Raw genomic sequence first — 54,035 nt, forward strand, 5'->3', positions numbered from 1 at the left:
TTATGTCTCCCTTTGTGCTCACGGCACCAGAACAGATGTGCTTATAGCACCAGAATAGAACTTATCATCGGATCCGGAACTTGTATTCAGAAACAGACTTCAGAGCTCATTTTAGATTTTCCCTGACACAGACAGGATCTCACAGGATCCTGACCCCTTATAACTCCCTTTTTATAGCACACAATCATATCAATTCATTTCAGAATAAATCCGGACAATTTCAGAATTCATACGAAAATCCTGCAGCGTAACGGCAATATACGGAATTTACACAAAATTTCCTAAAAATCACAAATTTCCAAATTATCACAGAATATTCACAACGACATTGTAAGACTTTTATTCTACTGCCACAACATTTTTAGACATCATCAAAAATTGCAGTCGAAAGAAAACATCACAGAATCAAAAATACCCGGTCAAAATTCTCCAGAAAATAATCAAAATGTGTACACTCGGCACCTCAGAAACATACCAAAAATTACGCGGTAAAAACTGAACCAATCAGAAAATACGGACGAAATTAGCTAACAAAAACAAAATCCGGACAGAAAAGTTGTTCAAATTGCACCGTTCTGAAAATTGAGAAAAGCGGAATATGCCTTACCTTGCGTACAACACTTTCTTGAACAGTCTTGTCGGACGAAAACGGCCCGGCGTCCCCCGAAAATCAACTTTTCCAAACTTTCTATCGACTCAAAATATTTCAGATATTTATTTTTTATTTCTCTCTCTTCAAAATGAGCTGATTTCAGCTTTCAAATACACTGATCGGCCTGGCCGATCGTCCTGGATGATCTGAACAAAATCCAATTGGCCTTGGACGATTTCTCAGGACGATAATTAATTTCCAGGATGATTTGCTCTCTAACTTTTGTCATACACTGATCGTCCCGGGACGATCCCAGATCGGCCTGGACGATCCATACAGGAAATTTTCCTGTAACTTCTGGACAGAAAACTGGAACAAAAATTGCACTGATCGTCCCGGGACGATCCAGATCGGCCCGGACGATCCTGGAGCAGATTTTGATGTTACAAGTACTTTGGTTGAAATAACATTTGATTGATTTAGGATTAACTATAGGTACTATTCTAATTTATTGTGATAACACTTGTGTTATTTGCATTTTTAAGAATCCTATTCAGCATTCAAGAACCAGACATATAGTCATCAGTCATCATTTCATAAGGGATAATGTATCCAAAGAAGAAATTGAACTCATTTATGTTTCTACAGAAAATTAATTTGCATACATTTTTACAAAACTACTAGCATTTGATACTTTCAGTACATTAAGAACTAGGCTTGGTGTGATTGATTTGAATGCTTCATTAAAATGATTATGCAACATTGATGTGTGTTTTTCTAGTTAGTGTTTTGTGTGTATTTTTGAGTTTGTGATTTTCTGTATTTGTGATTTTATAATTTTATGTGTTTTTCTATCATTTTTTATTGTGTTAATGTTTTAGTTTTTGAAAAATTCTCACATCTAGACTTTTGATTGCATGTTAAAAAAATTGAGTGAAAATTGTCCAGGACGAAATTATTTTCGTATGGCATGAATTGTGTAGTGTATTAACTATCGGATTTGAACGGTTTGCGTACAGTTTTTTAGTTTTTATTTTTCACTTCGTTTGTACGATCGTCTGGATGAAATTTTAAAATGTCTGTATGAATGAAAACAGTTAAATAGATAAGGTAATTTTTATTATGTATGATCATATGTAAGAACCTATGGTTCGTATAGACGAACGCTTAGTGATTCGATGTGGGGGATAGTTTGAACTGCCAGCAAAATGATCTTAAATGTCTAATATTCCAGACGAACACATGTTCGTCTGTACGATTGTTTGATCAAAAGTCTGTACAAAAGGAAGCATCGTAACTTATGTGATTATGAAAAGCCGTTTCATTTTTAGACTCATTCGTTTGTCCATATGAAATTTTGTTCGTATGGTACAAACTGAAATTTGTATGGGACAAAATTAATTTCATATGTATGAATAGTCGTATTTTATTAAATTGACGGTCTTTTAACTCAACTGTCATCACTTCAATTATCCCTTTCAAACCCCTATTCCCCTATAACATCTCTATGGCAAGCTCTAGCAAAAGACAAAAGGTTCTAGCCAAGGGTCCACCCAAAAACTCTAGTGATAACTTTCTGTCCAAGGCCAACGAAGAGTAATTTCCTAAATTTGCCTATGCTAAGATCACCCCTTCTAGAGTTCTTCTACAAGAACAACTAAACTTTAAGGTAATGAATCTGTTTTCTTCCACTCAATTTGGCCTCATCTTACTCTTATTCACTTCTATAATAAAGAGTCTTTTCACTATTTTCTAGCAAACATGTCCATCAATTCAGATCATTCTGTTATAAGGTCATATGTTTTTAAAAAGAAAACAGAAATCACTTAGGCAGACTTAGGAATCTTTCTGAACTTAAGAACAAAAGGAATTAGAGCCCACTCTTTGACCAGTGCTTCTAATTTTGACTGGTCTGAAATCAACAATGTTCTTAGAAGAGTTGGTACTTTAACTCATGTACCCAAAGTATCAACTCTTAATTAAAAAGCTCGTATCATTCAGCATGTTCTTCGTATCTCTATTATACCTAAAGCTGATGATCGAGTAAACATTACTCCTCTACTTTCTACCGTGACCTATTTGATTATGACTGACCAACCTATAGATGAATCTCAACTAATCATTGATTATCTTTATGGACTTTCTAAAATTGGTCATGTCGCCCATAAAAGAAAGAAGAGCATTTCCTTAGGACATCTTGTTGCCTACATTTTGGAGAAGAAGTATGATTTGGTTTATCCAGATCAAAATTTTGAAGAACCTCTGTACTAGAACGACGGATTTTTTTGAGCAATCTTCAATAAAGATAAACCACTTAAACAACATATTATTAGTGACTCAGAGGAGGAACTTGCACCTGCATCTGCTGGTGAACCAAATTATCAAGATTTGGTTCACATATTTGATTGTTTAGAGACTCATTTTGATCAAAGATTTGATCAAATTGAAACTCACTTACAACAGCATGATGCTCAATACAGTCAGGATATGGGATATATACGAGAGCAGATAAATGATATAAGTTCCAATATGCTTATGATAAGCAGTTATTTTAATTTCTTTAGTGTTCCACCTCCTCTAGATGCGGGCCCATCACAGTGATTCATGTACTTGCTTATGGTCTTCTTGAGTTGATATGATTTTGATGTGATAGATTGTGATGTGTATGTTTTAGTCATATATGTGTTAGTTTCATTTTGATGTGTTAGCTTTTAAAATTTATGTTTTAAGTTAAAAGTGTAAGTGTATTGATATCAAATTTCACTGATTGTAATATTCTCTATTATGATATTAATATAAATTATCTTGTCTCACTTTTAATCTTGCTTTGAAATATGTGTTAGCCTATATGAAAATCCATAAAATTTTTGATCTTACAAGCGCTATACCTTAAACTGCAACTCAAAATTGAATTCATTAGAAAATTTATTTTTTTTAAATTTAAGTTTTGCTTATAACTTGATATAATTAAGAATGTCAATTTCATATCTCTTATTAGACTACATTAATGTTTAATATTATTATTGCAATTATGATATTTATTTATTTTGTATTTCACTTATCAATAAATATTACTGTACTTAGAAAATTTTGAAATATTTTATTATTGATTTTGGAAAGATCAAGATTACTCTTGAAAAATATACAAATATAAAAAAATCAAAAGGAGTGCACAATGGTTTGCAATTTGAAAAAGAGGCACAAAATAAGCCCACAAGTAAAAAGATGCATAAAAATGTACCACGACTATTGGAAAAGATGCGCAAAGCGTCAAATGTGATAGTTATTTCTTTCCACAATCTTTCAATCTATTAATTCAAATTGATCTTCTATACATTTTTATTTCGTATTGAAATTTGAAATATATAAATTTTATATTCATCCTTTATGCAATGATATTCTTTATCTTAGTGTCTAAATTGATTCATATTTTTGATATATCCTTTTTATTATCGATGTTATATCTCTTCTTAAATTATATGAATCATTTTATTTGCTTAATGATTTAATTTTATTTATAAAATTTATTTCAATCACTTTCAAAGATCAATCATAAAAGATTTATCATATGATTGCTTACATTTCTGTTCTTTTTCTTCTTCTCTTTTTGTTGTTGTCAAAAAGGGGAAAAAATATTATTCGTATCGTATCTGTTTGATTATTTTGTATCATCTGTTTGATTGTTTCGTACCGTAGTATTTTTTTTATATCATATTTTTGTTTCGTGTCGTATCTGTTTGTATAAAAAAAAGAAAAAGATAAAATTATCGTACTATGCCTCCTTATTTTCACATGTTTATCAATTTAGGGGGAGTTTAGGAGATTCTTAAAATTTGAAAATTATACAAACAATAATTATTTTGCCATCATCAAAAAGGGGGAGATTGTTGAGAGAGTTGCTATTTGCATGTTTTATATTCTTGCAACTGTATAGTTTTGATGATTCCAAATATTATTGTTTTAAGTTTTTGTTTTCTCCTAAAACTTTTTGGAAAAATTATCTTTGCTCTTGTGTGGACTAACATTTCAGGATAATCAAACTCCAGACTAATGAAGACTTCAAATTAAATTCAGCATGAGATAGTTTATAAATTAAAGTTTGTAATTTTTATTGTAACTGAGTTTAAAAAAATATGATTGTAATTGAATAGCTTAGCATACACACACTTGGGAAGATCTTTAAAAATCATACTGATCGTACGGGACGATCAAGTCAGTTAATCTCCTCGGAAGAGCAATGGAACGAACAGGAAGTGAGAAAATTTTTCTAAGTCCTAATCGTCCAGACGAATTTCCCAATTCGTCCCAATATTATCTACTCTGGATTCTCACTTTGTGCTCTGGTTTCTCTGGAAATTTTCGTCTAGATGAAATCCTATATTCATTCCAGGATGAAACTCTCTGGAAAATTTTTGTCCAGACGAACTCCTATTCATCCAAGGACGAATTGTTTTGTCTCTTGAAATTTTGAGAATGTCCTACAGTTCATCCAAACCAACCCATGATATAACTGTTCGTATCGGACAAACTTAGTTTATACGGGATGATGATCGGGTATGAAGTCAGTTCATACCAATATATATTGGGTTCGTATTCAACTAATTTAATTATATTCGTACAAGACGTTTTAAGGATCGTACGGGATGATCTACTATGTTTAAACTTGAAAATCAGTAGTTTTTGGATGTTTTTTGTGTCTTTCCTATATAAAATCCAATTAAAACTGCCTCTTAAACTTTTTGCCTACTAATCTTTGTGTTAATTGAAGGGAGAGTGAAGGAGAGAGTGTGAGAGAGTGTTTGAAGGAGGATTCTTACTACTGGAGGATGAATGATTCACTTGGTACTCAAAGGTAAGAATCTGCACTTATGATTACTTCACTCTTTTCTCTCGTCCTTCTAGATTTCTTGTGAGAAGATCTGTCAAGGAGATCCGATTATCTGCCGACACTTGGAGAGTGTGAACAGTCAAAGGGTTCTCTGTCGGCACTTAGAGAGCGTGTATAGTCAAAGGGTTATCTGCCTACGCTTGGAGAGTGTGAACAGTCGAACTCTGCCTATGCTGGGAGAGTCTAAAAGGATGGACGGTTCTCTGCCAACACTTAAAAAGTGCAAAAGGATGACGGTTCTCTGCCAACACTTGAAGAGTGTAAAAGGAGGACGGTTCTCTGCTGCACCGGGTAGTGGTGGAAGAGAGTTTTATAAAGGGTTCTCCACCTTACTGTGGGTGCAAAAGGAGAGTCACTAGTGGTATTAGTGCAATACTCGGAGGGTGCCTCCGGGGAGTGGATGTAGGTCATGTTTGATCAAACCACTATAAATCTTGTCTTTTATTTTCCGCTGCTTTTATTATTAGCTTTTTAATTTGTGGTTGAAAAACCTTTTATACAAAATTTACCAAAGTAATTCTTGGTTTTTAATTTCAGAAAGAGGGATAAATTTTTTAATTACTAATTCACCCCCCTCTTGGTTAGCCGCTGGGATATAAACTTAGGTTTAACAACCTAATTCATATTGAACAAATTTCAACAGCCCGCACACCATCCTCCTTCCCCACTTGTCTGCCTTCCGCCCCTAACCAGCCAAACCAACCTATATGCCAGATATGTGGGAAAATTGGTCACACCGCTCTAAATTATTGGCATCAGTGCAATTTCAAATATGCACCAACAACTTCATCATCTCCTTGCACGTTTCTCTCGTAGCAATCTCCTACCACCATGAATGATTGGGTTCTTAACTCGGGCGCTTCTACTCATCTGACACCCGATCTAAATAATCTTCAACATAGCACGCTCTATCAAGGACCGGATACGATTTCCATAGCAAACAACTCCTCTCTACCCATCAAAAATTTTAGACAGGGTCTTCTTCCGTTACTAGACTCGGCCCATAAGCTTCACTAGAAAAATTTGCTATATGTTTTATCCTTAACTCTTGACCTCATTTCTATTTCTAAATTAACTTATGATAATCATGTTTCCATTTTCTTTGATGAAAACAGCTTTATCATTAAGGATCTACAGGACAATCATCCTCTTCTTCATGGTCATCTACATAACAGACTATATCAACTTTGGCTAGCTCCTCCTACCAAACTGATAACTCTTCAAGCTACTACCTCATCTACTTAACTCTAGCACGCTTTCCTCAGTCATCCACATCATAAAATTCTTTCCACTTTATGTCAGCATTTACCTAATCTTGCTTTTTTACCTATAAATTTTTCTTGTATCTCATGTAATATGGCTAAAAGCCATAAAATCTCTTTTAATAAAAGCACCACTGATTCCCCCCCCATGCATTTTAACTTATTCACTCCGATGTTTGGGGTCCTGCTTCGCAACAATCTTTGAATGGTTTAACGTATTATGTAATCTTTACCGACAGCTTTACAAGATTTACTTGGATCTACCTTATGCATTCAAAAAATGAAACGTTCTCCAAATTTACTCACTGATGCTCGTTAGTCAAAACTCAATTCCATATGGTGCCAAAATATTTTAGATCTGATGGCCGAGGTGAGTTCACAAGAAATCAATTTAAATCATTTATGTCATCTCAAGGAATTACACACCAATTAAGTTGTCCTCACACACCGGAGCAAAATGGCCTTGCCGAATGGAAACATAGACACCTCTTAGAACTCACTCATACAGTCCTCCACGCCTCCAGTCTTCCCACAAAATTTTAGGCTGAAACCGTCTCCACTGATAATTACTTAATCAATAGGCTTTCGTCCAAAGCCATATGTCAAGAAAGTCTGTATCATAGGCTTCATGGCAACAAAATCTTCGCACCTTAGGATGTCTTTTCTTTCCATGGCTTTGACCTTATGATTCTGACAAATTGTCTCCTCGATCTCACGCTTGCATATTCCTCCGATACTCATCTTAACACAAAGACTATAGATGTTTTAACCCTCACAAATAAAATTCAAATTTCATGTCATGTTCTTTTTCAAGAACAAACCTTTCCTTATATTGCTAAACCAAACTTCAAATCTCCTACTCTAAACAATTCCACAGAACTTGCATCACCTCTGCTTCTCACTCCTACATCCTTCTCTAGCAACACAACAATACCATCATCCCATTCCACCTCTAACAATCCTCCCTCAGTCGATAGTTTCTCTATGTAGTCTTATTTTGACAATACTTCCAATAATAACTCACAAACTTCCACGGGGTCTAGGGATAAATCTGCTCTACCACCATCTCACCAAATGTAGACTCGGGCCAAATCTAGAATCCACAAACCCAAACAAAATTTTTATCTCTCGACCACTGTTTTAGTTCATCCCATACCCACTAACTACTCCCAAGCATCCAAAATATGTTAGATGCAAATGGACCTTCAAAACAAAAACCTTGCCAAATGAACAAATTGACCACTATAAGGATCGCCTGGTTGCTTAGGGATTCAATCAAACTCTAGGAGTCAATTACACTGAAACTTTTAGTCTTATAGCAAAAATGCCAACCATTCGTATTCTTCTCACTCTTTCCCTCCACCGTCAATGGTCCATTCTACAACTTAATATATTTAATGTATTTCTTCATGGCAATCTTAATGAAACTATCTACATGCGACAACCTCAAGGATTTATTGATACCCAACATCCAAACTACGTTTTCAAACTTCATAAATCCTTGGATGGCCTCAAACATGCACCTCGTCAATGGTTTAAGAAACTCACAACCTTTCTACAATAATTTGGCTTCAAGTTTAGTCGTTCTGACCCTTTACTTCTTATTTTTAATTGCAATCACATACAACTCTACTTACTCATCTATGTGGATGATATTTTGCTTATAGGAAATGATCAAGCAAAGCTACATTCTCTTCTTAAACAGTTCAACTCCCACTTTGCTCTCAAACAGCTCGAAAATGTCTCTCTGTTTCTTGGCATCCAAGTGTTGACCTCATTTTTGTATGAGGTCACTAAGGCCCTTCCAAACTCCAGATTAATTCTAGATCCTAGGGTATTTTAGAATTTAATTTTAAGTCCCAAAGAAAACTAATATTTTTAAAATATGTTTTCAAAATTCCACCAACACCAAGTCCTCAGAACATCTTCCAACTACTTTCTCTATCAACGACATTACACCTTACAACTGCTTCAAAACTTTGGTTCGTCGATTCCATCCATCTCCTACTCTGATCTCCTTAAAGTGCTCCTCCACGTCTGACCCTTTCAAGACCCACATCTATATTAAAAACTTGATGGTTCACTATAGTATCTCTTAATCACTCATCCGATTATTGCATTTTCCACAAATCGTATCCTCCAACACATGCACTCTCCCACCGTCGGCCACTTTCAAGCTCTTAAACGTCTACTTTGGTATATCAAAGGCTCTCTAAACTTTGGTGTACTGATCACTCTCAATAATCTTCAACTATAAACTTACATAGATGCAGATTTGGCATCTAACTCTCTCGACCGAAAATCCATCTCTTGATTTTGCACCTTTCTAGGAAGCACTCTCATATCCTGATCAATCAAAAAGCAAGCTATCGTTGCCAAGTCATCCACAGAAGCTGAATACATATCTCTCTCTGCTGCCACTTCAGATGTTCTGTGTCTCCATCATCTTGTTGAAGAACTTCATATTCCCCAACACTCTCCTACAATCATCTACTGCAACAACACTTTCACCATTGTGTTAAAAAATAACCCGATGTTTCATGCCAGAACAAAATATATTGAGATCAACTACCACTTCATCCGTCAGCACATCAACTCTGGCTCTCTGATAATAAAGCACATCAACTCCACAGATCAAATTGCTGACATACTTACCAAGCCATTGACAACAGATAAATTTGAGGAACTACGACGCAAATTGACCATTCAACTCCTGAATGATCAATTTTAAGGGGCCTCTTAGGACGTCTGACACGTCAACTGTCTAGGGTCCTTTTATAATATTTATGTATTTGCTATCTTCTTACCTCTATATATACCATTGTACTCACCCTTGCTTAGATATAATACATCACATTTATTTGTTCTCCTTATCTGCTACATTTCTTCTTTTTTTCCTTGAGTTTCTTCCCTTTGGTTCTCCTCTTATCCTTCAGTTCTTTCCTTGACCTCCCATTTGATCTAGCACCTAAACTTAACCGCATGAAATAATGCTTACCTCGCTCGCTCCTCCCTCCCTTTTATCTACCTCATCTGCACATAGAATTCGAAGCAGGCAAAGTTCTTGACCTAGCTCGAACTCCCTCCCTCTAGATCTCCCTATGTAGCACATAGAAGTCAAGCAAAACCTCCTAATGGATTACGGTGAGATAGTATGTCATTTTCTAAGTTTGAAATATGCTTAGATTTTTTTATATAAAATTAATAAAAGCCCACTAAAATACACAAATATACGTTTGAAATCAAGTAATAAAGTAAGGGAGTACATTGTCAAATCGACGAGGAAGTATTATGCTTAATTATAATTTAACTACTACTACTTCAAATGCACAAATTAACCTACTAAAATGTAAAAATGATATTTTGGAGTTTTTGTAACTGTAAGAAAAACTTACAAGGAGATTTTGATACATATGAATATAAAGTATTTTGGACTAATGAATGTAAATAAAACAACTTTCCTAATAAGTCTCTAAATTTTTAGATATGGATGAGAGCATTGCATCACTAGATCTCTATCGAACTTATAAATATGAAAAAGAAAGGTTTATGGCTTTCCTACAGTTTAGAATATTCAAACATCCTATGCCTATGCATACCAACATTCCATTTCAGTACTCTTAATTATTCCAGCATTCATCCATCGAGATTATACATCACACTAATTTTTAACTACAAATATGATTATTAAATGCATTAAATAAAAAAATGAGAGATAAAAATATTAATTTATCATTGAAGGCATAAGAGTATACAATAGTACTTTTCATGCTTTTTATATTATCAACCAAATGTTAGGATTTAATGGAGACAGAAAAATAATTCGATTGTCACTGAAAGATATGTCAAATCATCAAAGAGAAATATTGGAAGCATACCTGAATCTATTAAAATGCCAAATTGAGACTTTTTGTCTTCCACATTTGAAGCGGCGTTCTCCAAGAGAGCGAGAGACTCCTTTTTTTCACTCAAGATGGGAAATGAGGGAAATGAGAACTTAACCACTTAAACTGGGAACTATGACCCTTTTATACTTTTATACTTTAATTGTAAGTATTTTATTTCAGCTCATCATTAAAATAAAATAAATATGTCACTTCTACATAAATTAATTCCATATAAATTTAATTGAGATGTTACATAAGCCAAATAATAATTTAATACTTAAATAGATAAAAAATTTAATTGACTTAATTTTTAGATAGCATCTAATATATAATTCTATATTTATATGTATACATATATTAGCCCACATATGAAAATTTTCCAACAATCTCTCACTTGAGCCACATCTATATACATATAATTATACATTATAAAATAACCGTAAGAGCTCAATATTTGTTATCTTTATAAAATAACATCTCTAGATAATCTGGTCCATCAATCATATCAATATAGAATCAAAGCGATCTTTGTTACATTTTTCGTAACAAGACCCATCAATGGTCACTATATTAATATAATTAACAACATAGATAACCTATAGATGTGTAGCATAAAAATTTATGTAATGTGATCTTAAATCATGACTACTTTCAACTGGTCTAATATTATAACTCAAAAAAGTTATAACCAAAATTTAACACTTTATGCTAAACCGCAACTGAAAATTAAATAACTTTATTTCAAAGTTTTCAATCACTAAAATAATAAATACTTTAGTCTAATCATAAAATAAGTTCATAATAATTGAGCAGTTAAAACAAACACCCAACCAAGCAAGAACCTATAGAGCCATTATGAAATTTGTCACTTGTTTTCAATATGAGATTCTAAATGTCAAAGATTTGAAATATGCAGTCCCTCTTAGAGACATTAACATAAGGCCTTAGAATGGACCATTCAGATATATGCTTGGACTTATGAAAATGAAAATATTGGTAGAAATCTTAGAATTATCTAACAACCATATAAATGTAGAAGAATATAATCATATGACGACTTCAAAAGTTTAATATTGTGAAGTCATTGGGTAATCTCAATATCATCATCATTGTCAGTTGAATATATATCAGAGCAAATTCAATCCAACCAAAATGAGAACTCATCCTATGAAATGGCAATTGTACATTTTTAATGATGCAATCTTCTCTTTCTTCGGGCATTTTTTAGCACGTAGGTTTTCTTTTCTTTGTGTACAAATTGCTTTTAGGATCCATATTAAGGGGGTACCTAAAGACTTAGCATTGTCTAGTACTAGAGAACCTATAAAACTCTAGGAATCCTTCTTATGTTAATAAGCTCATTCAAACCAATTCCTAGGTAAACCCTAGGTCAAAACCCAAAATTACTTTTAAGAAATCTCTTAGTCTCATGTAATAGCCTATATCACTGATTACTAGAAGAATATCATCGACATATAACACCAAGAGAATAAATTTACTGCTTTCATATGTCGATGATATTCTTCTAGTAAGCAACCTTCTAAATATTCATCTTTCACCAAGAGAAAATTTATATTTATTTATATAATATTTAAATTTTGAAATCATATAGAAATATTATTAATCTTAATTTTTTTATACTGCAACATGATTAAAAAAGTAAAAACATAATATAGATTACTATAAAAATTAAAATATTATCATGTATATTTGTGATATGTATGTAAATTCCCTTTGAAATACATAATGAAAAATGCCCACTAATCCTGTATTCGATTAGTATGTACAAAATGTGCGGTAATTTTTTCCATTGCAAAGGCTAAGGATATAAAATAGAAAAAATAGCTACAAAAAATACGATAATATATACCAATTTGTATACAATGACTGAACCTGAAACAAACCTTAAACACATGCAATTATATAATGGACCTCTTTTAGTCGAAACGGATCCAAAATTTTTATTGCAATAATATATAAGTTTAAACTGAAGAATGGTGATGATCACGTTGAAGCTTTGGAGTTTGACCTAGCTCGCCATTTGTTGTCAGTGATAAAAATATCATTAGCCTTAATATGATAATATGGTTCAACTTCACTCACCATTCTTTATAAGCGATCATCAACATCATTGGCACTATCAAAATAAAATGGTTTTTCAAGAATGTTTTTTTTTTTCACGTACAAAGCATGAATAAAGCAGCATTTAAAATTTGATAACGAAAGTACATCAAAAGACTTAAACCAATGTTGAAAGAAGCACTAATGCATTAACTGGCATAAATTATTGGCATGCAGCTTCACTATGCCAAAGATGAACTGAAAAGTTGGAGAAGAAATTGTGGGTAGCCCCTCTGTCAATCAAAACTATCGCCTCCCTGCCTGTAATTTCTCCCTTTACTTTTATGGTGTGACTTGGGGTGAATCCTACCACTGAGTTCAAGGAGACCTCTGTCACGTCTAGATGCAACTTGTTCTCCTCTACCCAAGTCTCACTACCACCTTCCTCACCTTCCTCATCATTACAGACGGTGAGAACTTGAAGAGTTCAATCCCTGCACTTGCGCCGCGGACTATACTTCTCATCACATATGAAACATAATCTTTTCGCCCTCTTTTCTTGCAGCTTTCTGTTAGTAAGCTTCTTGAAGTTTCCCCCACTTTCCCCTCCTACAGGCTTCTCCCTTGGGGTCTCACTAAAGGTTTTCGGTGTAGGTTCCTTGGGTGCTAAGAAAGTGATGGTCATCCTGTATGAGCCACATGAACTGCGACCTCTAGCTCTGCTCTTATGGAACTTCTGATCCTCCACCAATTGAGCTAGCTCCATAGCTGCTCCCAAGTCACGTGGCCTCTTGACCTGAATTGATGCTCAGATATCTACTTTGAGTCCCTTAATGAAATTCCATTCTAGAACAGTCTCAAACAGCTGGTCCAGTCTCCTTGCCAGGTACTCAAATATATCATGGTATTCTGCCACTGAGCATTCATGTATCAGGGCAAAGAACTGCTCATAAAAGTACCCTTTATTGGTTTGGAAACGTTTCGATAAGCACTCTTTGAACTCTCTCCAACTCCGTATGGTCCCCCTCATGTCTTTCCATTGGTACCAAGCCAATGTCTTCCCTTCCAAACATAGGCCGACTGCTGTCAATCTCTCCTCCTCCATCAATCCATTGATGACAAAATATCTCTCTACCTTGTAGATCCACCTGTGTGCATCCTCCCCTTCAAAGATGGGCATCTTCAGCTTCCAAACCTTCGATCTCCCCCATTTTCCCTGATTTCTTCATAATTTCCTCTTCCCCAAGTGGGTCCCCTCGGGTATCCCGATCCTCCCTTCCACATTCGTACCAAAACTCTTCTTCTATTTCTTTCTGTTTTCCTTCAAAATAAGCACATCTCCGGCTGTAATCTCCCTCTCTTCTTTCCCAATCAACACTCCTTTTGATGTGAAACAAACATGTGATGGAGTTACTTTAAGAAATTAAAGAGAGCAATTTTAACAAAATAATCCAAAATAAAATTATCACTTATAGCAAAAGATTGATCCTTGGAGTTCTCAGTTTTTAACTTGCTTAGGCAAAGAAGAGCGCAATCAATCAACCAAACAATTCAAGAATACACAAAGAATAATTGTAAAACTACGACAATAAACAAGAGTCCACGATTTAATAATGAGAATTTTCACCTTTGGAGTTCATACGCTCAAGTAGTTTAGGATTTAGCGGAAGAAGAGTCTCCACATTAGAACCGAGGTCACTTCGAGGAAGGAGGAACCTAAGATCATCGTTCTTGGATAGGTGGCCGGAGCGGTGGAGGGTGATGATCGTCCGATGATGACCCAACATCCCTTTGATCTTTGCTCGTTGATCACATCAACTAATGTGTACTGGATACGGTCGATGTAATCGTCAATAGTGTCGTCGAAATCGAAGCCCACATCAAAGAACGGTGATTGGAGGATGTCAACTTGATCTTGGTCGTCATGCAAAAACCCAAAGTTCCACTCGGGCTATGATGCACGGACACGGATACAGCGACACAGACATGACACGACACGTACACGGGACACGGTTTTTTTTGAAAATATAGGACACGGGTATGGCGCGGACATGGCAATACATTTTTTTATATAGGGTATATATATTAATGTAATATCATATTAAAAATGACAAACAATAATAAATGAATGACATGATAAATTGTCTAGCTTATAATATAAAATATTTAGTAAAAAATATCTATAATAAACACAAAAATATAGGCAAATAATCACTTACTACAACATCAAGCATTCAAGCTTCAACTACTAGGATTAGCTTTAGAGGTTTGTTTTTGGCCTTCAATATCATCATCATTGAATATTACTACTTTTAACTATGGTTCAACAAGAGAAAGATTTGTAATTGTGCAAAAAGAGAGGAGATGAAAATACCTTCACTGCTAAAGAGAAATGAAAATGAGAATATTCGATGAATGGGTATTAAATGCAGACGTTGATTTTGTGTTGTGGATATGAAATAAGAAATTTAGTTTAAATCTCGCCAAATATAAGAAATTATATTTTAAAAAAATTATAAAATATTTAAGATACGCGTGTCGGACACACGTGTCCAATTTTTTTTAATATTTTTTTAAACGGACACGTTTTCGGCGTGTCCGACACATGTCGGAGGAGTGTCTGTCGGACACGGTGTCGGACACGGTGTCAGACACTGCACGCCTCTTTGAGGAGAAGTGTCGGTGCATCATAGCACTTGGGTTCCTCCATGCATTCTTGCCGGGAGTTGATGCAGCATCCGAGAGAAGAGGGCAGGTGGTCAGCTTGGGTGAAGAGGGCGGATGGGGCTAAGGGAGAGAGACACCAAATATGAAGTTTATTTCAGATTTAAAATAAAAACTACAGTTTTAATTTCAATGTCATATTTGGAATTTGAACTTAGAGAAAGAAAGGGAGGGGAATTAAAGAGGTATTTAAGTAGTGTTTAAGTGGGGATTGGAGAGAGAAAAGAGGAGGAGGTGGTCGGCCCCATGAGGAGTTGAGAGATCCATCAGATTAATGACGTGGCCTCTCCTGAGAAAATCAGGGAATTATTAAATCTGACATTTAATTCTCAGGTTTGCTATCACAGGAAGATTTCCTCATTAGCTTGCCTCTAGAGACGTTGGAATTCTTCCGTTAAATGAGAAGAAATAAAATAGGCTAACTTTCCTAATAAAAGGGGCTGTAGAATAGGAAAGGAATTAAGGTTTTTGCATTGAAGTTCAAATTTTGAAACAGGTTGTTGGTGGGCAGACGTGGAGTGGCTGTGGGAGCGGGAGGGAGGGACAGCCGGCTGCTTGGTCGCAGGGAAGGCCGCCGGTGGCTGGGCCGGCCAAGGGAGGCCGACGGTGGAGCTTGGGTGGTGGTGGGGAATTGAGAAAAAGAAGGGGATTTCGGCTAAGTGGGGGAGAAAAGATTGGGGAGAAGAACAAAGAAATTTCAAATGATAAACCTTGAACACGAATCCACCGGTAGAACTCACAAAGAGATCTCCGATGGTCTCCTCTTCAAGAACTCACAAAGAGATCTTTAGAGGTTTCAAGAACTCAGAAAGAGAACAAAGAGCAAATTTTCATTTCATCAAAAACTAACTATTACATGGGAAAATGGCCATATAAATAGGCCTCAAAATGACAAAGAAAGTAAAATACTAAAATGCCTCTTGGGCTACAATAGCTACCAAATACACATAAGGGCAAAAACGGAAAAACATAAAATAAAAATAAATTACTACATAAAATGATGAAAATACAGATCATGATCGTGGCCGTCGATCTCCGGCATCTCCTGGAGGTACATGTGTCGAAATCGCTGCTGATGTCCCCATCACCTTTGTTCTTGCTTCACATATCCGCGCCTCTCCCCATACCTTCCACCTCACTCGTCCCTCTGAAAAGGTTCTTGATAGGGTCTTCTCCCTTCTCCCTCTAAGATCTCCACATCATTTTCATCTCTACAATTTTTTAGAGTTTTTATTTCTTCCTACCGGCACACTTGCCTCTGATGCCGCCATTTGATTCTGAACATCCCATATCTTCTTCACCATCTCTTGAAGGTCCAAAAATTTGTCTTCTATGGAAGAAATTCTATCTCTCCCATCGCTTTGTTTTTGCTCTGTCCCCCTCAAGGCGTTCTTCTAAAGCATCAACCTTCTTGGTCGCCATTGATACCTGGATCTTTGTTTGACTCACAAATCTGAATTTCAATCCCAAAAACAGCAAAAACAGCAGTTCGATGGAAAAAAACTGCTGCAGGAATCAGCCCAAACAGTCCCAAATCCAGTCCCAGACACCGCTATGATACCAATTTGATAGGAAACACTTGTAGATCTCAAGAGAAACGCATCAAGATTGTAATTTCAGCAAGTTCCCTCCACAATTCTTCCACCAAATCAAGGAAAACTAGCAAAACAACATAATAATTGGATGAAGACAGAAGAAAAGTACCAAGGTATAATTGATCCTCAATTAGAGAGGAGGATCTATCTCTCCCAACTCTCTAGACGCCGCTAGAGCCCAAGAATACCAAAGCACCAAATAATTTAACAAACACAAGATGACCCTAACCCTAATTCCCTCCTACTTAAAGCAAACAAAACAACAAAGTAAATTTTTAAACAACCCATGCAAACCTAAATTCTGCCCTATCCGCACTCTCCTTTTTCTCCAAATTCAAATAGTGGCCCGCCCCCCCGGGCTGGCTGTAGCATAGACCCCCCCCCCCAAAGGGGGCTGACTGTAGCATAGGCGGAGTGTATCAGGGCCGGCCCTTTACCTAGGGTTGGCTGGGCCGGTTCAACATGGACCAGTCTAACAAAGAGGTTTACGTATAATAGTGATGTGGGATATTTCCATGGAAATGAAGTTGAATGATGGCCTCATTTAGGTTCACAAAATGAATGTTTGAATTATCATTGACAATGCGCTTGTTTGGGCTCTTAAGATATATTCTCTTCTCATCAAATTTTTTAGTGAAGTGTTTTCAGTGATGTAGTACCACTTTGACTTACCTACTCTTCAAAAGCTTAAACTCAAGTGGGCAATTGAAGCTTTATAATTAGCACACAAACTATAATGCTAATGAGATTTGAATGTGACCTCATTTGGAAAGCCAATAAGCATATGATCTTCAATGCATTGCTCTATAACCACTGAGATAGTTCCACACGTGGAAAATAGATTTTAATGGATTGAGCTGATGTATTGTAAGACAAAAGATTCCCCCAGTAAGTCAAGTAGATAGAATTTATGATGATGGATTAGGAAGGAAAAAAGATGGTTCAAAAATAGCATGGCTAGAAGTTGTGATGGATATTATTAATATTTCTTGTGGCATTCAATGTGAATGAATAGAGGAGAAATCATAACTTGTCAGTCAGATTAGGTTTTATGATTAGCCATTCTTACAAGGGAGAGATGTTTTTCTAGGTTGATATTTGAGGGATATTGTTAATTTCGCTTGTAGCACTCGATTTTAATGAATAGAGGAGGAGAAATCATAAAAGGTTGATCATATTAGGTTTTGTGATTAGCCATTCTTAGCAGGGAGAGACGGCTTTTTTTTTTTTAAGTTGATTTTTGATGGAATATATTTTTTAGTTTCTCGAGTACAGCGATGCCAAAAAAACATTGGAAAACAAGTCCATTTATCATAAAAAACAGATTTTGAGATTTCACATCTAACATTCATGTTGACTGTTAAAAGTATGGAATATTCTACAAAACCTTAAGTGGATGCTGTGCTATCATCTGCGGCATGCTTTACCTTTTGACATGCCGTATTGGCCTAGATCTGTTCATCAACATAATCTGGAATTATGGTACATTTTTATCCACATTTTCCTTTTTTTATTTTTTTTCTTAGAATCCGGCCTTGTACAAGTGCATTTTGATTAGTTTAATCTTTTTATAAGTGAGAGCATGGCTTGATGTTAAGTCAATCTTCTGTGAAAAGTTTGCCAATGCTAATTTGTGGAACTTATTTTTTGGCTTGCCATATTCATATAAATCGATTATAGTAGTGGATATTCTTCATATTCAACAATAATTGTGATTTCATAATCAACTCCTAGGATTGCATCACTTACTCTTGGTTGCAAAGTAAAATGCAGGGTTTACACGTCAGCTATGTTGCACTGATACGGATATGACACGATACGGATACGGGACACGTCAATTCTTAAAAATACAGGATACGGGTACGGCGCGGACATGGCATCATAATTTATAGATCATACATAAAAATTAAGAAAGCAATCAAAGCATAATATTTGAAATTACAAAAAAAATGACACAACATCATTTGTAGCCTTGGAGCTTATAATATCAAAATATAAGCATTAAATGTCTAGTGCAACAACAAAAGCATAAATATAAATTGTCTAGCACATAAAGTTTCAACTATTCAATAGAAGGAATGAAATGATTAGCTTCTTCAGTGGTTTGTCTTTGAATTTATATATCATCTTCAATAAATATCATAGCTTTTAATTCAGGCTCATCAAGTGAAAGATTAGTAATTTATAATATTCTCATATCATCAAGAGACTCAAATCTATCTCGGAAATGAGAGAACTTTGCTCGCAGCCGCGGAAGTAAATACGACGCATCTTCTTTTTTTTTTCGGATTTCTTTTTGTTTTTCAACGGACACGTATATCGGATAAGCGTGTCTTTTTGAAAATAAATACTATTTTAATTGGATACGTCTTTGGCGTATCCGACACGTATCGGTGGAGTATCGGAGGCGTATCTGTGTATCGGTGTATCGGATACAGCCTGCCTTCATAAATAGGTGTATCGGTGCAACATAGCACGTCAGTTGTCTTGGGTTTAGATTGACCCTTTTTTATTTCTCAGTTCCACAGAACAATCTGTCCTGAGAAGTTAAGTGGCTGCCAGTCACTTGAGCTTCCCTTTGATTATAAGAGTAATGCAACATTTTTAAAGGAAATCTACACAAATAGCTGCCACGTCAGCATTCATACTAGAGCTTACATCACACCTTGTATTTTTGTAGTTTAGATCAACGTATATCTCTTGAAATAAAATTCCTTTTTATGCAAATCTAACTTGCCCTAAAGCAAATTAGATTACTTCTATGGAATATAAATAGTTCTTTTTCACAAATAAAAACTGACAAGTATACATAGATGCTGCGTCAGCAGCCAAATAGGAGAGTTGTATCACTAATTTAAATTTTGCTTTCTTTGTGGACTAAAGTATTAATCTGATTATAATCTTACAAAACTTTCTCTTTACTTCTTGCCTAGATGGTTACTGTGAGTGGTTGTAAGATTTCATAACAATTGTACGCTTCTTTGTGTGGACAGCTTGAACCCCTTCATGAAGAAACTTTCATACCCCCTCTTTCAAGTCATTAATTTATATCCATGAATAATTCAAACTCTTTCTCTAACATAAACTTACAGAAGGATTAATCAATCACTACAAATTATATTGTCTCAGTAATTTTATTAAGCATACCATTACTACCATTAAGAGAGTGCCATTTTCAACTATCTCCTTCATGCATTCAATTCTCTCGCATACACATCAGTATAGTTTCTTTTGCTGAAAGTAGTCTAATTCCTTTCTTCTTGGGTTGTTTATATCCATACGTTTGTAAAACTTTGATGTTATTTGTAAAAGTGGTTAAAGTAGCTACAAATTCAAGTTTTAGTATTGTTTTGAAAAATGGGATAGCCTTTCTTTATGAAATCAATCATTTTTTTATAGGCTGACATGTGGATGGATGGAGCGAGCGAATCAGCAACTGACCAAAGCGTACCGGAATTTGTCGGTCGCATTGGAAGGTAAGGCTCTTGCCCCTGAATACCATTAGATCATTATCATCATCTTTATAGAAATTATTCACAAATAAAAAATTTAGGGCTGGATTTTGAATTATGAGCTCATTTGGCTTTATAAAGATAGTTTGAGGGTGTTTAGAATGCTTGTAAACAGAATGCAGAAAATTAGACATAAGCTCAAGGATCTTTTTTTCCGAGCTCCAAAATTTTAATTTGCATTATTTGATTTGATTCATGTTAGCCAATAGCGATGGCCTTATTTGATTCTCTTGCAATCCCTTCCACATCTGTTATTCTTTCCTTTCTAGTTCTTCTTTTATTCTCTTGAACATTCTTAAGCCATCTCATCTTTATTTATGTTGCCTAACATTTATTGTACTTACTATTTGATGTGTGCGTCTCACTTATATTTTTGAAGGGTTGGTTAGGAGTCAAAATCATGCCAAATGACAGAGCAGCATCTTCTGCAGATCCAGTCGCTAAGAAATTACAGGTGAAACTAAATGCTGTGAAGAAGAAATCTGCAATAAATTATGAAAAAGAAAACCCTGCCGAAGGAAATGGATTCGGTGATAGTGAGGATGATGATGAACCAGAGAGTAGAATCAAAGCTTTATCTAAAAAAAGATCACATCCTGTAGCTCCACCACAACAATATACCAAGAAAAATAGATGATAAGGGTTCATTTGGAACGGTTTTCTTACTACTACTTAAAAAATTAAAATTTTTGTACTAAAAAGCTGCTTTAAGAAATGGTAAGAAAGCCACCCAAACGAAACCTAATTCATTTTATGTGGTGCTTATTATTTTTTTATACTAGTGAAAATGTTAAAACCAATAATCTGCTCATTTACTTCCTGCATCATATGTGGCGCTTTATTACTTAAAAGTTCCAGCGAACCGTTATGTGCTCTTCTTTCTTTTCCTTCTTGCTGGAGCTTTGTCAATGTGTAAGCTAGCATATCATCAAAATAGATTACACCCATACGAGCCACATGCTCATGAAATACTTTAGGTGATAATCATTTTGTAAGTGGGTATGCAATCATAAAGTTTATACTAATATGTTCAATAGAAATTTGAGAACTCTGAACTCTTTCTTTCATAACAAGAATTTTATGTCAATGTGTGGTTCAATTTTGACGAACTCTTATTATTCTTGGAATATAACTCAGCTGCTTTATTATCATAATTTATCTTCAAATGATCTCTCAATGCCATCAACAATATGTAGCCATGTGATAAAATTTCACAATCATATTCCTTGATTTGAAGTATCATAATAAGCTATAAACTTTGCTTCTATTATTGAAGAAGCTATAAGTGATTGCTTGACACTTTTCCAAGAAATAGCTCCTCTAGCCAACATAAAAATATAGCCTGAAGTGAATCTCCTGCTATCGAGGCAACCAACAAAATCAGAGTCGAAATACCCCATGATCTCTAAATGATCAGATCTTTGATATGTGAACATAAAATCTCTTGGCCTTTTTAGATACCTCATAACCCATTTCACTTCTTTCCAATGATCTCTTCTTGGGTTGCTTAAATATCTACCAAGCATTCTAATAATGTACGCAATATTCGGATGCGTACAAACTTGAGCATACATAAGACTCCTAGGAATCCTTCTTATGTTAATAAGCTCATTCAAACCAATTCCTAGGTGAACCCTAGGTCAAAACCCAAAATTATTTGAAAGAAATCTCTTAGTCTCATGTAATAAGCCTATATCACTGCTTACTAAAAGAATATCATCGACATATAACACCAGGAGAATAAATTTACTACCACTGATCTTATGATAAATGCATTAAGCAATAGTATTTTTCTTAAACCAAATGAAGAAATCACTTGATCAAATTTTATATACCATTGATAGGAAGCTTGCTTTAAACTATAGATGAATTTTTTTAATTTTCACACTAGAAATTTTGAATCAGAAGATTGAAATTTTTCTGATTGTATCATATATATAATTTCCTTAATATTTAAATTAAGGAATGCAATCTTTACATCCATCTGGTGTAGCTCTAAATCATAATGAGTTATAAATGCCATAATGATTCTAAAAGAGTCTTTTGAAGAAGCTGGAGAGAAAATCTCTTTATAATCAATGCCTTCCTTTTGAGTGAAATATTTAGCAACTAGATGTGCTTTATATCTTTTAATATTGCCTATTATATCCCTTTTGGTTTTCAAAATCCATTTACAACCAATCGGTTTTGCTCCTTCAAGCAATTTAGAAAGATCCCAAATATCATTGTCTTTCAGTGATTTCATCTCATCTTCCATGACTTCTATTCATTTTTTAGAATTAAAACATTATTTGACCTGACTGAATGAGATTGGATCATCTTCCAATCCCATATCAAACTCATGCTCTTGGAGATATATAATATAATCATGTAAAATTGTTGTTCTCCTTTCTCTTGTGGATCTCCTTAATAGAACTTCAGTTTGAGGTTATTATCCTTCTATATGAATGAGATATAATTCAAGATTATTTTGATTATCAGGATTTACAATCTGAATAATATCAGACATAGTTACCTGATCATTTTTAATTATAATAGTAGGAATAATAACATATTCCTCCTCAAAATCAAAATCTTTAAATTTATCACTCCCAATATATTCAACATCCTTAATAAATTTAGCATTGCCCGTCTCAAAAAAGGATTTATTTGAGAAATCATAAAATTTAAAACCTCTTGACCTTTTAGAGTATCCAACAAAATAATAGCTAACAGTTCTTGAGTCCAAATTTCTTTCAATAGGCTTATAAGGCCTAGCCTCAGCTGGACATCCCTAGACATAAAAATGCCTAATATTAGGTTTCTTTCCAATCCATAACTCATATGGGGTTTAGTTACAGCTTTGCTTTGAACTCTATTAAGAATATAAACTGTAGTCTTTAAGGCTTCTCCCCAAAGTGAATCTGGTAAAGAAGAATGATTAATCATACTTCTAACCATATCCTTTAAGGTTTTATTTTGTCTCTCAGCTACACCATTTCGATCTGGAGTCCCTGACATAGTATATTGAGGAACGATGCCACTTTCTATTAAATATCTTGCAAAAAGGCCTGAACATTGTTCACCTATTCTATCAAATCTACCATAGTATTCACCACCACAGTCATAGTTGACAGCTTTAATCTTCTTATTAAGTTGATTTTCAACTTCTGCTTTGAAGATTTTAAATACATCCAGAGATTTTGATTTTTTATATATTAAGTATAATTACCCACAATAAGAATAATCATCTATAAAAATAATAAAATATTATTGACTAATCCAAGAAGCTATAGGGAATAGGCCACAAATATCAGTATGTATTAATTTCAAGATATTTAAACTCCTTTTGGCGCCAAATTTCTTAATATTTATTTATTTTTCCTTAATATCTTTTAATATAAATTTTTAAATCAGTATAATTAAGGGAATCAAGAATTCCATCTGACATAAGCCTTTTAAGTTTTTGTTTAGAAATATCTCATAAACGCTTATGTTATAACATAAAGGAATTCTAATAAGTTAATTTTCTCTTTATATCAAAATTATTTATATGCAAAGTTTTATTTATCTATGAGGCAAAAATATGTAATTTATATAGATTATCAATCAAAGAATCTGTACCAATGATTTTTGAACACTAAAAGAGACTAAATTTTCCATTTTTAAATGAACAAGCATAACCAGATTTATCGAAACATGAAATATAAATCATATTTCGTCTAAATGATGGTACATAAAAAATCTCACACAAATCCAAAGTACAATCAGATTCTAAGTATAATATATATAAGCTACAACTTTAATAGAGGATTTATTGTCATTTCCCACATAGACGAATCTTTCAGCATCAGTTGGCACTCTGCTTTTTAAATAACCCTACATAGTCACACTTAGGAGAGTAGTTGCACCTGTATCTATGCACCAGGTATGATTTTGTACTAAGGCCAAATTAACTTTAAAACAAATAAAATTAAGAAGTTTACCCTTTTTGACGAGTTAATTCGCATATTTTGGACAATCCTTCTTCACATGACCAGATTTCTTATAAAAGAAATAAATAATAACCAGATCTTGCTTATGTTACACTGTAGGTTATGAAGTCCCTTTATCTGCACCTCCTTTAACTTTATAATTCCTTTTTCTTTTGATAGCAAAATCATGAGAGGAAGAAGCTAAGTGAGCACTTTCTATCTTTTCCTATTTCACTCTTTTATTCCTCTTGCACACATTGAGTAATAAACTCATTAAGAGTTCATTTTTCCTTTTGAGTATTATAACTTACTTTAAAATAACTGAATTGTGCAGGAAGAGAGATTAAGACTAGATGCACAAGAATATCATAAGATAATTCTAACTTTTAGTCTTGTAATAAGATTAAACATTTTTATAATATACTCCCTTATGTTCCCTTTTCCTTTATACTGCTTTGAAACAAGTTTAATAAGAATAGTACTTGTTTTGACCTTTTTAGAACCTGCAAAGTGGTCTATTATTTAGCTTAGGAATTTCTTAGCAATTTCCTCCTCAAGCATTGCACCCCTGATGGTATCTGGAATCGAGTGCTTCATGATCATATGACTCATGTGGTTTGATCGCTCCCACTTTTTAAAATTTACATTTTATTCAAAAGTGCTTTCCGCATTAAGGGCGAGAAGGCAATCAGTTTGAATCGTATAGTCTAGATCCAAACACCAAAGAAAAATAATAATATGCTCTTTCCATTTCTTAAAATTAGAGCCATTAAGTACTGAAATATTATTCGAATTGACAGATATAGAAGAAACATTAATTGAAAAAGAACAAAAATAAATAAGCTCATAATTAGTAACAACATATGATGGGCCCTTTATAAGATACATAAAATAACATTATAATTTAGTTTTTGGAAAGAAATTATAATTTGTAAATGGTACTCTTAAATTTATAGTTAATAAATATTGATAAAAATTCTGTCAATAACAATTCATTCTTTGGACCGACTTACTATATGGATAAATAATTTCAAAATTATCATATATTTATAACTATATCTTTAGAGTCCAGCCAAAAAATAATCTTCCTTTGGGCTCATTATTTTTCACATAAATTAGAAAAAATTCTTTAGCATTATTCAATTAACTTTAAATTAAATAAATTGATATAATAGAGATCTCTTTTTTTTTTGAAGAAAGCAGGACTGTTATATTAAAAAAAATATGAAAGCAAATTACAAGACACTAATATCCGACTCCTCCTCTAACAGTTTAATAAAGGAAAGAGGGATATTTTTCCAATTATCTTCATCCAAAAAAAAAAAAGATTTAAAATAAGCATAATTGCTACAAAGACCAGCTAGCTTATTTCTCTCCCTACCAACACAAGAAAAGATAACATGATTGATATTTTTAATAAAATAGAGATCAATAGCACTTTTGTTACTTGCATCCATTTCTTTCTTGATGAGATTGATAACATTCTTGTTATCCTCTTCAATAATCAAGCCTTTATATTCCAACATCCAATCTTTGAATATGTTCTTTAAATAAGTGATGGCTTGAAGTTCTAATGCACCTGAATCCCAATGAATGAGATTACAAACGAAAGCCAAAAGTAGCCTGCCATGATGATCTCTAAATACTCCTCCCATACCCGCCTTATAGGAATTGTGAAGAGCTGCGTCTATGTTGACCTTGATCCAATCAGGTGGAGGAGGGAGCCAAGAATTGAACAACCTAGTAGGTTGATTAACATCCTTGAAGCCTAAATTTGAACATAAATGGTTTCTGAAAGTAGTTTTATAGCTAACAGCCTCAGAAGCTGTAAACAACGGAGTAGGAGCCTTCTTCTCGTGAACAAACTGATTTCTTGCTCTCCATGATAGATAAATCGTATTACAAAATATATTTATCATCCATAAGCATTGTTTATCAAGCGACCTATAACAATTTTCCACAGAAGCAAAGGCAGGGAAACAAAATCCCATATGGTTCATAATATCAAATACCTCATATAGTTTCCTGTAACCACGAACAATGTGGTCTAGATCTTCTACCTCCTCACAACCTCTAGGACATTTATCAAATCCTAGTAATCTTCTATAGCAAAGAAATTTGTTTGTTGGGATAGTGTTATTGAAGATTCTCCACCAGAATAATTTAACTTTAGGATTTAGTTTGGCTTTGCTGAACCAAACCAGAGAATTACCAATAGAAATTCCATTTTCCATAGCTTCAGAAGCCAAGCCAGTTATCATTTTGCCAAATAACTTGTGAATAAGCTCTGTTCTGTCTTCTTCAAAATCAAAATTAATCTCCATATCAGAAATGAGAAGTACCAGTTCTTCCCCAAAGACTTTCTTCAGCTCCGATATGTTCCAAGTCTCATTGGGTATGAATTTATCAACTGTGGAATCTTGTTCAATAAGAGGATTTATAAATGTAGGCCATTTCATCAAACATTTATCCAAAATCCAAGTGTCATGTAAAACACTAATGGACTTGCCGTTGCTAATACTCTTTCTGATAATTGGATTCAAAAATTTCCCACCATTGCAAATCAACTTCCAAGAGCTAGAACCTCTGTTTCTAGCTGATACCACATCCGGAATAGGACCATATTTAGGATAGAGAATTCTGTGCATGAAAGACTCTTTCTCTTGAATATAACTCCAAGCTAGTTTGGCCCTAAGAGGACCTACCTTTTGCTGCAGGAGTTGATACCAAGCCCTCCCAGACTCCTTGGTTTGCACATCAATTCCCAGCTAGCATAATGAAGACTTGTTTTACCGTCACTTTTTTTCCAATTAAAATTCCTGCACATTTTGTCAATTTCATGCAGCACCTTCTTAGGAATTAAGGAAAGTGTAGAATGGTAAGTAGGATAAGAAAGTTAAACAGATTTTACTAATGTAATTCTACCAGCTAAGGAGATAAGCTTCACACCCCAAACATTCAACATGCTGAAAGTTTTATCAATAATGAATTGAAAATCTGATTTATTCAATCTTCTCAAGGCTACTTTAATTCCCAAGTAAGAGAAATCTTGAACTTCTTTGAACTGCATGATCTTACAAATTTTCCTTCTTCTTCTAGTCTTCACTGATTTCCCGAAAAGGATCCTAGATTTTTGAAAATTTATCCTCTGTCCCATCCATCCACTATAATTCGTGAGGATACCTTTAACTTCTTTTACAGATTTAAGGTTGGCTTCAGAAAAAATCAAAATATCATCGGTATACAATAGATGGGAAACCTTTGGGCTATTAGAAGAAATACCAATTCCAGTCATACTACCCTTATGTAAAAAGGCATTAGAAAGTAATTGAGCACACATAACAAACATAAATGGAGAAAGAGGGCACCCTTGACGAAAACCACAATGAGCATCTATCAATTTAGAATAGGAACCATTAATCTAAAGAGAAAATTTTGGAGCAGTAACACATTCCACAATAAGATTGGCATATGTAATAGGGAATTTAAAGTATTCCAAGAAACTGCTCAAAGTAGGCCAACCCATGGAATCATAAGCTTGTTCCATGTCAATTTTGAAAGAAACTAACCCCTTGGAAGCTTTGGAATGCCTAATTTTGTGAAAAATTTCTTGAGCTACAAGTACATGGTTAGAAATAAATCTTCCTTTCATGAAAGCAGCTTGCTCCTCCGTAATAAGTTTAGGAATTACTAACAAGAGTCTATTAAGGAGAATCTTAGCCACAATCTTATAAATCAAATTACAAAGACTAATCATTCTATAATTGGATGGAGTTAAAGGATTTTTGATTTTGGGAATCAAGACTATGTTAGTCTACTTCCAATTCTCATTCATCTTACCATGTTTTAAGAAATGTTCTATAGCATTCCATAAATCCTTCTTAATGATATGCCAATAATTCTTAAAGAAGGAGTAAGATGTTGAGTCTAGTAATTAGGTTGTTAAGCCTAAGTGAATGTCCCAAGGCTACCAAGAGGGGGGTGAATTGGTAGTTTAAAAAATTTAAGTCCCCTTTTAAAATTATGTTGAACCGAAATAAAAATGTTTCTTTTAAATTTTTATAGAAAATATTTTTCAACCACAGAGTTTTTAAAACTGAAAATTAAAATGCGGAAACGTAAAAACAATAAAGTAAATGACACCAGATTTATAGTGGTTCGGTCTAAAACCAGATCTACATCCACTCCCCAGAGGCATCCTCTGAGTATTGCACTAATACCAATAGTGACTCTCCTTTTGCACCCACAGCAAGGAGGAGAAGCCTTTACAACACACTCTTTTCACCACTCCCCGATGCGGCAGAGAACCGTCATCCTTTTACACAATCCCCAGTATTGGTAGAGGCGTCCGTCCTTTCACACAATCCACAGTGTTGGCAGAGAACCGTCGTCCTTTCACACAATCCATAGTGTTGGCAGAGAACCGTCATCCTTTCACACAATCCTAGTGTGGGCAGAGAACCCTTCGGCTGTTCACACTCTCCAAGTGTAGGCAGAGAACCCTTCGGCTATTCACACTCTCCAAGTGTAGGCAGCGAACCCTTCGTCTGTTCACACTCTCCAAGTGTCGGCAGAGAACCGGATCTCCTTGACAGATCTTCTCACAAGAATCTAGAAGGAAGAAGGAAAAGAGTTAAGTAATCCCAATTCACAAGTAGAGACTCTTACCTTTGAAATCCAAGTGAAGCCTTCTCGCTCCAATGGTAGGAATCCTCCCTTGAATGCTCTCTTCCACTCTCTCCTTGACTATTCTCTCAAGAGGCACAAAGATCAAATGACAAAAAGATTGGGTGGCAGTCTAATTTGGACTATTTATACAAAAGACAAGAAAAACCGCCCAAAAACTATAAGTTTTCAATTCTGTACGCAGTGGATCGTCCTGTACGATCGTGGATCGTCCTGGACGATTTTACTTAAACGATTTGAAACGACCCTATTTGTATATGTGTACGAAATGTCTTCGTACAGCTGATCGTCCCGTATGAACTAGGTTCGTCCGGTACGAACGGTTATTACAAGGTCGGTTCTAGAAACTGCTGAAAACTGTTCTAAGTCGGTTAATCGTTTGGAAGAAAATTTGTTCGTCTAGACGAAATTTTTACAGAGGACCGATCATCCTGGACGATTCTTAATTTTGTTTGGATGAAAATTTTCCAGAGGACCAATCGCCATATACGATAATTTTATTTCGTCTGGACGAAAATTTGCCAGAGACCAGATCGTCCTGGGCGATATTTAATTTCGTCTGGATGAAAATTTTCCAGAGGACCAATCGCCACAAACGATAATTTATTTTCGTCTGGACGAAAATTTTCCAGAGGACCAATCGTCCTGGACAATAATTACTTTCGTCCTGGACGAATAGGACTTAGAAAAATTTTTTCGAGCAAGTTCCTATTCGTTTCATGTGCTCAATAGGAGATAACTGTCTGATCGTCCAGTACGAACTGATATCGTCCCGTACGATCATTATAAATTTTATATGATCTCCTTATGTGTGTGTGTATATTTTTATTCACTCAAATTACAATCACTCCCTTTCAATTTAATTTCAAAGAAAAGTACAAGCTTCAAATTTTACAAAGTATCTCATGCTGAATTTAATTTGAAGTCTTCGTAGTCTGGAGTTCATGTTTCCTGAAATGTTAGTACACACAAGAGCAAATACAATTCTTCTAAAATTGTCAGGAGATAACTACACATTATAACAATAATGTTTGGAATCATCAAAACTACATAAGTTGCAGAAATGTAAAGCATGCAAATAGCAACTATCTTAACATAAGAAATACCATCATGTCCCGATGCAATATTGCTTCCAAGTTCCTTAATGACATTATCCAATTCTTCAAAAGAGAATTCCTTGCTCAGCATTAAATTATCATCTTCCAATAAAGTTTTCACTTGGCTCGACCAGCCATTTAAAATGCAGTTTTTGAATTCCCATTTATTGCAGAAATACTGGTAGAGAATGTGTTCTATCTTCTTTTGATCTTCAATAATCATACCTTGCTCATTTTTTAACTTGTGAATGTAGTTTGTATTTCTCCTTGCACTTGCATAAGCTTGGAAAAAATTGGAATTAGAATCTCCTTCCACCAACCATTTGATCTTAGATCTTTGTTTCCACCATGTATTGATTCTAGCCAAAACCGAATTGAGTTCGTCAATTTTAGTCTTTAATTTCCATTGTTCTTCTAAACTGAGACTTCCGGATTCAGCTTCCTTTTCCTATAATCTTAGGATATCATTTTTTATGTCTTCTTTGGAAATGTTTAAATATTTAAACTTAGCTTTACTCCAATAATAAAGGTCCCTTAAGGACCTTTTCAATTTCTGGTTTAGTGCTTGAGCTGGATCGCCAAGAGCCTTCTTCTTCCATGATTCTCTGACAATTGCTGTAGAGGCAGAAATAGAGGTCCAACCTCTTCAAATTTGATAGCTTTCTTCCTTGGTGGATTGAAATCCAATAATTCATCAAAATCGAACAATGATCCGATGCCAACCTAGCCAAGTGTCTCACCAAAAGCCTGTGAGAAGGATTGAAAGTTGCTGAGTTGATAAGGCACCTATCCAGCTTTTCAAGAAATTTTTCAGGCCCTTTTTTATTGTTGCTCCAAGTAAACTTTGGCCCAACACAAGCTACTTCATGTAAGTCATTATGTGATATGAAAGCCTTCATCTCCATTAGCCCCAAACTACAAACAAATTTCGTTCCACCTTTTTTTCCTTCTTTATTCAATAAAAAATTAAAGTCCCCCCTATTATCACAGGGTATTCTTTGACCATATGCATCTCAAGCCTTTCCCATAAGTACCTTCTTTTATAGACATCTTTGTTGCCGTAAACTGTAGCAATTCTTCAAGTTCCTTTATTGATCACTTTAAGATCTCCAACAATCAATTGTGAAGAAGCCTCCAACAAATTGAAAGAAGCCAAGCTATGATTCCACAACACCATAATGCCCCCTGAGAGCCCATCAGAGGGATAAAGAAAATAATCCCAACCTTCTCCTACCATTTGATTGATGAGTTTCTTGTCCACGTCAGTTATCTTAGTTTTAATCATGCCAAGGAAAAACAAACCATAATCTTTAGAGAACTCCCTAATATAAAGAGAAGCTTTTAATTTCTTAGCTCCTATAAAATTCCAAAATTCAATTGAAGACATTTAATGATCAAAGGGGAAAAGGTTCCCCGCCCTTCCTCTAGTCTCTCCTTCCAACTTTCTGCTCCTTAGACTTAATTTTATAGGACCTAAACTTTCCAGTTGTTTAGTTCCTTTCTTCTTCACTTTGCTTGAACTATCTTCTATCTTCAATGAACTGTCTTCCGCTTCTTCACAGTCTATCATTCCTTCATTAACTCCACTATCAGAAATGATTCCAGACTTGTATTTTTGTTCATGAGCATTTTCACTGAAACTGGTTATTTCACCTTCCTCCATCATATTGTTTAAGACTTCAAACTGATTATGATTGCAGGGATTATTCTCTAAGATCAATTCTTCTTTCTTCTTGCTGTTTTCAGAGTTGAAATCATCTAAATTCCTTCCATTATTGACAGTCTCTCCCTCCGAAATAGTCACTCCACCAAGATTGTCTGTTTTGTCCAGAACAAAATTTTCATAGATTATAGCTTCTTCTTTGACTTCTTTCTGTTTATCTGCAATTTCCTCCATAGTCTTTTTAGATTTGTCTGATTGCCGAACCCATTTGTTCTGAAAAATGACCTTCTTTCCTCTCTTCCTCCCATAATCAACATGTATATAAGGACCATAGCTATCGTCTTTACTTATATTTGAGTCTTCTTTGAAAACATAATATGTTTGAAATTTCTTTGAGTTTGCAGCTTCGTTTTCCATAGAACTAACCTTTTTTCCTTTAATCTCTATGGTAGAAAGGTTTACTGAAACTGGACAAAATTTATCCAGATGCCCAATTTTACCACATTTGTAACAAATGTTTGGCATTTTTTCATAAGTAATCTTCTGGTAGAATCTTCCAGTAGCTCCTTCTACCCATACGCCCAATGGCAATTTGCTGTCCAACCTGATTTTTACACAGATTCTAGCGAACTCACGTCTTCCCCATTGGAATATGTTATCATCAATCAGAAATGGTGTTCCAACCTTAGAAGCAATTCGACAAACATTGATTTTATCCCAACTCTGTAAAGGGAGATTGGGTAATCTGATCCAGAACGGAGTCGTTAAACCTTTCAATGAAGAAGGATGGAAATCAGGGGACCATTTATCTAGTCCAATAATGCAGCCATTCACATACCAAGGTCCATCGTTAAGAACCGAATTCATCGCCTCCATTTCTTCAAAAGCACACATGGTCCATCCTCCTCCTAGCAAGGTCATATGACACCTGCCATATTGGTTCCATTGTCTTCTTAATTCTTATCCTATGATATGATAAGGGAATCCCTCTCCAAATACCTTAACAACCAAAGACTTCAAAAGTCTGTTAGTATTACTAGATTCACTTTCTTGATGAAGTTTCACAACTCCTTCTTCAAAATTTCTCCGTAGTCGGAATTAATAACTTTAAAGTTTGGTTTCAAATTCTAAGCCGAAATCAAATCCCTTTTTTCTGGCTGAGGTATACCAGAAATCAAAACTTTAGAAGAATTACAGTTACCCAGAATAGCTAATTCACAAACTCAAACATTCTCCCAATCTCCTTTATCTTGTTTTCCTGATGCTTTAGAAGGGATATCTTTCTGTGAAACTGGAACAAGAAAGTCTTTTCCTGTCGTCGATACTTCCTTCGATTTCTTCATCTTGATGTCTTCAGAATTTGAGCCAGCAGCTGTTGACGAGTTATCCTCCGGTTTCTCCGTCCCAAGATTATTGATTGAAACTCTATCAATTACGGGATATAAACCAACATCCCTATTCTCAGCTTCTTCTTCAACAACTTTTTTATCTTTACCAATACATTCCTTATTCTTCACCGGGGAGTGGCAGCCTCCCTCTCTTATCACCAAAGGTTTAGCAGAAAACCTTAGCCTGGGATCTTGATCGAACATCTTGTTTACATTACCGAAAGCAGGGGGAGAAAAATCCTGACTGCTTTGCTGGAGAAAAATCCTGGTGCCATAGTAGGGATACAACCATTTCCATCGCCGGAAGATGGAGGACGGCGGCCTTCAACCATTATCGGAGATGGAGAAGACGCGCGGGAAATCAGGGAAATCAAAAAGTCGTTATTTTCTCTCACTAAATGCCGCCAATGAATGTTGCTCTTCTATTTACACAAGTTTAATAGAGATCTCTTTGGTGACATATTATTTTAATTTAATGAATGATGATATCAAATGAGGAATATTTAATTCATAAATATATTTTATCAATAAATAATAAATTTATTTATATTTCTCATAAGATAAAATAAGCATCTCGCATTTGCCAAAAAATAACTAATTCCATGAAATAACTATAACATGGGTAAAACATTAATTAAAAGTCACTGGAAATATATCATAACAATTATAATTAACATAAAGAAAATGCTAACACTAATAAGTAATGATTATAAATGCTTCTACAAAGCAAACGTCAATTTCGAGAAAAAATCATTACTAGAGCCATTAACTAAAACTAAACAATTTAATTTACAAGATATTAAATTAGTATTTCTGTATCTGAAATAATCAAAATTCCTTGCAAAATAAAGAAAGATAGTTTTAATTTAACAAAGCGTCACAATTAAATAATCAGATAATCGAAATTCTCCAATAGTTGCGTATATCGGAAAATAAAACCAAAAAATAACTGAATTGTTTTACGGAGAAGAAGATCACATGATGAAAGTGCACTTTTAATTTTGCTTTAATCATATTTTAGCAAAATATGATCGAAATCAACAAAGAAAGAAAAAACAAAGTTCCTTGCAAAGTATGCCGAAAAAGAAATAATGAACTTTAATTTATTGAAATCTCTCTTACTTGAAATAAATTTTCAAAAGAAAGATTTCTCAAACGAACATTTCTTTTGACCGAAAACTAAATTAATCAATAATACGATTAAAGAAAATCATTTCTCGTTGATTTAACATGACAACTGGGCTCTGATATCACTTATTAGGATTTCATGGAGACAAAAATAATTCAATTGTCTCCGAAAGATATGTCAAATCATCGAGAAGAAATATCGGAAGTGTACCTGAATTCATTGAAATGCTAAATTGAGGTTTTCTATCTTCCACATTTGAAGCGGCGTTCTCCAAGAGCGTGAGAAACCCCTTCTTTTCACTCAAGATGAGAAATGAGGGAAATGAGAACTTAACTACTTAAACTTGGGACCACGACCCTTTTATACTTTAATTATAAATATTTTATTTCAGTCCATTATTAAAATAAAATAAATACCCGGCCTTTACACAAATTAATTCCATACAAATTTAATTGAGTTGTTACATAAGCTAAATAATAATTTAATACTTAAATAGATCACGAATTTAATTGGATTAATTTTAAATAGCGTCTAATGTATAATTTTTTATTTATATGTATAAATATATTTGCCCACATATGAAAATTTCCCAACGCAAAAAATTAAAGAATTAATCATACATGAAAGATATAACATACAAACTCATCTTCATTTCATTCATTGAAAGAAAAGATACAAGAAATTTAATAAGAAAATTATGACATGAAAGGATCAAATGATCTTTTCCACACTCCTTCCTCCAACTATGGAGTTGCTTACACAAATATGTTGCGAATCTGAGATTATTGATTAGAATTTTGATGATAGCAAATATTCATGTTTTTCTATGACTGCCTTGCCTACTAACTTTTCAGGTCCACAAGATCGAACGCAACTCAAGACCAGCTCAAGATTGGGTAGATTTAGTTTGAGTCAGTCTGTAATGTTTTTCCTTTTCTTGAGTCAATTGAAACGAAGTAACCTTGCACACACACACTTGAGGGATTTTTTGTATTTTTCTGTTTTGAGTACATCTGCCTGGACGATGTTCATATCAGCCAGGACGATCCAACTAATAACAAAAACCCTAATTAGTGCATCCTGGTTAAGGCAGCCCTCATTAAGCACATCATCCTAGATGATCCGTGTATCGGCCAGGATGATAGGCTCAAATCAGAAAGAATCAGCCATCATGATTAATTTATGTATTCTTTATTTTAGGTCATCGGTTAGGACGATCTCTACATTGGTCTGGACGATGCAGCATAATTATGCCTAAATTAATCTGATAATTATGGAAATAATTAAGGCTGATTGATACGATCATATTGGTTGGGCCGATCGTAGGATCGACCGGGACGATGTCCTGGATGATTAACATCGGCTAAACTCTATTCCGGACGATGTTCTGAATGATTGTACTCAGATTTGAACTAATCGGCCAGGACGATATTGTATCGGCCTTGACGATGTAACTAATTTTCTTCTGATCTTCCCAAATCGTCCTGGTTGACTGAGCTTATTTTGTACTGATCAACCATGATGATATTCCTATCGTCTTGGACGATAATGTCAATTCTTAAAATTCTATTTAAAGGACCCAAATTTTCTCATGCAAAGTGACCTTTAGCTGTTGTCTTGACCTGAGAGAGCCAAGAGGAGAGGGAGAGAGAGGGAGAGAGAGGGAGGAACTTGTGATGGGGAGTTTGTTATAGGGATTCACAAAGGTTGATCTAAGCAAGGTTCTAAGGCGTCTTCTCCAGTCTTTGTCCTTCATCCTTGGGGGTTCAAGGGAGGTAAGCTTCAACAATTGGTTGAGGTTCTCTGCCTTCTTCAGGAGGAAGCAAAAGAAGTCGAGGTTCTCTGCCTGCTTTAGGAGGAAGTAAAAGGAGTTGAGTTCTCTGCCTGCTTCAAGAGGAAGCAAAAGTAGTTGGGTTCTCTGCCTACTTCAGGAGGAAGCAAAAGGAGTTGCGTTCTCTGCCTCGCCGGGTTGGCGGAAATGAGTTTTTGTGAGGGCTTCTCCCCCTTGCTGTGGGAGCAAAAGGAGAGTCACTTTTGTAGTGCAATACTCAGAGGGTGCCTCCGGGGAGTGGACATAGGTCGAGTTGACCGAACCACTATAAATCTGGTGTGATCTTTCTTTGTTCTGATTTTCACATTTATTTTTTCGCACTTTGATTTTTGTGGTGATTTTTGTTTGTGATTGTGCTTTGATTGTTAGAAAGATTTTTTAAATATCAATTCACCCCCTCTCTTGATTAGCCTTGGACTAGTTCTTAAGGGCTTAACATCCTTAATGAACTTTCAAAATAGACTAATATTTTCATAAGAAAAAGTATCTTACACTTCCCTAGCTCCCTTTGACTTTACTTTAGGGGGCATAAAGAAACACACTTAAAATTATAGAATTTTACTTAAGTGATAGAACTCTCTATACACAACAAAATTAAAAAAATTATTTATAGGAAGTGTAGGGACGGGCTCAGGCACCACAGCACTTGACAAGGTGGCACAGTGGCACTCAACAAGGTGGCATCGTGGCCTTAAAATATGAATTAGCACTTCAACTCTATGATGTTGGTTCTGCTGCAGCGCTGGCTTATTTACCACGATTAATAATTGAAATGTCACATCTTTTGGCTGAGTCGGTGTAACTCTTCGTACTGGCAACTGCTCCATCGTAGTGTTCTAAATTTTGAGCGTTGCGGTGCTAGAATGTGAATTTTAGCGTTGAGGTTATGGAAGGGTCGGTGCCTCGGCGCACATTTTTTGGAGGCTCCATTAATGCTGCGGTGCTAAATTTGGGCGCAGCGATATTGACCTTAGTGGCGCTGCTACGCTTGAAAATAGAGAACCCAAAATTGCAATGTCTGAATCTAGCATCAAGTTTTTGTGAAATTGAATGTTGCAGCGCTTCTAATGATGCTATTGTGGCATTATTAAACACACATAATTGTTTTACCTTTTTATACACATTTCCTATACAAACACCACTAAAATAACATATTTTCATTGAATTTAAATACAATAAATATTACATGATTTACACTTAATAAATTTTCCATCATCTTAAGCACTTCCTTGTCCTCAAGAAATGATAAAATCTACCTATTTGATCACTTAATAGTCAAAGTAAAAAATTGATAATTTAAAATTATTAAAATATAAGATAATACATTACAGTCAAGAAGTAATTTGGAATGATCAAAATTATAATTCTAATTTAAAATGTCATACTAAATAAAATCAAATCCACATTAAATGTTAATTAATAGCTTACCTGGCTCAATCGAAATCCCTTCGTTTCGTCAATCAGTCTCCTCTTCACAGCTGGCCTCCGCTTCGTCATCAAAATAAAATTATATGAGCCCCAAGCAAGCAGAGAACGGATATCGATCTCACACACCAAATCCCTTATGTTTTTCCTATTCGTCTTCATGCTGAACCTTGCCAAGAAGCCACAACAGCCTTCGTCCATCCCTCTTCACCCGTTGAAATACCTCCCAACTTCACTGACCCGATATGTTCTATCTAATCTTCTGTATCCCATAATTCTCTCCAGTCTCTACCATTCATTCAAAACGGAGCACCCACCTCAAGCTTTCGGCCGAACCCAGCAGCTCCCGAACTCCTATCTGTTTCCGTCAAATCCTCATGCAAGCCTCTCCCTGTTGATCGTTAGCTAGAAGCCAAGGTCTGTCTGTAGTTTTTCGTTTGCTCCAAAGTTGCTTCCAACAGAGCCCTCCACAATTCCAAACGTTTGCAAATACTTCACGCCTCCTGCTTCAGAATTGAAACCCACTCAAACCATACTTACCTCTTCCCATCCCTAGCAAACTGATCGAAAGCCTGCTTCTGGATGGTGATTTGTCTTATGTTCCGGTCAAAGATCCACTAAACTTATTCTAACAGCAGTTCAAAAAAAAAAAAAACTTCAGCTCTTGTGAATCCTTTACTCAGCCGAATACCAATAAAGCTCCGATCTCTTCACCCGTGAACCCAAACCTCCTCTGCACTTTAAGCCCAAGGTGAACTTTTGACACTCACGTGAATAGCATGCAACCAATAGACTTCACGAATTCCTTTTAAAACTACCCACCTCTCACTTTACTATTCCTCTCCAACAAACTAGATAGTCCATATTTTCCACACTATCTTTCCTCCCTCTCACGATTCCTTCACCTCAACACTAGCCTTCATACTCTTTTTGTCTTTACAGTAGGTTTTTATTCCCTTTCTTTTTTTCTTTTTTTAGTTTTTTCATCATGTTTTGTTCTCTGTTGTCATTTAATTATTAGTGTGATTTCTATTAATTATAGTTATGATAACAATAATAATTTGTTATTATTTTTATTATCAAAGACCGGGCCGGATCTAGCTTCTTTTTTCAGGGTGGTCAATTTTTTTTTTATGAGTGATGGGCAAAGACGCTTGAGATTAATAAAATTAGGGCAAAATTTTTTTTTGAGAGGGGGCAAAATACCCAAAATATTTTAAAATATCCTCTATTTTTTTTTTAGGATGGGCATTTGCCCCCCCCCCCCCCCCCCCCCCTTCAATACATGGGAGATCCACCCATGATCGAAGATGTTAATAATAATAACAATTAGTATCATTATCGACATTATCCTTTCTATTATTTTCCAGTGCAAAAGAAAAATAGATAAAAAAAGTGAAGAAGGAAAATTAAAAAAAAAAAAAAAAAAAAGGGGGGGGGGAATATTTTGTGCATGTCATCACCTTAATCAATGTCAACCGCCGTCATCGCCAACCATCACAAAGGAATAAATTTCTAACTAAAAAAATAGCACTCAACGCTTATGGCGAGCCGGTGGACAACCCTATGCTCTTACATAGCACAGTGTGAGGGAACCAATGCGACTCTCACAATGAGGCGGGTAAACCTCAAATATCTCACATAGCATGACGAGGATAAAATTTGGTACCCTTAAGTGCTCACGTAGTGTAGTGGGGAATAAATTGGGTATTTTCAAACAAATATCACAAAGACCCTTATAGCGCTCACGTAGCATGGTGGGGATTGAAGAAATTTTGCCACAGTGTCATCAGATACCTACCTGAAGTGCTCACGTAGCATGGAGGGGAAGACAATGTTTCTCAGATTTTTTCCTAAATAGGGGAGACGCCGGGAGACTACTGAATTTTTGAAGTGAAATAGGGAACTTGAACAAATGCAAAAGATTTTCCTTGGACTTGAGTTGAACTCAAATAAAATTGCAGAGGACTATACTTGAACTCAAACTCAAATGAACAAGCACAGGGAACTCAGGCTGAATAAGAGCTTGGACTTAAATAAGCAACAAGGAATTTGACTTGAACTTGAATTTAAATGAAATATAGAGAACCAAACATTAAATTGGAAAATGCATAATCTTATTTAAAATGCTAATGTTGCTAATAATCTTAGTCAATTAATTTAACATCAAACTGATAAATGTGAAATAACAATGCTAAATAATAACCCAGCTTTTTCAAGAAAACATTAATGAAAATACACGAGATGAACTTCAATGAATGAACATAAAGCTTATCTTGGAAAAGAGCTTCAAATGCAAACTACTTGCAAGTTATAATGCAAGATTTTTAATACTAAAATTGATTCATGAAAGTTGTGTCAATTGGAATGCAAGTTGCCAATTAATAATAATGCTAGTGCTACTATTCATAGCATGAACAAAATGATGATGATTGGTCCATAAAATTTATCTCAATCATACAATTGAATAATGTGAAAAGGTTACTATAACCACTAGAATTATACAATGAAATGTTGATCTAAATCAATTTAAGAAGTACAAGATGATTGTAACTTGCATGCAAATGATGTCACATAATTGTAAACAAATGCACTATAGAAAAATGTCACATACATGCACATTATATTAATACACTATATGTTAGGTTAGTGTATTAAACTAGTACATTATATATTAAGGACATTATTGCAAGGTACAAATGCATATGTTGATATACATTCATGTATGAAATATGTGAATACATGTGTCAGTATGATAATATGCAGATGAAAGTATAAATGTGTGTGAATAGGCGTATGTGCCATATGTATACACACACTTCACTACATACATATAACTATCATATAAACACTTGCAAGCGATGACAACAGATGCGATCTATTCAAAAGAAATTATAGTTAAATGTTGTGAAAGTTTGTTAGGGATGTTAAGCCCTTATAAACTAGCCTGAGACTAACTAAGACGCGGGAAGGGGGTGAATTTGTAGTTTTAAAAATTCTTAAACAAAAAAGAAAATTTTTTTTGAAAACTTTTTGAATATTTTAAAACAAACAAGATAAACCCTCGATGTAGAAGTGATTAATAAAACAAATCATAGATTTTAACCATACAATCAATCACAAAAAATTAAAGTGTAGATATTAAAATACAAAAAGTAATAAGAAAGAACATAAGATTTATAGTGGTTTGATCAACTTGACCTACGTCCACTCCTTGGAGACACCCTCTCTAAGTATTGCACTAAACTGATAGTGACTCTCCTTTTATTTTCACAGTAAGGCGGAGAAGCCATTACAAACTCTTTCCACCATCGTAGTGAGGCAGAGAATCTTGAATCTATTTTCACCCTCGTGATGAAGCTAGAGAACCTAGAATCCTTTTACTTCCTCAAGGAGTAGGCAGAGAACCTGATCTGATGCTGATGATAATCTCCTAGCTAGGAAAACCTGTTATTACCGGCGGACGTAATCCGCCGGAAACAATGCTCCGCCGGAAATTCCGACGGTAATCGCGTGTTTTCCCGTAGTGTATAGAGCCACTAAGGAACTAAGGATGAAGCTTGAAGAAGATGAATAAATACTTGCTTAGAGCGACCTTTGTGATTTCCCTCATAAACTCCCCTTCATAAGATTCTCCCTCTCTCTCTCAAACTCACCTTCTCCTTCTCTAAGCTCCCTTAGGTTAGAACTTCAGCAAAATATTATCTCAAAGGACAAATACTTAAGCTTAAATAGAAGAGCTAAAAAAGTCATAATTTTCAATTATGTGCAGCTGACCGTCCAAGACGATTGGGATATCCTCCTATACGATTTTTCAAAACACCCTAATCAGCCTTGCCATGTATGATCTATTCAAGAATTTGTATTATTCATTTTGGATGATTATGCAATTTTCCAGGATGATTAGTTCAATATCAGTGCCAATCGACAAATCCTCCCACAATAATCTCAAGATGTCCTGGAAGATTAGAGGAAAATCATGGTTTTCATCATGGACGATGGGTATCGTCAAATGAAAATATAATAGATATTCCAAAACGATCATAGTTGATCATCCAATATAATCTAGTTGAATAATTTAATCATAATTACTCTCTTAATCATCGGATCAATTTAGGCATGATTGTCTTGCATCATCCAGGATGATGTCGATCATCCGGGATGATTAGATAAAAAATATACTTAACATATGATTGACAACAAAATTTTATACATATAACTGATCATCCTGGATGATCTTGATCGTCTAGTATGATTAGTTAATTATCTCATCTTAATATGATACCTTAATTAGTTTTTATTTTAACTGATCATCCAGGATGATTTGAAAATGTCATGTATGATACGATTAAAAATAGAAAAACTCTAAATCACTAAATTTCTCTCCTAGTGTGTGTGTGCAAGGTTACTTAGCTTTAAGATCCATCATAGTATATTTGACTCAAAAAAGGTAAAAAATACATTCAAATAGAAATTATAGACTGACTCAATCTTAATCTACATGATCTTAAGATGATTGACATTCCAAGTGAATTTCTGAACATGAAAGGTTAATAAATTGGTAAACAAAACAAATATGCAAGAATAGAAGTAGCTAATAAATAATAATATTTGTTATCATCTAAATCATAGTACTTGGGTCCAGATTTGCAATAATCTCCACTTTTTGATGATGACAAATATTATTGTTTAAAAATATCAAAGTAGGGAAAATAGGTTTTTTTTTATTTTAAATGGGACATAAAATATTAACAAAGAAAATTCCATTAAAATATAGGCAAACAAAAATAACACACTACTCCCTCTTTTGACATCAAAAAAAAGGAGGAAAAAATAGTAGAAAAATAGAATAAGGTACCAATATAAAGACCAATAGAAACGTAGAACCAAAAAGAAATTGGATAAAAAAGTGATATGTTCAAAACTTCATTTCAAAAAAATATATGATTGAATAATATAATAAAGTAATTAGTTAAAATCATGGGTTTAAAAAATCAAGTGTTTGAAAATGTCATGTAACACATGAATTCTTCTAAGATTTAAGGATTTGAAAGAGAAGGAAGGTTATTTCTGTGTGGGCTCATTGTGTTCCTCTTGTTAGTTGTTTGACACACTTTACACATATTTTAATTTTTAATACACTTTGTGTATCTTTCAATTATTTACCGATTATTACACATCTATATAGTTTTCTTTTGGGCTCATTTTATGTCTATTATAAAAGTTCGTTAGGGATGTTAGGCCTCTTATGAATTGGCCCAAGGCTAATTAAGAGAGAGGTGAATTGGTATTTTAAATTTCTTTAAAACAAAACTCAAACCAAACCAAAATTCTCAACAAAGAAAACATAACATGGAAATTAAATGCAAAAATAATAAATGAAATAACACACTAGATTTATAGTGGTTCGGTCAAACCTTGACCTACGTCCACTCATCGGAGGTACCCTTAGAGTATTACACAAAACTAAGTGTCTCTCCTTTAGCCCCTACAGCTAGGCAGAGAAGCCCTTAAAAAATCACTTCCACCTTTCCCAGTGCAGTGGAGTAGCCGGGTCCTTTGACACCAATGAGATCTTCTTCTTCTGTGAAATTCCCTCAAGATAAGCCTTGAATCCGACGGTACTAAGGTGCAAGCTCGCCGGAGCAACCGTGTGGAATCCCCCTCCACACTTCCTCGAGTCCCCCTCCAAGGATCTTATCCCTCTCTCAAACTCCACCCTTTCCTCTCTCCCTTTCAAGCTCTCTCTTTAAGTTTCCCCAAAAGAACAAAGCTATAATGGCTACCAAAGACACTTACCAAGAGTCTTGTCAAAGCTTAAATAGAAGATCTCAAAACGAGCTCATTAATGCAATTTGCCGACTTTATCATTCAGGCCGATATAAATATCAGCCTGGCCGATCAGCATAAATTACGCTCAATCAGCCCGGTCGGTTAGGGACGATCACAAGATTTTTGGTCATATCGTCCAGGCCGATAGGATATTGTCCTGGACGATTAGTTCAAATCAGAGGAAAATCATCCTGAATAGAAGCTGGCCGATGTCAAATCATCCCAGCCGATCCTGTGATTGGCCTGATCGATGAGATCGTGCAAATCACCATTAATTACTTTCCTTAATTGCTAGATTTATTTAGAAAAAATTGAGCTAGATCGACCAGGACGATATACTTTATGACAGCTGCCTAAAACATGATGCCCTGATTAGGGTTTCTATTTTTGAATCGATCATCCAGGCTGATATAAATATCGGCCCGGCCGATGTTACCAAAATCAGTAAACTCTAAGTTAGAAATTCTCAGCATCAGGAACCACATAGACTCAAGAAATGGAAAAGATACAAACTGACTCAAACTTAATCTACCCAATCTTGAGCTGGTTCTAATTGCAGTCTGATCTTATGGACCTGAAATGTCAGTAGGTAATGCAGTCGTAGAGAAATAAGAGTGTTTGCTATCATCAAAATCATAATCCATGAATCAAGTTCCGCAACATATTATCATTTTTGCGAGATAGATCCCTTTCAAAACCTTTAAAATAATTTTTAGTTTTTTTTTGGACTCATTTTATGTCATAAAAGTATAAATTTCTAACTAAAAAAAATAGCACTCAATGTTTGCGACGAGCTGGCGGACCACCCTTTGCGCTTATGTAACACAGTGGGAGGAAACTAGTGTGACTCTTGCAATGAGGCAGGTAAACCTCAAAGCTCTCACATAGCATGATGAGGATAAAATTTTGTACCCTTAAGTTCTCACATAGTGTAGTGGGGAAAAATTAGGTATTTTCAAACAGATATCACAAAGACCCTTAAGCGCTCACGTAGCATGATGGGATTGAAGAAATGTGGCAAAATTGTCATCTGACACCCACTTGAAGTGCTCACATAGCATGGAGGGGAAGGCTATGTCTCTCAGATTTTTTTTATAAATGGGGGAGACGTTGGGAGACTACTAAATTTTTCAAGTGAAATAGGGAACTTGAACGAATGCAAAAGATTTTCTTTGGACTTGAGTTGAAATCAAATACAATGGCAGGGGACTATACTTGAACTCAAACTCAAATGAACAAGCACATGAAACTCAAGCTAAATAAGTGCTTGGACTTAAATAAGCAACAAGGAATTTGACTTGAACATGAATTTAAATGAAATACAGAGAACTGGATATTAAATTGGAAAACACATAATCATATTTAAAATTCCAATGTTAATAATAATCTCAATCAATTAATTTAACATCAAACTGATAAATGTGAAATAACAACGCTAAATAATAACCCAGCTTTTTCAAGCAAACATTAATGGAAATACACGAGATGAGTTCAATGAATGAACACAAAGCTTATGCTGGAAAAAGAGCATCAAATGTAAACTACTTGCAAGTTATAATGCAAGATTTTAAATACTAAAACTAATTCATGAAAGTGGTGTCAATTGGAATGCAAGTTGCCAATTAATAATAATGCTAGTGCTACTATTCATTGCATGAAAAAAATGACAATGATTGTTCCATAAAATTTATCTCAATCATGCAATTGAATAATATGAAAAGGTTACAATAGCCATTAGAATTATACAATGAAATGTTGCTCTAAATCAATTTAAGAAGTACAAGGTGATTGTAACTTGCATGCAAACGATGCCACATAATTGTAAACAAATGCACTATAGCAAAATGTCACATACATGCACATTATATAAATACACTATATGTTAGGTTAGTGTATTAAACTAGTACAATATATATCAAGCATATTATTACAAGGCACAAATGCATATGTTGATATACATGCATGTATAAAATATGTGAATACATGGGTGAGTATGATAATATGCAGATGAAAGTATAAATATGTATGAATAGGAGTATGTCCCATATGTATACACACACTTCACTACATATATATAACTATCATATAAACACTTGCAAGCGATGACAACAAATGCGAACTATTCAAGATAAATTATAGTTAAATGTTGTGAAAGTTTGTTAGGATTATTAACCCCTTATGAACTACCTTAACGCTAACCAGGAGGGGGGGGGGGGGGGAATTTGTAGTTTTAAAAATTCTTAAACGAAAAAGAAATTTTGTTTGAAATCTTTTTGAATATTTTAAAATAAACAAGATCAACTCTGGATGCAGAAGTGATTAATAAAATAAATTGGAGATTTTAACCATACAATCAATCACAAAAAATTAAAGTGCAGGTATTAAAATACAAAAAAGTAATAAGAAAGAATACAAGATTTATAATTGTTTGGTCAAGTTGACCTACGTCAACTCCTTGGAGACACCCTCTCTAAGTATTGTACTAAACTGATAGTGACTCTCCTTTTGCTTCCACAGTAAGGCGGAGGAGCCATTACAAACTCTTTCCACCGTCCTGGTGAGGCAGAGAACCTTGAATCTATTTTCACCCTCCTGGTGAAGCTAGAGAACCTAGAATCCTTTTACTTCCTTGAGGAGTAAGTGGAAATCGTGATCAAATGTTGATGATCATCTCCTTAGAGCCGCTAAGGTACAAAGAATAAAGCTTAAAGAAGATGAATGAATCCTTGCATGGAGCAACCTTTGTGATTCCCCTCACAAACTCCCCCTCACAAGATTTTCCCTCTCTTTCTCAAACTCACCTTCTCCTTCTCTAAACTCTCTTAAGTTAGAACTTCAGCAAAATATTATGTCAAAGGACAAATACTATTTATTTTTGAGAAGATGCATATAGCAATTTTATTGAAAAAAGTAATTACGAGACTTGAGTGATATCTATTTTATCACCTTCCTCCTTTAATAAAGAGATAAAATGAGAAGGAATATTATCACAAGACAAATCATCCCAAAAGAAATCTATAGAATGAGAAATGTTAGCACAACACACTACTCCCTCTTTTGACATTACAAAAAACGAGAAAAAAATAGAAAAATAGAATAAAATATAGAAATAAAGACTAATAGAAACATAGAACCAAAAGACTGACAAATTAGAAGAAAGAAAATGATAAATTTCCCTTGTGATTGAATTAAAAATTAGTAAGAAATGAATTTACAATGCTAAAATCCAAAAAATGATAGAATAACTAATCTTGTTAACCCCAGCTCGGACTCCTTTACAAGGTAAAAAATCTTTTGAAAATAAAGATCTAACTCAGAAAAGAAATCGGACAAAAAAAGTGATATGTTGAGAACTTCATTTCAAAAAAATATATGATAGAATAATATAACAAAGTAATTAGTTAAAATTATGAGTTTAAAAAATAAAGTGTTTGAAGATTTCAAATGACACATGAATTCTTCTAAGATTTAAAGATTTGAAAGAGAAGGAAGCTTATTTCTTTGTGGGCTTATTGTGTGCCTCTTGTTAGTTGTTTGACACACCTTATGCATCTTTTGATTTTTAATACACTTTTTGCATATTTCAATTATTTAATGATCATTACACATCTTTTTAGTTTTCTTTTGGGCTCATTTTATGTCTATTATCATTTTTGCGAGCTAGATCCCTTTCAAAACCTTTAAAAACTCACTTGTAAGAATATCTTTCATATATAAGAGGATAAAAACTCACTCTCTAATATAAGGTAAAATAAATCACATATCAGAATCATATTCATATGATAAATGCAACAATCTTATTAAAAAAAACTTGAAAGTGATTTACTGACTTTGAACATTATTCATATGAGATAGATTACTGCAATAAGATAGAAAAGATCTCAATTTAAAAGTCCAACTTTTAATTTGAAATATATTTTTGCTTCAAATAGAAAATTACATCGCTAAATGAGTTAGAGGAAGATATATAATCAATGGCGTTTCTTCCTTTAACTGATTTAGGGAGGTCAATCATCATTTACAAATTTTCAATTGCAAAAGCAAGGCAAAAGTGTCATTTAAGAAATCAATACGGGTAGTGACCATTAAAAAAATTGAAAGGAAAAATAACAGAAAAAAGTGAAAAAATGGAGAATAGAAGTACTTAAGCAAAAATAAATATGCAAACAAAAACAAAAGAAAGATCATAAAATAGAAATCAATGATTTCAAGCATTAATATCTGTGACATCTAATCTAGTTCTCAAGATGTTGAAAATTTCAAAGGCTAGTGGTTTAGTAAAGATATCAGTAAGTTGATTTTGAGTGGCTACATGGTGTAGCTCTATATCTCCTTTAGTAACATGATCCATAATGAAGGGATACCTTATGTCAATAAATTTTAACTTGGAGTGTTCGATTGGGTTATTTGAAATGTAAATGACACTAGTATTATCATAGAGAATTAAAATTGTGCCTACAGGTATTCCTAAATCCATAATTCATTGCTTTAATTAGAGGACTTGGGCTATATAACTTCCTAAGGCAATGTACTCATCTTCAGTAGTAGAAAGAGAAATTGGATTCTATTTTCTACTGGATCAGGAGATTAAGGACTATCCCATAAATTGATAAGTTCTAGAAGTGCTTTTTCTATCAACTTGGTATCTTGCAAAATATGAATCTGAATATCCTATGATTTTAAAAGATGTGATATATCTAGGATACTAGATTCCTAAATAAGAGGTTCCTAAGAGATACCTAAAATTTCTCTTAACAGCAATCAAGTGAGACTCTTTTGGATCAGTCTAAAATCTAGTACAAAAATAAACACTAAATATAATATTAGGTCTTCTAGTAGTCAAGTAAAAAAGTGATCCAATTATTCCTCTGTATTTCTTTTGATGAAATAATTTACCATTTGAATCTTTGTCTAACTAAAGAGTGGAACTTATGGGAGTATTGATTGACTTGGATTTATCCATCTTATATTTCTTAAGGATGTACTTAATATATTTTGATTGACTAAGGAAAGTCCCATCATCTTTCTGTCTTATGCTAAATTCTAAAAAATAAGTCAATTCTCCTATCATACCCATTTCAAATTCCTTTCTCATTATTCTTGAGAATTCATCACAAATATTTTAATCAGGAGATCCAAATAGAATATCATCAATATAAATTTGAACAATCAATAATTCTTCTTCTACCTTTTTTAGAAATAGGGTTGTGTCTACACTAGGGGTGTAAGTGAGTTGAACTGACTTGTGAGCCATCTTGAGCTCAACTCGTTAATGAGCTCATGAGCCGAGCTTATTGAGCTTCAAACTCAAGATCGAGCTTATAATCGAGCTTGTATAATAATCAATCCCGAGTTTGAGCTCAATCCGACTCGACTTGAAATCTTGATAAGCTACTATATATATATATATATATATATAATATTTGAAAGTTTTGTTAAAAAATCCTACCTAACTCGTTGCATGCCCTAAATCTTTCACCCCACGCTACTTCCAGACACCAGAGTAGCTTCGGTTTCATGAGTTCAGAGTTCGGGCGAATTGGGCCTTCTTCTTCCACGATGATTTATATTTTGGCATCATGGCTTAGGGATCTTGCTTGGTCGGTTCCTGATTCGGCTTCATCATCCACTGCGACACTGGGTCTCTGGCTCCATTATGTGTATAAGTTTTCCTCACCTTCACACCTGTATTCAGAAGAGTGGAGTGAGTATTGAGGACTGCGGTTTCAAGCTACCATTCTTCTTTGACTGTCTTCTCCAATAGTTTCTAGCCAAATTTATGATAATCTTTAAATTTCATATTTGAAAAAAAAATTGGGGGTTTTTTTTATTATTGTAGATGGATTTGTTTTTTTTTTCTTCTAATTTTTTTTTTCAATCATTCCATGTTATTATTTGATGATGATTTCATGATGAAGTTTTTGGTTCATTGTTAAAACCTTCCAAATCTCCAACCTCTTTAATGTAGGTTTTCAATAACTTTTGTTAAACTCCACAGTATTAGCATTTTTTATTTTGCTAGTTTTTCTCGTCAAAGAAAATCTATTTTTGTTCTTGAGAATGCTATGAATAGGAAGTTTCTTTACTACTTTTTGGTTCATTGATATCAGATTTGGTGTGTGTGCAGTAAGCGTTTATTCTGCAAGGTTTTCACTTTCACAAACTTCTTGCTTTTAACAATGACTACTATAGGTTTTAGTCAAGATTCATCACTACAAAAATTGTTAAAATTAAATAAACACAAAATAATCTATATAGAAAGACTTGATTATGCTTTAATGTGAGGCGAATAAATCTTATTTATAGATAGTTATCTAGTGCTTGGTAATTAATATAGGGTGTGCTCCTTTGGTCTTGTTTAAGCAAAGTGTTTAATGTTGAGATAGTTACTACTTAATTTTGCATGTTTGATATTCTTACAACTTGTATGTTTTTGATAATTATAAGTATTAATGATTTGATTATTATTTCTCCTAGCATATTTTGAAAGAATTTATTTTTCTCTTGTGTGTACTAACATTTTTAGAGAAATCATACTCTAGATTATTGAAGACTTAAAATTAAGATCAGTTTATAGTTTATTGTAATTGAAGTCTACATTTTCTATTTTATTGAGTATGGGAGAGTGTGATTGTAATTGAGTAACTAAGCACACACACACTGGGGGAGAGTTTAAAATTCACATTTTTTAAACTGATCATACTATATGATATCACTTTGTACGGGATGATCTTTTTTCCCGATGAGTAGTTGAATGAATATATAAATCAAAATATTTTTTCTAAGTATGGATCGTACTGGATGATCTCAATTTTTATACAGGGATGAACGCCTCTGTTTCATTCTTATACGAAGATCATATGGGACGATCTTAATTTTCATACAGGGATGAACGCCTCTATTTTTTTCTCGCATAAAGATCGTATGTGACGATCTTAATTTTTGTACAGGGATGAACGCCTCTATTTTATTCTCGAACAAAGATCGTACGGGACGATCTTAATTTTTGTATAGGGATGAATGCCTCTATTTTGTTCGTGTACAAAAAAGTTTTTCTAAGTCTAGATCATACGGGATGATTCCTGTTTCGTACCATGATGAATGTCTCGGGTGTGTTCTCGTTCCATTTATCTTGATGTTTTGTACAAACAAAAATTGAATTTTTTAATTATTCATCTAGGATGAACTTAGTTTTAACCGGACGATGATCGAGTATGAAATATTTTTGTACTGAATCACAATAGGTTTGTACGCAATAGTATTTGAACTGTTAATACATATGAACATATAATCGTACTGTACGATCATGTTCACTCTAAATTAAAAAATTCAGTTTTCTAGATGATTTTTCATGTCTTTTGTATAAAAGGTCCATCTTAAACTGAGGTAAAAATCTTCTAAATCTTTACTTCATGATTTTTCAAACTCAATTGAAAGAGAGAGTGTGAGAGAGTGTTTGAGAGAGATTTCTTATCAGTGGAGTGTGAATGCTTCACAAGATTACTCAAATGTAAGGATCTCTGTGAGTGATTTATGTGTTTCACTCTTCTTCTTATCTTTTTAGATTGCTCGTGAGAAGATCTTTGAAGAAGATTCGGTTCTCTGTCGACACTTGGAAAGTGTAAACAGACGATGGTTCTCTACTGACACTTGGAGAGTGTGAACAACCGAAGGTACTCTGCCTACACTTGGAGGGTGTGAAAGGATGAAGGTACTCTACCTATACTTGGAGGGTTTGAAAGGACAAAAGTTCTTTGCCTATATTTGTAGTGTGTAAAAGGATAACAATTCTTTATCGACACTTGGAGAGTGTGAACAGCCAAAAGATACTCTGCCTACACTTGGAGGGTGTGTAAGGATGAAGGTTTTCTGTCTACACTTAGGGGATGTAAAAGGATGACGGTTCTCTATCACATCGAGGATTGGTTGAAAAAAGTTTTGTAAAGGCTTCTTCGCCTTACTGTGGGGGCAAAAGGAGAGTCACTTTTGGTAATAGTGCAATACCTAAATAGTGAGTCTTCAAGGAGTTGATGTAGGTCGTGTTTGATCGAACCACTATAAATCTTTATGTCATTTTTATTTCTGCTGCTTACTTACTGCAATTTTAATTCCGTGGTTGAAAAATTTATTTTCAAATAACTTCAATTAAATAGCTACGAATCATTAACTAGTTTCAAATTTTAAAATCCAAGAGAAGTAATTTTTAAAATTTCCAATTCACCCCCTCTTGGTTAGCCTTGGGACATAAGCTTAGGATTAACAACCTATTCTAGATTCAATAAGAATCAATAAGTGGTATCAGAGCTTCATTTTAAAATCATAAGTTTAGACTACTTTTTGATAAATAAACATGGCTACTTTTGGAAATCGGAACACACCTAAAGGGTATTCAGTCACTAGACTACCTTAATTTGATAACATTCATTTTGATTTTTGGAAAACATGCATGTTTATATTTTTACAGTTACTAGATTATTATATGTGGATTTTATTTCAAGAAGGGTATAACTAACTAGATTAGTTGATGGTATTAGAATTGAAACTCCTTTTGCTGAATGGACTATAGAACAATATGACTTAACACAGTTACATGCAAAATATTTAAACAATTTTTTTTTTGTGCACTTAAGTCAGTAGACTACATGTGGGTTTCCACTTATAAAAGTGGAAATGATATATGTGATAGACTTTGTATCACTTATGAAGGGACTAACAAAGTAAACCAATTTAAACTAAACCTCTTGTTACATGACTATGAATTATTTAGTATGAAAATTAATGAATCAGTTTCTGACATGTTCACTATTGCAACTCATGACCCCGAGTTTGAGATTTTGATGATGACAAATAATGTCGTTTGAATTATCTTGAGATTCATTGAATATTATTTGCTATTGTCCATGAATACTAACATTTCAGGAAAGATCAAAAGCAACTCAGGACGACAAGAAGACTCAAGAATGGGTATATTAGGAGTATGAGTCTGCAATGTATTTTGTTGTTTATTTTATTTTTATTTTCTTGAGTCTGGCCACAAAATGCATAAAAGTCTGAGCAACCATGCACACACACAGGGGGAGAGTGTTTTTAAATGAAAATTTTAGAGTTTTCTTTCTCTGTAGATCGTACTGTACGATATTATTTCGTACTGTACGATCAGAGCTTTGCTGGACGATTCTGTGAATAGATCGTACCATACGAATATATTCGTACTGTACGATATGTTCAAAGCCAAAACCCTAACAGTCGTTTTAACATAAGTAAGTTGTTTTCCGCCGCTCGTACTGTACGAACACATTTGTACTGTACGATTTTATTTAATTACTTACTTAATTTAACCCGTGATTAGCGCAAGAGATTCGGGCTTAGTTATAATTTGAACATCGTACTGTACGAACACTTCGTACAATACGATGAACAGAGATGAATTATAATCGTCCCGAAGATCATCCTGGATGATCCATTTGATTTTGTTTCAGCGTACTGTACGATGTAAATCGTACCATACGATGAACATAGACAATGTTTGATCGTCCCGACTATCGTCCTGTACGAACAATATTATTATGGATCGTACCGTACGATTTTAAATCATACTGTACAAATGTTTTTGAACTATTCATACCACTTCGTACCAGGACGAAGTCTGTTTATATATATCATACTGTACGAGTAGAAACCGTAATGTACGATAGTAACAGCTACTTTTAGATTTCAGGGATTTTGGAGCCCATTTTTAGGTCTCAAAATTATAATGTTTTGAGTGTGAATCAGAGAGAGGAGAACATGGTTAGAGAGAGATTCTGAGGGAGAGAACTCTTGAGAAGTTCTTTAGGGTTTGGGAGTGGAAGGAGAAGGTGAGCGTTGTGAGGGAGAAGAGGTGTGAGGGAGATCACACGGTTGCTCCAAACTTGCTGCATCTTGCTCCTCCTATAGCCCTAGAAGAATTTGTGGGAGGATCTCTAAGGGGAAAGGCTCTTCTACATTCGTGACCTTGAGGTACTCTGCCTTCTCCAGGAGGGAGAAAAATGAGAAGGTTCTCTGCCATCGCCAGGAGGGTGAAAATAGAGTTTGGCACTCTGCCACGCTGGGTTGGTGAAAGGGAGTATTGTAAGGGCTTCTCCGCCTTGCCAAGGGGGGAAAAAGAAGAGCTATTACTTGTAGTGAAATACCCAGAGCGGAGGACTCCGAGGAGTGGACGTAGGTCATGGTTTGACCGAATCACTATAAAAATCTTGGTGTGCTTTTTCCTTATTGTCTTTTATTACTGCGTGCATTTTATTTTTTCAATATTTGCTTAAAAAAATTTGTGATAAAGAATTGTTTAAATTTTTCATGTTAAAATTTTAAAACATCAAAAAAATTAGAACTCCTGTTTAGGTTTAATTAATGTCAAGAAGTTTTCATAATTTACCTCTCCTCTTGTCCATCTAGTAACTTCAATTGGTATCAGAGCCTGTTTTCAAAAATAGAGTTTTAGAAAACCTTGAAAAAATGATCATGTCTCATT

General features: G+C 34.4%; 1 protein-coding gene across 1 annotated transcript; it reads right to left on the bottom strand.

Moving 5' to 3' along the window:
- Positions 1 to 16,758: 16,758 nt before the first annotated feature.
- On the bottom strand, positions 16,759 to 27,122 carry LOC110106420. The gene is made up of 3 exons (XM_020836325.1): positions 25,922 to 27,122; positions 20,934 to 21,003; positions 16,759 to 16,867 (listed from the first exon to the last, which is right to left on the bottom strand). The coding sequence occupies exons 1-3, from the start codon at positions 27,120 to 27,122 to the stop codon at positions 16,759 to 16,761; spliced, it is 1,380 nt and encodes a 459-aa protein (XP_020691984.1).
- Between the last annotated feature and the right edge of the window lie 26,913 nt (positions 27,123 to 54,035).

Source organism: Dendrobium catenatum, unplaced genomic scaffold (genome assembly GCF_001605985.2).
Source record: "Dendrobium catenatum unplaced genomic scaffold, ASM160598v2 fragScaff_scaffold_1685, whole genome shotgun sequence".
NCBI classification, from domain to species: domain Eukaryota; kingdom Viridiplantae; phylum Streptophyta; class Magnoliopsida; order Asparagales; family Orchidaceae; genus Dendrobium; species Dendrobium catenatum.

Bases quoted from the DNA above. Each gene is read 5' to 3' on its own strand.
- LOC110106420 (XM_020836325.1), bottom strand. From the start codon at position 27,122: ATGCACAGAATTCTCTATCCTAAATATGGTCCTATTCCGGATGTGGTA. The intron at 21,004-25,921 runs GTAACAAAAGTG...AATTTATTGCAG, and splicing joins CAAGAAAGAAATGGATGCAA to ATTTCTTCTTCACAGCATTT. The intron at 16,868-20,933 runs GTCATTTGGCAT...ATTGAAATTCAG, and splicing joins TCTGCAGAAGATGCTGCTCT to ATTTGTGAGTCAAACAAAGA.